Source organism: Gymnodraco acuticeps, unplaced genomic scaffold (assembly GCF_902827175.1).
Source record: "Gymnodraco acuticeps unplaced genomic scaffold, fGymAcu1.1, whole genome shotgun sequence".
Lineage (NCBI taxonomy): Eukaryota > Metazoa > Chordata > Actinopteri > Perciformes > Bathydraconidae > Gymnodraco > Gymnodraco acuticeps.
In genome coordinates, this window is record NW_022990701.1 from 3,285,071 (window position 1) to 3,357,159 (window position 72,089).

The following is a 72,089-nucleotide window of genomic DNA, read 5'->3' on the forward strand; positions in this document are numbered from 1 at the left end:
ATTATGAATAGGATGCAGACGTTTTAAAGTCATTTATTTCTTTACATATAAATTACTTTATTATTATTTCAACATGATCTTCCAAATGATAACAAAGGTCTGCTGAGATGAATCAATTGAATCGGACGCTTCCCGGGCAATTCAACTTGTGTTCCACCAGGCGTCAGTATTTCTCCCTCTACGGAAAACCGCTGCTCTCCGGTCTGTTCGATCACATGCTGGGAAGGTTTCAAGTTGCTGCTTCTTGTCACACATGCAGACCAACAGGGTTGATGGCACAAGGGCACAGAAGTGACACCGAGGCGAGCAGAGTGAAGGGGAGACGACCGGAGCTGATCCACGGCGGCTGGGAGAAGTCCACACAGGGGGAGAAAGAGGAGGAGAAGCGCGCGTGAGGATGAAGATGAAAACCACGGGAGGCAAAAGTCTCCCAACACTGGCGTCTCCGATATCCAATCTTTAGGAGAGTTGAATTTGGACAGGTTGAGAAACTTCTGCCACGGTGTACAATGTTTATGAATGAGTCTCAACTGAACAGCTCCTCGCGAGACCCCACTGACTCCGTCCTGGACCGGCCACCGTGGGTTACAACGACTTTGGGGTGCTTTCTCATCTTCACCATCGTTGTTGACATCCTGGGCAACCTCTTGGTCATCTTCTCCGTGTATCGCAACAAGAAGCTGAGGAACGCAGGTGAGTCAAGGTCAGGGGGGAAGTGTGCGCGTGCGGATACGGAGTGGCCATGCGTGAGTACACTGAGCTGCGTTAAAAAACAAAACAAAAAGTCTGTCACAATTTGTGAAGTGACGAGAGTCCCATTTAGGTGGAGAAATATGCTAAACTTTATAGTTTTAATAACCAAAAAGCGTTTCAGACAAGTTGTTTGTTAGGCGCTGTGAATTGGAGAGGAGGAATTGTAAACGGATGTCCATTTTTGTTTTCATTCATCACAAATCCGAGCCACCGTGAAGATGCTTGTGTGCTAGCGATATAATGCAACCTTGTCAACAACATCACTCACAGTGAGTTGTATTGTGTTTTTGTTTTTTTCCCCATCTGTTCTATCACTGTAATAGTATGATACTAGCCTACATATATTTATTATTGTGCTCTGAAATATACTATATCACGGTGCAGTATGACTGATTGTTATGGACAGTTACAAGTGACCTTGTCCTAGTTTTAGCCTACATTTGAGGCAGACATAATGTCACTGACCTACACCCAGTTTGCGGGAAGCTAAGCAGGCTCATAGGGGGAAGCGAAGAGAAAAATTATAGCGATTATTGACACAATCTGGAACCACGGGGAAAGCCCCACGCTCATCCCTGCTCTGCTTCTACTAATACTTCCCGGGGCTTATACTATCGATGTTACTCCAGCCAGCCAGGAGATTTAATTTAATAACGATAATGAAACGGAATTTTTCAATGTATTACTAGGTCAATGATTAAACGAGTGCCTTGTGTGTGTGTTAATGCACAACACTTCACTGTGGATTTAATTAAGATATGGTTTTTGGATTAAATTGTATGCCCCCCAGTTCGATCAGTGAAAGTAACACGCTCATAATGAAACAGTCAGAGGGCAGTGAGCTGCTGGGAAAACCTAAGAGGCTCCTGTCATGGTCAGGTATGTACAGCTGCCTGACTGACTGATTCACATATCATGTCTGTCATCATTTGGAGGCTGTAGTAGGGTGATTTGCTAAATACACTCCTGACATTAACATTTGGCTCTGCATTGTAGGGTCAGATGAGATTTCCATCATGCGGAGTCAGTGGGGAATATTAAAAGCATATGATTGCCCCCTTCTGATATTTAAAAAAGCTCCCATTGCTTTACAATTTTCATTATTGATAAAACACACATGCAACTCTGCAATAGTCGCCCTGGATGTAGGTATTTTTAATGGAGCTGCTCACAAAATACTATAGCCAAGCATGTTTAAATAGTGAGTCTCTGGAACTAAACATGCCTGTGTGATTGTTTAAGACATGGTAATGCATGATAAATAAAACAAATTAAACAACATATGGGACACAAGGAGAGATATAGAAAACGGAATCTACATCTTAGACGTAAGGAAGTTATAACACAGCAGAAGCAGGTGTTTAATGAATCTTGTAAAGTTTTACTACCTACCAACTCACTATTTATTTAATAAGCCTATTAAATGTATTTTTTTCCATGGCGGATTCGGAAAAGTACCACATTTGAGGATCAAAAGGAGGTGATGAAAATACTTTACTCATTTTAATCGTATTTCCAAAAACTATCCTAGAATTCTAACAAATGCTATGCAGCCTGATGACGTCGTGCCTCAAGTTCATGCCTTTGAACTCCTTTCTGTTTCTGAAGTCATGCCTAACTTAAGGCTCTTCGAATTTTCTGTTCAACAAGACATTGGCAAATTGTATGCAAGTTGGCAGACATATTGTTTGATATCAAAACTTTCCGTTCATCACTGTTGGAATGTTTTGATGGTGATCGGGCAGACACTGTTTGCTTTAGTTGCCCTTGTATGTTGGAATTTGATGCCACACCTGATTGTTTGACACACAGCCATACATTGGACTGATCACCAATATTTACTTTCAGTAGCCATTTTATTGCAATATTTTCTGTCCACAATGGATTCAATTACCCATATTTGAATAATCTCCTCCATGAAAATACTAGTGGGCAGATATGTTCTTGGCATGAACTAAACGTTTTAGAAATTGCACAGCAGTCAAACAACAAGGGGATAATTAAAAAAAGTGAGTAAGGAAATAAACTCAGTGGAGAACCTGGCAAACGTTGTGATGACATATTGCCGACGGCAGCAGTGCCGCTTTCTATGCATGGCCAAAGCTTTCAAAAATGTGTAAAAAAAATGGCCAGCAAGTGAGCATGAAGCCAACAACACATGGTGAGGTGTTTGTGCTGCATGGCTGGTTACACAAATCAGCACTGTAGCTCAACTCAATGCCAAAAGAAACTAATTAAATGTAGCTGTTTTGTTGTAGATAAAGCATTTCTTTTTAATTCATGCCAAGGAAAAATGAAAGATTCCAACAAGGAGTGGACTCGCTGACTGATTTGGTTGGCTGTTTGTCAAAAGTGAGACATAACAAGAGCTCATTGAATGATTCAATTCAATCTTATTTAAAACTCAAAAGTTATCCCAGGGCATGTTTACATTACAGCAGGTTTAGACTGTACTCCATACTATTTATAGAGAAACAATTCCCACCATGAAAGTGGTAAGGAAAAACCTCCTGACAGAAGGTGGTCTGGTAGCCTTCTGTGCATCCCAACATAATGCATTGCATGTTTTTTTCATCCTTTAGATTGTGTCGTTTTATTTTTTTTGTTGGTACCACTGTAGCTATATTATTATATATGCTAAAGAAGACAATGTGCTGATTCGGCACACTAAGAAAAGGGGTAAATATATGCATTTTTAAGCAGAGTGGCAAAGTGAAAAATCTGAGCAGTCCCTCATGGCCAATATAGCATCCCTTTTAAAGGTTGGAGGTCAGCAGTCTTGACAGTGCTATGGCAACAGGCTCGTTTCAATCCACAGGGTTTATGAATGAGAACAAAAGAGACGTACGAGATGAGAAAAAACATTTTGTGTGCATCACATCATCGTTTTCCTTTTTACTAATTGTTCTCAAGGTAGAAAATCTCCCATGTAAACAGCAGGAGGTTTAAAGAGACCTTCTGCCAGACAAAGACATGCCTCAGTGTGCTGATACCTTGTATTCAGGTAGAGCTCCGTCTGTTTTTAAGTGTTGGGTTTATTAAGCCTCTTTTGACTTGGCTGACACAGTGGTATTTCTCATTTCAGCTCTGTTATTAGTTACGGTATTGATGCTCTCAATGTTATTATTATATTTGGAGGTACTTATGAAAGATTAAGTGTTATTTTGCATGTGTGTCCTATTTTTAAATTAGGATTTTAAACATATCCATTTGCTTTGTCGGTAGATTCCAAAAGGGAATTGTCTAATAATGAAAATCCCTTCGTCACACGTAGAGGATGTAGATTCCTCAACATCCTGTTTTCCTGCCAGGAAAGACTCGTTTTCCTGCCAGGAAAGACTCATTTCCCTTTTGGATACATATTTTTGTATTTAATAAAAAAAGTTGATTTAAGGTAACTTTGTCAGGTTGGTGGACATTTTTTTTGTTTTGCTCTACTGACATGACTCAGATCTGAAATATATGGCCATGTCTTTGTTATTCTTTCTGAAATGGTGTGTTCCCTGTAGGGTAAACACTATTTAAAAAAAGTTCATAATCTTTTCCAAAATAACAATTTAGGAACACTAAGAAAACTCATATTTAAATGAAAAAGGTTGCAGGCTTTGTGGAGCTTCACAGCGTAACGTACCATCTGCCAGCAACATCAGTCCCATGTGGCTGTATCTCACCTCTGATGACAGGGATGCCTCGTTGTGATCCCTGCTGTACCCCCCCACTGGCTCACATCTCCAGTTACCCTGCAGTGTGGCGAGGAAGTTTGACTGCTCTTATTTTAAGAGCTCAATTAGTTGTGACGTTCACTTTGTTTGCCACATCATGATCAAAGCCCTCGTAGCTTTCACTAAGATTAATGTGTTTAGTGTTAAAGAGAAATATGTGCAGGGCTTGACGTTTGTTTTCCTTCATCTTCAGAGAAATTGTTGTCCAAGTTTTGATCATAGAGATTTCAGTTCTGGTTGAGAGCTTTTCTATGAAGCAGCTGCAGCAGGATGTTCTTTTTGTATTTGTAGTAACTTAAAACAGCTCAGACACAGTGTGAACCTTGGATAACAATTACCAACCATACATGGAATCATTACATTACATGTTACTTGTTAGACGCTTTTATCCAAAGCGACTTACATACTCAATACTGTGGACAGTCCCCACAGGAGCAATTTGGGGTGAAGTGTCTTGCCCAGGGACACAACGACATGCTGACTGTAGTGGGGTTTGAACCTGTGCTCCCCTGATCCGAACACCAACACACCAGTCCACTGCGCCACACGCCTCCCTCGAATCAAAAACTAGATTTTATGAAAAAGGCAATTATTACTTTATTTCTCAGTTTTGTGAGGTGTAGTAGGATTCATATCAGGCAGCAGTTAAACCTTTACATAAATTGTATTGGCATGCTCATAAATTCAATCTGGATTTTATAAAGGTGTTGTTTTTTTAAGTATAACATTATGTTGCAGGAGTTCAAATACACCCAAAGCTCAAGATAATAACTAGAGCCCTCAATAACAGAAAAGGCCATTGGTTAAATAGGGACACATGGATACTGACATAAAAAGGTACTTTACTCTAGTATCTACTGTGAATGTATAAGACATTATCAGATTATTCTCCTTATAAAATAAACAGAATCTCTGAGCGGTCTCAAACGATGTTAGGATTTTGGATTCAATTTCATACCATCATAAAATTGTGTTTTTTTTTACACAACTTTCATCTTATTAAAGCCTGTTTGTGGCTGAGGTCTTCTATCATCTCCACTGTTTTCTAACAGATATGAGGAAGGAGTGGGAGTCCTAGCTTCTCCCTGGGTTTGTCAGTTTCTGTGGCGATGGCTGTGAATAGCCTGAGAGCAGCACAGTATGGCGGAGCAGCTTAACGCTGTCAGAACTGAAAGAAAAGGGCTCAGTGGGGGAAAAAACAACATCTAATTGGGGGCAAAAACAGCCAGCAGGTCATGACTTTCCCATTAATTAATAGTATGCCCAAGCTGAACGAATGAACATGGAGAGGAAGCCGATAAAGATCTCCTTTCTTCACCCATGAGACACTTCAGACAACAAATGCATGGTTTACCTTGAGGCTGCTCCGCATTTGATATCACACAGTCAGCTTTATCTGTTTATTTTGGAGCTCCCATGTGTCTTAAAGCATGTAAAATACTTAATACAATTTCATTAGGCCTGTTTTGAAAATCTACTTTGTACAGATGACCTGCAGAGGGCTTTTGGCCAGCATCAAGGATTACAATTTAAGCATTTGATCGCAAACAGACCTAATTACGCAGCAGATATGATATGTAGGGCTTCTGGGATTGAGTGAATGATTGTATCCAGTTTGACTAGTGGAGATAAAGACAGCAGATTGGTGCAAGCCTGTCATACTCCGCAGATGAACAGTGAATGAGACGGAGGCTTGTATTTGTATTCCGATAAAGAAACAGAATCAGCATTTCAATCATGTTGGTTTGTTTTTTCTGCCATGGGCGACTGGGCTTCTGTTTTTCTTGTATCTTTCATAACAACAATCATGGGAAAATTGCTCTGCTAAACTCTGACGCCACTATTTCAGTCTTAACAAGTGCCACCTTGTCCTGACAAAGAAAAACTGACCCAGCAAGTGCTCAAGTTTCCTCAGCTTCTATGAATTTCCAATTGTATACAATTTGCATGATTATCTTTACACATGAAGCCCGTCGGCAGTTATCTATTCTGTTTTATGATTTGTGCATACCCGATGATACAAATAAATGCTGTATTTTTCTCTTCTGGGAAAAAACAACTTTCTGTTCCAGTCTTTTCCTTTTTTAGCCTCTCTTGAGTTTTACGCCTGGTCCCAGTCTTCACCCTCTTTGTACTCCTCCTCCTCCCCCCAAGCTTACTCACCCTAACACGCACACAACATTTTTCTTTCTTCTCACTTAAAGTTGACCTCCCAGGCTTCATGTTCCATGACACCCTGTCTGTTTGCATCATTGTGATCCAACACCCCCACTGTTCTCTTAGGATGTTGTGTTGTCAGAACACATACCTGCAGAGGAATTCTGCCAATAGGGCTTTGCATCAATCCAGTCAGGCAACAAGAAGGTTATCACACAGACCCTGTGGATTGCAGATTATATAATGATCAGGTGTACAAAATCAATTAAGCTTGTTATCATAAGTGTCTAACACCTACCTGCCTGACATGGTCCAATTTAACAAGAGCAGTCGTCTGGCATCTGCTCTCCTCCCTCGTTGTTGTTGATGTTTCCTTGTTCTTGCCCTCTCTCTGTCTTGCACAGAGAGCCTGTTATCAGTTCAAAGGGAAGACATAACGAGTCTATAAATACTTATACATTCAAGACTCCATATTGTTGCATCCATTCCTGCTAACCCCCATCCTTTTTTCCATGCGTCCCTGTGCTATTCTTAATCACTTATTATGTTGGAGTGAAAACTCTTCTGCTTGAAATAAACTTAGAATGACGCACATAGGAAGCTTAGAGCTGTGAGACCAAGTCAAACCTAATGCTCATCCAAGGGGAACTGTGCACAACACATGCATACTGTAGAGCGGGTGCCGTTTGATTACACACATAAATGTGAGGCGAGAGCTTAGAGGTTAGAGAGGCGGGCTGGTGACAAAGGGTGCCAGATTGAATCCCAGTGAGAATCCAAACAGGAAACAGAAAAGCTTTCCTCTGTGCCCAAGGTGCCCTTGAATAAAGCACTTAGCCCACCATTGCTACTCAGTGGTCCAAAGTGGAAGAATGTTGTTGTATTCAGCAGCTTCCAGCTGTGAATGCGTCAGATTGCATGCCTGTTAAAACAAGGCAATGATGACACAAACGGAAAAAAGGAAAAATATGCAGGGCCAGTCATTCCTCCTTTGATAGAATTGCGAGAAAGACAGAGAAACTGACCTCCTTTATTTAAACACTCACTACCATAATAATTTTTCTGAGTTCATCATTTGAGTGAAAGTGTCTAAAACAGAACATGATTCACCCAGTGAAAAAAAGAAAGCAAGAAAAAAGCTCAATCAGTAAAGCCTCCTAACTGGCAACAGTCTGATTCAGTTAAACGGCACGCATTGATGAATATTAGCCAGACACATGAATGCCATTTGATAAATCCCTGTAAACACTGTTCCATTCAGCCTTATGAGTCCTGTGTGTATGGGTCTAGCAACGTGGTTTATCACTCACACAGCAATGCTCTGCATACACTCCAGACTGCACCAGACCCTTTGAGTGACTTCAAAGCAAAGAAGTAAGGGCATCATTTAACATTTATAGTTCCAACAAAGCCAGTCCCAAAAAGGAAAATGAAAAGTACTTTGTTTAATATATTTACTAAATTTGGAGTGCAGGCATCAGAATTGGTATTCAAGCACTGTCATAAAAAGAGACCGTTTCTAGATATTTTAGTCATTCTTTTTTATCAAATTCAATTTCTTTGTGAATATTTTCATTCCACAAATGGATCAAATGATTGTCCGCAATGTAAAACGTGTCGCCCGGAATATCCTTTATATAGCTATGAACGTGCCTTATCGGCGACTTTTAACTTTACAGTGTCCTTTAACCTTACAAGCGGTTTAGTGTCCTGCAACTTTAATTCTGGTGATTTCCTCTCATTGATTTCAACATGCTTGCAGCAACATGCAGCTGTTCCACTGAAAAGGCTCTGATAAATCCACTGTACCTGATCACCAAACAGCAGACGGACAAAGATAGCAGCTACCTGGTGAACACAATGGAGCATTTAGCAACAAAAAGCAAATATTGGATAAAATGTGTTCGGTGGATGATCAATCAATGTTTATTTATATAGCCCAATATCACAAATGTTACATTTGTCTCAGTGGTCTTCACAGTGTGTACAGAATATCAGTATGACAATACGACACCCTCTGTCCTTAGACCCTCACATCGTACAAGGAAAAACTTCCGGAGAAAACCCAGTTTAAAGGGAAAAATGGGAGAAACCTCAGGGAGAGCAACAGAGGAGGGATCCCTCTCCCAGGACGGACAGACGTGCAATAGATGCCGTGTGTAAATTGAAAAGATAATACATTTGCAACATAGGTAGTCCAAATGTTTGGAAATGCATGTGTGTATAATAGGAAGATGAATCCACGAGGATATCCATCCAGGACCTATGATCCAGGACCACAGCCAGGACTCAAGATCCAGGGCTCGCGATGCAGGACACAGGAGCGCAGGATCATCCATGACTCCGGATCGCGGCGTACATAGACAATGAAAGGAAAGGATGGAAGCTTATGTGACTCTGTATTATCTGGATGTGTATGTAGGCAATTTGCTTAGCTAACTGTAAATCCTTTCATTAACTGCTGGTGTGAAAAGACAGCCATTCATCCATGTAATTCAATCGTATCACCAATTAATATTTCCATGATCAGATCTAGGCAACTAGAGTTGAGTCTTTGTTTTGCATAATTTACGATCACATATTTATTTTACGTTACGTGCTCCATTGTAAAGACTTGTGCTGTTAAGGGCTCTAATTATGCTTACATGAGATTCAGTGACTCCTGTACAATCATTCTTAACACGCAGATTATGATTATCATAATTAGTCCTTCTAATGAGCAAGTGTTTAGTGTGTGAGATTCCTTATCACAGTTTGCTTTACTGTGCTGACCCAAAACAGGGATTCTTAAATAGATTTTCAACAGCTTTTTCACTTGAGTGCAGGGGTGTACACCAATTCTCTAGGATTATGAGACATTTTGTGGCCTGTCACATTTTTTTGTAATTAATTAGGTTAGTCGCACGCCTCTCCCTAATGAGCAAGTTTTTCCTGTGTGAGATATTTTAATCACAGTATGCTTTCCTTTACTGACCCATAAAATGCTCTCTGATTATAGACTACATTAGTGTCTTTTTTTGCACATTTTTAAACAAGCTCACGCATTGCTTGGGTTCATTCCAGCGATGCTTGGGTGCCGTCCAAAGGCAATATGAAATGATGCAGTAAGATGGTCTTCTGTGGTCAGTGACCCATTTCAATAATGAACCTGTGTGGCATGTAGTATTATAAAGAAACAATCTGATATATTTCATGAAAAATCTTGCACAGTGATACAACTTTAGATGTGAGTAGATTCAGATTGTATCATTCTCTGCCTCGGGATGTTTATTAAAACGCTGTTTGCAGACTCTGCTGCCACAGTCAATCCAATATCTTATTAAATCAAATTTTCTTCAAGAAGTGCTTTTTGTGTGATTCAACGCCAGAGTAGACCTTTTGGTTTGTTGTTGTTGCTGTGCGCTGACTCACATAGTAGTAGACATAAGAGGCTTCTCAATACTCAAATTTCCCCTCCTCGACTCCTCGACTCCTCGGTCCTCCGGTAGTGACCCGGAAATGAATTTCAGCGCGCCATTTTGAAGGACATCTCCTTTCTCTAAATGCACACCGAGGACCGAGCATCGAGGAGGCTCCCTGGAGGAGCTCTAACCGAGCATACACTGATGGTTCCTCCACGGCTCCTCCGCGGATGCCTTTCCGGGAACGGTGGAGGCGTGACGCACGGCCGGACTTATCTCAGCCAATGACAGCTCTGCATGCATCCCCTGGATATTATTTTAGAAACTGCTTTCATCGCATCGCAATGTTTCCAGAGAGAACAGCTGTGAGGTCCGTGCAGAAAGCAGAGCAGTGTGTAAAATATATATCACTCAGTATAACAGGCCTACTCTCTTTATTTGCTTTAGTTGATAACTACAAACAAAGAGTCGATATTTTTCTCAGTGCTTCACATAATAAAATACACAATGGCTGTAGCCTGATTATGCTTTAGGAGCTGTAGGTGTGTGTGGTACAGTGTGTAGGTGTGTGTGTGTGTGTGTGTGGTACAGTGTGTAGGTGTGTGTGTGTGTGGTCAGGGGCACCGCCAGGGATTTTGGGCCCCATGAAAATATATCACATTGGTCCCCACCACCAGGCACAGGCCACTTTGTTTATAAATTACCTCGAGGGCCGTACCAAATGGTCTAGCGGTCCGTATACGGCCCGGGGGCCTGAGGTTCCCCACCCCTGCTTTAATATAATAACATTAGTATTAATTAGGGCTGTCAGTCGGTTAAAATATTTAATCGCAAATTAATCGCACATTTTTTATCTGTTCTAAATGTACCTTAGAGGAATATTTTTCAAGTATTTAATACTCTTATAAACATATGAGTGGACAAATATGCTTTATGGAAATGTTTATTATCATTTGAACAATGACAAATATTCTCATGAATATTAAACACAACAACCTCTGAACATTACAAATATTCGCCTCAATTCAACCTGGAACCTCTCTCATACAATAATACAATGTGTGTGTGTGTGTGTGTGTTCGTTGGAGCTATGTGCAACTCAAGGCATATGCTCGAACGGGAGCTGCCTGGACGCTGCAATCATGTTACGCGCACTGTCCGTGCTGAGTGTGCTGACTTGTCGTACAATGTCCCACTGTCTGTCTTCCTGCATAAAGTCAAGTGCTCGGCGCAGTTGTCGGCGAAATGTCGCTCCTCTGTTTTCATTGAAACAGCTCCTTATATCCGTTAGCCCAGCTAGCTAGCACCAGATGCTAACAACAACAATACACGTAAGGTCTCTCCCGGTCCTCCCGATGGCCAGTCAGGGCCTGCCGGTGAGCGTGGAAGTGTGGTCTGCAGCAAGCGGGCGGCAGGAGCGGGGCTGTCAGCATCAGCTTGTAGATGGTATTTTAAACTCGATGCGCTCTGAAACTACGGGGCGGCCGAGGAAAAAAATACACATGCGTTAATCGCATTAAAATAATTAGTGGCGTTAATTTTTTTTTGCGTTAACGCATTATTACGCGTTAACTTGACAGCCCTAGTATTAATATCATAACCAAAATGTCGGTGATTAACATTTTGTTTACCTAATACAGACTGATCACTCAATGCTTCAAACTGTCCATCATCTTAAATAGACTAAAAGCAGTTTTTTGTTTTATATAGATCATTGGCTATGTGGGAAAATACTGTGTTTGAAATGTATAATTTAAATTAGATGTTAGCTTTTTGTTACATATTATATATATATTTTGTATTCCAGTCTCCCTTCAGATATGTTACGTGGCATGTCATTCAACACAATGCTGCTCACCTCCTTCAGTTGGGAGAAAAGCTGGTTCAGGTTCAGCTAGGGCTGTGCGATTATGGCAAAAATCATAATCACGATTATTTGGGTCAATAATTGATATCACGATTATTTTGACGATTATTCATTGACCATTTATTGAACTTTAAAACAAATAATATTTTACCAATAAACAAGATCAACAAATATGTTGGAGCGCACTTCCAAAACCATACTAAACATATATTATTAATATGATAAATAAAAATAAATTAGACCAAAATAAATGAAATCAAATATGTTGCAGTGCACTGTCACAACCTACTGAAAACTCCTTAACATATAGCCAACATTTTGGTAAAACATATTCAACATATTCCACTCAGTTAAACGTTGAAGGCTGGCCAACCGTCATTGTCCAGAAGTAACAGGAAATAAATGTTGAACTACAATTTAAGACCAAATAAAAATGTCTAGGCCACCATGGCAAATGCTGGTAGGACTGCTCATGTCATCTCTTAAAGATTTTTTGCAAGAAACACCAGCCTGTTTACATGGTCTAGTTTCAGAGATGAGCGCAGGCAGGTGACGATATTGCCACCTGTACTGAAGACCCTCAGCCACGCCCCGACACAGGGGTGACGCCGGCCAATCACAAAGCTTTGAGGCGTTCCAGTGCATTATTCTGGCACAGGAAGATTATGTTACAGGACATTAACGATCAAACAGAATATTGTTGTTCTATTTTTAGACACATCTCGCGATCGACTGGTTGGGCACCCCTGGGCTAGACCATAGGTCTGTTGTGGTAGCAAAGTAGTCAGCTGAAGCCACATCTCTCTCAACTTCCCCACGGCATTTGTCATATAGTGCAGGCAGCGCAGACCTGCTGAAATAATACCGAGACGGTGACAAGTTGCTTAAAGCCCTGGTTGCTAACAGTGCTAACTGGGCACATATCTTTAGCTATGTGAAATGTAATGGCAAAGTACTTGCAAATAGTGGAAATAGTTTTACCCTTCTTTTTAACGAGTTGCTGCTCTTGTTCTGACATCTTCGCTCGCGCTGAACACTCACAACACATGTCACTCCCACGTGGCCGAGTGGGCCTTTAGGGAGGGGCGAAAGCGCACCCAGCAAAATAATCGTATTTTGTCAATTATGCTGTTTTCATAATCGTCGCAAGCCATAATCGTAATCGCGATTAAAATACGATTAATTGCACAGCCCTAGGTTCAGCCTTATGGGGGGACAGGGCTGCTGAGCCTAAAGATGGATCTGTTGGACCTGGCACCAGGGGGAGGGACAACTGATTTAGTATGAATAGGCGCTAAAAATGTGCCTGCATTTATTAAAGGTAGGTAGGTAAGAATAAGAATGGAGAAACCAGCTTGAGTACTAGAATTTGAAAGTACACAACCGAAACAAATCTGTCCCTTCCTTCAGACTTCCTCACAGAGCCCCTCCTCCAACACACACGAACGCGCACATGACCAATGAGGGCACGAGATAAGTTTGTGCACAGATGGAAGGCTGACAGGCAGGTAGGCCATCCAGTTATTTTAGCCGGGCCGGCTCAGATGATTGGTCGTGCTTTTTACAGCGCTACGGCTTCCACAGATTTTTGTATGTATTTATTGTCAAAGCATTTCATATATTCATTGCTATCGGGATGTTAAGAGTTAAGAGGATGTATAGAATATAACAAAAAGTGTTTCTGATGTGAAATACCTAACATATCTTTAAATGTCAGCTAAAAGAGCAGTGAAATGAAAGACCTCTGAATTTTCTGTAAAGATATTAACAGTACTTAATGTCAGCTTAGTAAACAAAAAAACATTAGCTAACAGACTAATTTCCACCACTCATGGACCACACCCACCTTTTCTTGTGAAAAACTGGGTGACATACTGTCGCCCTTTAGTCCCTCTCTCTTTTCTTTATCTCCTTTCTCTTCTTTTCTTACAGCCTGACTTTGTTGGTCGTTGAAACATGGTACAACACACGTATGTAGGCTAAGTACTAGCATCACTCCTCACATGCTTTCACTCTCTGCAAGTGCCGGAGGCAGGACCAAACCATTACATGTAAATAGAAGGGGGTGTACAGAGGCTTTGGGTAATTAACTTTTGGAAGAAAATAAGTTAAATTAATCGTAAGTTTAGTGAGTAATTTATCAATATAACGTTCTATTAATATTAATTATTGAGGATTGATGAAAGGTTACTTACATCTTTTTTCTTAATGTTCTAAACATTTTGGGGCCCCTGTCAGTCACGGGCCCTTAGAATCGTCCTAACTTTTCACCCCCTTAAGGGGCCCCTGTGTGTGGTAGTGTGTAGGTGTGTGTTGTACGGTGGGTAGATGCGGCGGACAGACGGGTCTCAGTTGGTTTGGTGTCCTCTGCTTACTTTTAATACTTGTAAATACAACTTTTGGTCCCCCGTAATTTCAATTCCCCATTTCAGCGACCAGAGAGAGAGAGGGGGGGGGGGATATATCCAGTCTCCGATTGTGTTACGTTATTATGAGAGTGCTCTCATACTTTAAATTGTATATATTTATATAAATATATTTGTGTGTGTGTGTCCGCATCTGTAGCCTGTTATTGTCTCATTATACGGTATACCGCACTCTCAAAGAATTCAAAGTAAATATGTGGGGGAACGATGTTCAGCTGATCTAACAGAGATTATAAAATACAGTGCTATGACAAAACACTCAACAGCTGATGCAGCTGTTGCCATGTAATAATGAACGGACGTCTCTTTATTAATATGACCGCTCAGAGGAGAGGAGTTCTCATTTCTTTAAACGTCTGCTGCTTCCCCTCCTCTCTCCTCGGTTCCCCTCCTCGGTCCTCCGCTCGCATCTCCTGTGGGCGGGACTAAGTCTCGAGGAGGGGAGTCGAGGAGGGGAGTCGAGGAGGGGAGTCGAGGAGGGGAGTCGAGGAGGGGAAATGTAAGAATTGAGAAGCCTCTATAGAAAGGGACATGAATTGGTCACATCAAAAATAATCAGTGACAGCAAATCAGATGAAACCACCATGTTCTTGTATCTGCTTGTACGTACGTCAGAATAAGGGATGATATTTAGTGGACTGAATGTTTTATTTGTATTTATAGAGATGAAACACAGTTGTCCTCTGTTCTGTATCTGCTCCAAGCTCTAATGAGAGGATTTGTTAATCGTGGAGCGCAACAAGAGCATGATAAGAATCAGGTCATTTAGGATGGGAACACAGAAACGATGTCCATCTGAGCTGGTCCCAAATAGTTTAGTTCCTGAGATTTATTATCACAGACACTATCAGCGCCTCTATCAAAACCTGGGTATGGCCAAATATTATTAAGGGACTTTTTATCTAAAAATAGCTATACAGTAACAGAACACAGCATCTGAGATAATCATATGTAACTGCTAACTCAACATTCAGCCTAATCATTTGATCTCTTTGGAGACATGTTTTTTGCCCTCTGGTGGATCAAACCTAAATTTGTTCTTCTGTTTAGCCCACCAACTTGGCCTGTCTGTATCTTGCTAGATTTCTGACATTATTCACCAGGCAGTCGATAACTTTGCTTTGGCTAAACGTTCTGAACTGTGTTGTTTTACAGTCTGTTGGGCAGTTTTAGTAATCATTTCACATTACAGCGTTGTAATTTGTTCAGACTTAAGCCATGGCAGAAAAACAAATATTCAAGCCTATGGGTACACTTAAACTTTAACTTAAAAATGCCTTGTTCCCTGAAGATCCGGTTATGCCTTGACATTTGGTGGTTATGCATTTTTTTAGTAAATTGATTCACAGGATTCAAAGGAGTCATAACATAAGATACATGTGTAGTAATCCCAAAGAAATGCAATTGCAATACATAATGGTAATATTGCAAAGTGCCGTGAGAAGGACCACAGGGAGACGGAGCAGATTTTTCCATATTGCAAGAAAAATATGATATAATATTAGCATTTACAAATTACCATTAGACTTGAATTTGATATAGTTTGAAAGAAATAAAGGTAGGCGGCTGAATTGATGAAGTTAGTTTAATATCCATACAGTACCTGTAGTTGGAATAGCAGTATTTATTGTCAAAGAATAATTCTTCCTTACTCCTAAGATATTTAACCTTTCTGTGTGTTGACGTTTACGACCAACCCTGACTCTGTTATCTCCCATAAGGAATGTGCTAATGCAGTCATATGTTGATATTTCTCAGTCTATGACCGGTCACAGAGCCTAAGAGTCAGGCAAGTGATTCAGTGTCTCCAGATGTTGGGGATATCTCCAGTGTGCCCAGCTGTTGATTAACTCTCTGTAACTAGTTAAAAGGTCTATCGAGAGAGAGACTGGGCAGAATTGATGTGGCAACTCTCCGTGCAGTCAGAACCTCTGGCTGCTGTGACTTGTGATGTGAATTTATCCCGCCGATACTTGTAATAAAACACCAGTGTTTGACATCAAAGCTCCAACTCTCCTCGTGTCTCTCTGAGTCCTGACTCTCCATTGCTACAGAAGTTTCCCTTACATTTATCACAATGTTATTATGTTACAGCTCTTTCTTATTCTTATTCTCTTCCTACTCAGATGTAGGGCTTCAACCTTTGATTACGCCTGAATCGATGAATCTTTTTAATGCTATTATGGGTCAGAGTGCAACTTCACATATTCAAATGTTTAGTTTGGTCCCAAAAACAAAGATATTCAAATTACAACGATACCACACTACCAAATCCTTATTCGAAATGGTTTAACAAGTGAATGTCTGGCATTTTGCTTGGAAAATGACTTGAATAATTATCTGATCAACCGAAAAACTTTGAGAACATTTCAAAATGTGTAAATGTGAACCAGTGAATACCTTTTATTGATTTATTTATGATATTTTTGTGCCAGGCGGCAGATACTGGACATATATCGCCAGCTCTAACCACTGAGCTATCCAGCAGCCCCATACAAACCTTTTAACCTGTTTAACAGCTTCATGAAGAAAGTCTGATCCGGCAACTATAAAATAAGTATGTGGCAAGCTGCAGTGTTGTTGTTTTCAGGATCTCCAGCGTTGGGGACAAGGCTGGTATTTTTACAATCCCCTGGACTAGACTTGATGACAACACTTATGGGTACATCAAAAGGTTACATCAGAATATATTTTGGCCCACAGTAGGATGGAAAAGTAACATGAACTGGTGTGGTGTGCCTCAGGGAGATAGTGATGATGATGCCAGATCATGCACATTCTTTCCAGCTGAGGGTGACAAATGTTTGTAGAGAGCTGTGTGTCAGATTGTGGTGAAATGAGAGTATGACAATCTGTCCTCATCTTGTTTGGTAATTAAATTAGATTTCCGAACGGGCTGCAGCAGATGCTGTCAATTACTCTGAGCAGAGGATTAAATACAGCGCCATGTCCAAAATGAGTAATTGATCACTCATTTCAGCTAAATCATCCTGTCAAAATTCCAAATTGCTGCCTTGCGCTGTAACTGTGGGCCAGGTGTACACACACACACACACACACACACACACACACACACACACACACACAAACACACACACACAGCCAATTTGAAAGGGATCAGGGTAACTTTGGGTGAAGGGTGGATGTTACACCTTGAGGGGCTCAGGGTTACGGGTAAGATTACCTGCTGAATGCTGTCAGGGACCTGTGTGTGTGTTTATATCTGTGGCGCTGAATAAGTGAATTAGATTGTGTAGTAGTAATACAATAATTAGTTAATTACTAGAAAATTCATTTTTTTTGTATGGCCACTTGGGGAACAACTTATTGAGTCGAGGTGACAAACAGCTTTCATTTTGACACCTCCAACAGACAGAGAGCAACAGCACCATTTATTTGGAGTCATGTTTCCAGTCATCTGGCAAAGTAGGTTCAATAGTCACGGTGATCAGAGGTCTGTATCGGACTTCACCCACTCCTGAGGAAAATATATCTCTGCTTAATGCACAACTATGTTCATCAATTAGTCACTGACTTTGTTTTTGTTTGGCACTAGGCAGGAAGGATTTCCAGATTTTTAAGCTGTGGCTTGAAATGAGGTTGATGAGACGAATTACATTAAACCAAAACGCTAAAGTTGCAGTTCATCAAACTAAAACAACAAGCTAAAAGATGCTGAATCATTGATGAGCTGACAGGAACATTACATAACGCTGTTTTATTTGCATTCAGACTTTCAAAAACTACTTTTTCTCTGCAGTCAAAAAGGGTTTGCTCTGCTGCTAGCCGTACAAAAAAGGAATCATCCTCATTTCCAAAGTACATTTGATTTCTAGATAAAAGATCAATTATTGATGTAATAAATAAACGTTATAACGATTAAGGATTTTGGTGATTTTTCGATATTTGAAGCTTCATTCAAAAACCTCAATAGAAGCTTTAAATGTAAAAAATAGCTGCATTGAGCGGGGAAGAGGAGTGAGCAGCTCCGTTCACATGCCCTGTGAGCGACCCCTTCACATTACATATAGTCAGTAGATCCAATTTTAATTCTGAATATTGATTAGTGCAGTTTTAAAGTTGTTTATCAAGCTAAAATAAGAACATTTAGTGATTTCAGCCTGTCAAAATTAAGGATTTTTAACTCTATTTTTAACAATATAACTAATTTCAAAGCTTTTGACTGATGGTCTAAAACAAAGTTATTTAAAGACGTGCTTGTTTGCTCTCAAAACTTCTAAGGAGTATTTTCTCTATTTCCTAATGTTCACTTGCTTTTTTGAACACAATATTGAGCAATTATTTCATCATGAAAACATATAAATAAGCCCTCATTATGTATGCGTGTTGCTGACTGTGGTTTGCATCTTTATTCTCTAACTCTTTTAACTTTAGTTCCCTAACAACAAACAGAGGAAATACAGAGACGTCAAGGGGCTTTCTGTTCTCTGTCTGAAGCACTCTGAGAAACATATTATATTGCATGAGGAAAGATGTCTCATCGTTATAGAATATTATGTATATTTGTGAGTGGGCAAAGACTAGAAAACGGAGGGTTTATATGACATGCGTGGGAGGGGGATTGATGTCTGTCCTCAAGCTGCTCTGTGTGTTTACACATGATATACTGTGAGCCTTTCTAGCTTATTTTACCACATAAATACCGTTTTTGTAGGCATATGTGTGATGTTTACATGATTTTTGTGAACTTTTGATCTTGTCCTCATAATAATGACGGGAATGTGATGCGAGGCATATGAATGGAAAATAGTGAAAAAAGGATGGCGGGGTTTCTAATATGCGGATTAGTGATAATATTACATTCTGGCTGCTATCTATGTGACTTTGAGGCAGAGCTGTCACATGCAGTAAATAAGGTATTAGAGACTGTGTCTAACACTCAAAGTGTCACTGTCAAAAAACAGTAAATAGGTTGCAACAAAATATGGTTAATCTGTTCAAAGCAGACACATTTAAGTTAAGTATGTAGAAAAACTCAGTAAAGTATGATATTCAAAAAACGCAGACAGAATTCCAACTATGGTATAAGAAGATTATATTAAGCTCCCTCAGGTCAATTGGGGTCAGATAGAATAGTGGACATAACTGCTGCACAAACCAGTCAGATATGATAACGCTCAACAGATGCTAAAGCTCTGGTATGACCTACATTTTCCATGGGAACAGCAACAATATATCATTAAAAAATATAAAGGATTATTGGCTTTAGGTCAGCTGCTTAACTCCTTAAATTACATATTTTCCACTGTAAATTATCAAACATTTTCTTATCACACAATATTCAGACAACCAGCACAACAGTAAAGAGATGAATCATTGAGATGAATCATTGGTTCTACCTTTGAATAGTGTTTTTTATGAGGTTGAAGTTCCTTGTCAGTTCAGGAAGAAATGTGAGGTCAGGCCAGCAGAGTGAACATTAATGGCGGAGAGGTCAGGGAGGTAGATGGGAGTTCAGAAGCTCTACAGACATTTGGTCTTGATATCATTGCAGGTTCCCTTCCCATCTCTTATCGATAGTAGTACTAGTTACATTTAATCATGACCTGTTTTCTCCGCAATTCAAATAGATTCCCTGATCTCAATAGTCATTCATTCACATTATAAAGAAATGTTCCTTTCAATACGTTTTCTGTGCTTTTTAAACGTAAAATGTGTTATTGTGAAGACTGACAAAAAATTAGTTTTTGTCAAACCTAATCATGCTTTGCAGAAGTTTGCTTTTGAGAAAAGCACAAAAACATTTCACAGCTTTGGTGTTTCAAGTTTTATCATTTCTAGAGGGCCTAATTTGACTAAGGAAACTCCTCATTGAATAATTTTCTTCCAGGGACCTGAATGACATACATCGGTCAATCCGACCTTATGAAAGGATCAAGCTGCTTGGTAACTGCAAATGGAAATTCAAGCCAGCCGGTAATTAGTCGCTGTATGTATATCTGTGTGTGTTTGTGAAATAGGAGTAGTCAAAGGAGCCTGTGTGCCAATGTGAAGTGTGTCTCTTTTCATAAACACAAGTAGGGAAGGCTTAAATGAAAATAGGTTGGGAACCAATGCTGTAGAGTCAGGCTTCCGCTTATCATATCGGCCATCAAACATGGCTTTGTGTAATATTCTAAAGCCTTGAAGCTCACTGTTTTCATTCACTAAACTCCTGAAGTTTCTAAACAACTCTGAGCATTATGGGTGTTTCAAAACTCTCCATCTGCAGACTGAACCTCTGCTCGTGCTTACAGTAACCCTCTGTCTTCAGAGCTGGATATGTTTCCTCTTGCATAACTGACATGAGGTTTGTTATCTATCCCACCGATTTCCACTTTGTCTTTTGAATTGAAGCTTTATCTGGATAGAAAGACACAAACAAGATTATCATGTTTCTTCTCTTGCCTTTGAGTCAAAGCAAATGCTGTGGCAAGCAAAAAATAAATAAATCAATGCGGCAAATGTGTGGTTTCTTGCCATAGAGTTGATGGCCCTATCTGGGTCAGCCCATCGGCCCCCTGCCACGCTCAGCTCCGGTCTGCCTTTCAGACGGCGACTTCAGGCTGGACTCACCTGTGGAATACAGGGAGAGGGTGGAGGTAGGGGGGAATTATCTTTCATTTAAGTTGGATAGGTGGGATTTTAACCTGTTTTCAGCAGAAAATGTGACTTTTCAATTCAAAAGCGCTCTGCCCCCTCTTTCGTTTTTCACAAAGAAAACCAAAACACTTCCAGCCATTATTTTTGGTGTATGTAACATGTTGCACATGTTTGTGTGTTTGTCTGCTTTGCAACAATGATGCCTTTACAATTTGTGGATGTTTTTTTGTTGAGAGATTCAAAGAAATTATATTATTTTAAGATTCGGGACAAAAAAGCAGTTTTAAAGCGAATCCAAGCTTCAAGACTTTGCTTATCTTTTTCAAGAATTCCACAAATCACTGATGAACTATCGTTGCATAGTACTGTATGCAATCGTTATTGTCGTTTCAGCCAAAATAATAAAAGTGAGCGAAAAGATACCTCTGAATAAGAGGCAGAATCAACAAACTGTAAAGAGTACCCAAACCTACTCAATGTGCTACCAAATGATTCAAGGGCCCTAAAGTCGCACTGCACACCAACATCAGAAACTAATTACCTTACACAGGAGGCCTCGAACATCTAAAGTCTCTCTTTAGTAAGAGTCTGTTTTTAAATTTGAAACTGTATTTCCTGTGTGGATGTCCATTAGGATCATGTAAATGAAACCTCAGTGACCGTTGAGGAACAAAATGCCTTTTATTTGTTAAGTTTGGAGTACAACTTCAAACAGATGTTCAGAAGCAGATGAAGAAAATACTTCATGTCATTCACTTTTGCGGTCTGAAGGTTACCTGCTACATTAATGACTCGGCAGAAATAACTTTATACTTTGCTTGAAATTAAAGTTTCTGTCGGCACTGTCCTACTTTATTTCAATCAGGAGAGACGTGATGTATGAAATACATGTTTATTACCGGACACATAATATGAAGGAATAATGATTGACAGTTTACAACAAGTAAATGAAATGATGTTTGGCGATTAGGCCCCGGTTAGCAGGATGATCATTCAGGAGGGAAAAACCGCTCCGATGAACCCCCCGGGGTCTAGACACTGGTGGTGGTGATAAGTAGTTCGGTCCGGTCTGAAGGGAGAAGGTTTTAACTTGGCCCTGTATTAGGAGACAGGAGGCCAAGGGGTGGAGGAGGGTTGCGCATTTACACCTGAAATGACAACTGACGGAGAGGGAAGAGCAGATTTAAAGGGGTTAGCGGGTGCGATGATTGGCTAGCCGGGGAGTAACGCCCCTGATCACTTAATGAGAGAGGAGAGAGTATTGAAGTGACGTGTAACACCAGAGGATATTGGTCTTCCTGGTTGAACTTGCGCTAAGCTACATGACTTAATCTTGGCTGGTTGAAATAAAACAATTATTGCTTTTATTTTAAATCGTATAATTTCGGACTTTTGTTGCCGTCTGTGAGGAAAATAAATGGGGCTCAGAGCCTCAGGATACTGAAATCTGTATTTTAAATCTTTTTTTCCTTCTAATTTGTTATTCTTTTCAAAATAACACACTGTTATTTACTCACCAATAACACACAATTATCCTTGCTTTTATTTATTGGTTTAATTCCATAATCTCTGGCTTTTTTGGCGTCCGTCAGGAACTGAATTTCAAAATAAAAATAACCGGAAACAGACGTAGGGACATTTCGAGCATCATTGCGATTGTCAACATTTCTGAGTTTAGGATGGCCGAAGACACTACACTACCCATAATCCCCAGCTATCGTTTAGCACTACAGTCCCCATGATTAATCTTCAAGCTCTGGGATTGGATGTTGGACTGGCAGTGCGCCAAGGTTACGCCGAGCGTCAAACAGCTGTTTGAAATGGAACGAAACCACGCCAGACTTTGCCAAAACTGGAATCGAACGCCCCCCCAGAACTACACATGCTGGCTATTGTGTTTCGCAAAATGTTCTATGGGACGTCTCTACTGAACGTTTTCGTTTTTCCCACAATTAGAAGTTGCCAGTATTAAACACATTGGTGTTATCAAATGTAAAACATATAATTAATAAATGGGTGAAAATCGCTTGTGTCCATAATGCGCAGCATTAATACCCACATGACAGCTCATTGTTACTTTGTAATTCTACTCCACTACAATTCAGAGGTTAACCTGGTATTTTTACTCCACTGCACTTATTTTAGTGCAGATTCTGATTAATGATGTGAAATATAAACAACCCTTAAATCAGACTTTAGTTACACCTGAGTAAAATCCAGGTAAGGTGATTGTCAAGTGCCAACAATCAGGAGAGATATTTGATAGTTGGTGCTTGAGAAGACTAAACATTTATCTGCAATTGACATGAATGGAAACGAGTAATAAAGTTTTTCATTACTCGTTATTCTCTACTAATAGTTAATTAAAGACTGTATATTATGGCTATTTTGCACATCCCTTTCAAGATTTCAAGATTTTCAAAGGTTTATTGACAAAAAAATTAACGCCACTAATTATTTTAACGCGATTAACGCATGTGTACTTTTTTTTCCTCGGCCGCCCCGTAGTTTCAGAGCGCATCGAGTTTAAAATACCATCTACAAGCTGATGCTGACAGCCCCGCTCCTGCCGCCCGCTTGTGGCAGACCACACTTCCACGCTCACCGGCAGGCACCGACTGGCTGTTGGGAGGACCGGGAGGGTGTGTGTATGTGTGGCCCGAGCGAGCGAGAGAGAGACCTTACGTGCATTGTTGTTATTAGCATCTGGTGCTAGCTAGCTGCGCTAACGGCTATAAGGAGCTGTTCAAATGAAAACAGAGGAGCGACATTTTGCCACAACTGCGCCGAGCACTTGACTTTATGCAGGAAGCAAGACAGTGGGACATTGTACGAAAAGTCAGCACACTCAGCACGGATAGTGCGCAACATGATTGCAGCGTCCAGGCAGCTCCCGTTCGAGCATATGCCTTGAGTTGCACATAGCTCCAGCGCGTGCACACACACACACACACACACACACACACACACACACACACACACACACACACACACACACACACACACACACACACACACACACACACACACACACACACACACACACACACACACACACACCATTTGTATTGTATTATTGTATGAGAGAGGTTCCAGATTGAATTGAGGCGAATATTTGTAATGTTCAGAGGTTGTTGTGTTTAATATTCATGAGAATATTTGTCATTGTTCAAATGATAATAAACATTAGCATAAAGCATATTTGTCCACTCATATGTTGATAAGAGTATTAAAAACTTGAAAAATATTCCTCTAAGGTACATTTAGAACAGATAAAAAATGTGCGATTAATTTGCGATTAATCGCGATTAACTATTTTAATCGACTGACAGCCCTAATATATATATATATCACAGGTTCCTCAACAGTGCATGACAAGACATCTATCAGTATGTGTGTACCTCCACTAGAGATGATCCGATCACGTGATCGGGGATCGGAGCCGATCACGTGATTTTCAAAAGATCGGAATCGGGAGATAAAAATCGGGGATTCTTTTTTTTCTTTTTTTATAATTTTTTTTTTTTTAATTTAATGTTACAAAACTAAAATGACCTTGTTCACGTCTTAAAGTCATCCTGAGGCCTTAGTTTTGGTTTAAAATTACACAACACCATGTATGTGTTGCTTCTTTTGGGCTTGTTTTCAGACCTGGTTGCTTATTTCTCTCAAATCTGGCAACAGAGTGGGCGCAGTGTCTAATAGTAGCAGCAAGCTAACGAGAGGCTACGTTCAGCTGGTGACTCGGGAGTCGGGACAGAGAAAATGTCAGGAGTTTGGAAGTATTATAAAATTGAAAGCGAAGGCAGTGTAACAGCCAGATGCAATGTTTGCAAGGTGGAGGTTCCGCGTGGTGGAAAGAACAGAGCTACGTTCAACACGACCAATCTAACACGCCGCCTGAGAAACAAACACCAACAACAACACGACGAGTACACAGCGGCCACTCAGGTAACGGCATTGAAACAACCGACACTTTCAGAGACTTTTAAGAAGGAAAGAGAAACTGCCCCAGAACAGTGAAAAGGCCAAAAAAACAACAGCCAATATAGCTGAATTCATCGCGTTGGATGACCAGCCGTTATCTGTTACCTTTTTTTTCACATTCCATAAAGATCGCATCGGGAAAAATCTGTATCGGCAGATTGTCAAAATCAAATGATCGGAATCGGATCGGGAGCAAAAAAATGTGATCGGGACATCCCTAACCTCCACCATTAAACTGTCATATTCTGCACATTTCTTATTCTATCTACCAGTGGCGAGCCGTGACTTTTATACCTAGGCCCTCTGACCCCCCCTCCCTCGAAAAAAAAGAAGAGATATTACGTCACAGCGTATACTTCAGCGGAATATCAAAACAGCGGCCCGGGGTGCAAAACGCATCAATGACAGCGACCCAATACCACACAAAACAACACCATTTATATAAACACCTATCATGACAGGGCACCCACAGCCAAGTAACAATTACAAATGAATTAAGTCGGCACGGCGGCCCACATTGAAAATGACTTAGGCCTACCTTTGATGATCAAATAACTTAAACACAAAGTCCATCCTCCTGTCCTTTTGGATGAAACTTGCGGGTCATTCAGCTGATCATTTGCCACTCCAGTTTATCATTGTAACTCAATCTTGAAAATGACTCGGTTAATAATTTCGCAACGATGTCATCACTATCACTGACATGTGCCAGCCATCATGAACGAACTTATGCTAATTATAAATCTATCCATCATAAATCTATCGATTCGAAAATAATAAAAGTAGGGTAGACATGTGGATATTATCCGGCTGAACAAAACGTGCATTTATCTAACAGGTTCGTTTTCCACAGACCTTATTTCGAGCTATTTTCCAAAATCCTATGGAGAAATCCCGTTGCTTTCTGTCGAGGGAATCCGAGCGAAGCTTACTTCCGGGTTTTAGGACGCGTCACTGCACCACTTGCATAGACCTCACAGCGGGCGGAACTTGTCATAAAGTTCGCGAAAATAAAGCCCGCCCATTTAGAGGGAAGATATGATTGGTCAATTGTACTGTCGTTTGACATTACTCTCTCATTGAGTTACTGTAGCGGGCCCTCTGTGAATGTAGAGAGGGACCAACAAGCTCTCCGGTCTTCACATAACTCGCGGCATTTAACCCTTCACATTCCAACAGAAACTGAACAGGCAGATTCGAAGGATTTATTTATTTGGAAATGTTATTTTAAATATAATTAAATCAAGTTATTTTTGGTAAAACTAATGAAAAATGTAACAATTTTTTAATTTTTTTTATTATTATTATTTTTTTATTATTTTTTTTTAATGTTTTCAAATATAATTTTTTAGAATATCTTAGGCCCTCACTAGAGGGCCCTGACGGCTCGCCACTGCTATCTACATACATAAGAGTATAATTCATATGTATAATATCAGTTAAAATAAGTGCTTCAACATAGTTAACATTGCAGGAATGCAATATATTAGACGTTAAGTACTTTGTCAGGCTTAATATTTATCTGTAGATAGATACCCCCAAAGTTTTTTTCTTATTTAAAAGAAGACCTTAATCTGTTATTTAATGTTTAAATAAAGGTTAATTCGTTTTTCTGTTTTGCACCTCCTCCTATTAATATCTTTGTACATCCTGCACTAAACTGTTTTATTGTAGAGATCACTTATAGTATCTGCTTGATTTTTTATATTCTATATTTCTATCACAGACCTTCTACTTTCCCCCTATGAAAGTATGTACTCTTAATATTTTTTTAATTAAATATAACACATAAAAACAATAATTAAATAACGTGCTTTAACCACTAGGCGGTACACACAGCCATAATAACTTTGTATTATTAGTGTAGGACACTTATGTATGTACAACATCTGAAGATGTGTAGTTTTATTCATGCTTTCACATCATTTTACAGCATATTGCTATACTATTTCAGACAATATTAATCAGTAATATCTTTAAAAACTACAAGTCCTTTTATATCAGCTGTGCACCGTTATGGTGTAAATATAACCTATCTATGAATTAGATCAAATGTAAAAGTCAGCCGAATTAGTGTTGATATTGCAAGGAGACGTATTGTGTGAAGAGAAATTGAAGATGTTGTTTAATTGTTTTTATATTTATGATCCACGTCAAGTATTCAGTTTCGGCGGCATTTCTTCCAGTTTTTCCAAAGGTCTTCTCATCAGGGCTCTATAAATAAAGAACTACGGCAGATCTGTAATATGTAATGCAGCCGAACCGTGTATTACAATGCCGTTATGTGATGACTTTCAAAGAGAAAAGCAAGAGCACTCGGAATTAAGTATTATTTTATTCTTTTTAAATGTTTTCCGGATTTCATATAATATAAATACCAAATCCCAGCATGCATTGCGGCTAAAACATCCAATCAGCGAGCTTAAACCATAGCTGAGGATCTTGGGTAATCGCTCGAAATGCCTACGTCTGTTTCCGGTTATTTTATTTTGAAATTCAGTTCCTGACGGACGCCAAAAAAGCCAGAGATTATGGAATTAAACCAATAAATAAAAGCAAGGATAATTGTGTGTTATTGGTGAGTAAATAACAGTGTGTTATTTTGAAAAGAATAACAAATTAGAAGGAAAAAAAGATTTAAAAAATACAGATTTCAGTATCCTGAGGCTCTGAGCCCCATTTATTTTCCTCACAGACGGCAACAAAAGTCTGAAATTATACGATTTAAAATAAAAGCAATACATTGTGGCTTGATATTGAGTAAGAACATGTTTTTATGAACCACACAGCTTCCGGTCTTCCACGACCCGACCGGAGAAAAAGACGTGCTGCAGGCACAAAACACATTACCAGTAGAAATACATTGCTTTTAAAATCGTGCTGTGCAACATGAAAAAAAGGGGGAAATCGTGTTGGTGAACACGAATCAATAGATTAAAAATCGTGTTGTTGAACACGAATCAATAGATTAAAAATCGTGTTGGTGAACACGAAATGCCATGAGACTGGGTTGGACACTCACTAGGGAGCAGCTTGGATATTATACGTCTGAGCAGCACCAGCAGCTATAGAGAAGCTGCACACACATGATTCATCCTATTTAAGGGCCCCCTCAAGGGACCCAATGTACAGTATCCCCCACTCACGCATTGACCAGATCTTCATCAAGATCGATTTGATGGGAATATACATGTTGTACACATTATGACCATACTGATGTTTTAAAATTATGCAAAAACAGTTCATGTTCATGCCTGATCCGGCTGTCATTTTCCCGGTAGTTTATGACACGTGAGGATTATGTAATCAAATTGACAACATGAAATTTGACAACATGTCTAGGGGGCTTTATCTGGAAGACGTGACTGGACCTGTCAGGCTGTGTCAGGTCACCAGCTGTGGTGACATCCACCCGTGGTGTTTAGTCATCTCTGTTCCCTAAAAGAGAAAGTAAGTGTGGCAGACAGGTATTTTCACATCTCATGTTCCTCAAACGCGGTGGCTGAAAGAAAGAGGCCCAGCAATTTGAAAATTAGATTAGCTTTTAAGGTAGGGTCGCTTCATTGGATCGGAAATGTTGTGAAAGTCTGAATCTCAAGTTGCTTTCCAATTGCAACACCCATAGGACACCATATCACTGCCAAGAAGAGGAGAGCTCCATAATGATTCATTTAATAAAGCACAGACTAAATACTTGAAATATGAAGCTGTTGAAAATTCCTCTCTTATTGGTGTCAGAAAGTACACCACTGATTCAGAATGTGTGTTGAACAAAGGACATTGTTTGCTAACCTGTATTGGAGGAGAAAGTTATTTGTAAGTTAAGAGAATTTAACAGGAGTACATTCTTGAAAATTCGTAGTTAGTAATAGGGCTGCACAATCTTAATTTCATCAGCAAAATATGTGAACGTATCATTCTGAATGAAGTGTTGTGCGGCTGCAGAGAGGTCCCAGCCTACAAACGGTATTCTACAGACTTAATAACAAAATGCTAACACTCCTCAGACTAATCACTCTTTAATCCTTTTTAATCTTTCTAATATATTTTGTAAATAATATTATGAATAATATTTCATAATCTCTAATAGCTTGAATCATATCACAATGCAATATCAGTTACTATGAAAGCATTTAGTTATTGTTTTCCAAATTGTGCTTGACTGACTGCTTTATGAAAACAGCTGTGATGCTTGATGTGAACTAAATCCCACTGTCAGTGCATCATGCTGTTTTCCACTCAGCTGATGTTTGTAGTTGGTATTTTCCTAGCAGAGAGAGCATTTGAGGTCAGTTTGTAAATCCCCTCTTTCTTTTGTCACAGGAATAAACCACATCCACCTAAATCCATGCCTAAATGCTTCCTTTTTCTGCTATTCTCTCAGCAGCTAGAACTAAATAGTCTGTACAGAAACAAAGGACACTTTTGACACATTTTGGCCTTCAGCATACATGTTTTATCATTAATTGTCTGTGTGTTTTTGTATTCATCCGTGACTCTTGAAAAAGCTTCTAAGAGAAGTGAGGAGATTAAACCTGCCAAGAGTCTTATCATCCGCGGCTGTCACTGGCTTCATTTATAAACGCAATATCCGCAAATCCAATAGTGACCTCGGGACATAATCACTCAGCTTCTTCACAGGGCTGCTTTCATCTCTCTCTCTCTCTCTCTCTCTCTCTCTCTCTCTCTCTCTCTCTCTCTCTCTCTCTCTCTCTCTCTCTCTCTCTCTCTCTCTCTTTTCCCTGTTTCTATTCTACCCTTCCTTTCTCTAGCTCTTTATCTTTGGATTATTATAAATTCAGTTCAAATAAAGTCCAAACATCATAGTTGCTGTTGAGGGTGCATTTCTGTGCACACCCGGGAGCTGCTTCATAATCGAATTTGTTTCCTTGTCATAGTTGTAGCTGAGAGATATTTTGAGTAAATTACGCTTAATGCCTCCAACACTCAGTCGCACACACACATACACACACAGACGCACGTACGCACGCAAGCAGGCACACGCACACACACTCATCTTTATTCAAGACTTGATCAATTAAACCTTTTGGCACAGTAACTGATAGCTGAATCATGTACGTTCAGTCAGCAGCTCAGTAATGATGAAAACAAATCACAAGAATGATTTATCTCAAGGAAATAAAAGGTGTAGAAAGGTAAATCAATGTGAGATATGTGTTTCACATCTCAAAGGCAAAGTACTAGCACCTGGTGTCAAAGTCAATAAATGTATCCAACAAGCTGTAACCTTCATGGCTGAAAAATGAAGCCATACAGCAAAAGTGACAAAAACCTCAGTTCCTGTACCCATACAAACATTCACAGCAGAAATTATTTTTTACATCCTGGTAAAACGTTTTCGTATCTATAGTTACTTTCTACAAACATGACACCTGTACTGGGGGTAGATTTTGTCTAAACTTACCTGTGTACATTAAAGTTATGCATATTTAAGGACTGGGTAACATTGATTGACAGGTTGGTGACCTTACAAGTCTCTAATCGGAAGACACACTCCTGTTCCAACAATCAACAATGTATTCTATAATTAGGATGGGTGTGGTGGTTTATTATTTCCCTCTCAGTCAATCACATTCCTTGGGTCATACTTTTCAAACTGTTGTGTCAACGTGAATCATTTGTATAGTTAATTTAGATTTTCACAGTGATCTCTGACCCACAATCTCTTGTAGGACACAGCAATAATCTGTTAGATAACAGAGAAAGGAACAACATAAGAAGAGTTCTTTTTTATTTTTCTCAAGATGTGCTTGTTAGAGCAACAACACCTTAGCATGAGCAATAACCCTGCACTTTGCCATTGCACTTTTCAAATGGCTGTAGAGATTTTTAAGGGGAAGTCTTTCAGTATAAAAGACACATTTTAAGTTAAATATAAATAGTTCGCCTTGTGCTGCCTCATGTGCTTGGAACCAGAGATGGGGACTCGAGTTTGTGACTCGGACTCGAGTCGCACTTAAGTCGCACACACAGAGACTTCAGACTTGACTTGGACTCCTGCTCAAAAGACTTCGGACTCGACTTGGACTCGTATTTTGGGACTCGTGAACAATCATTGTGTTTTCTATTTTTGGCGTATTATAGGTGGGGTAGGTAAATTTGAGAAACCGGCTCGAGATCGCTAGAATTTGAAAATACACAACCGGAGAAAATCTGCCACTTCCTCACAGAGCCCCTCCTCCAACACACACGAACGCGCACATGACCAATGAGGGCACGAGATAAGTTTGTGCCTAGATGGAAGGCTGACAGGCAGGTAGGCCATCCAGTTATTTTAGCCGGGCCGGCTATCGGGATGTTAAGAGCATTCCATGGAATATAACAAAAAGTGTATCTCGAGCCGGTTTCTCAAACTTACCTACCCCACCTTTAACATTAACATCATGGTAACACCATGGCGACCGGCGGCACACCTGCAGCTGTACCGCTTGTAATTAGGTTCAACCAGTGGTGTAGTGGGGATTTTTTTACTGGGGGGACGCTATTTTAATTAGCTCCAAACAATGCCACACAAGTGCGCATGCGCGCAGTGCACTCACAATACGGGCAGACATGTCCACAGAAACTACCGGTATGCTTAATCCTACTTTAGTTACTGTACTGCAAAAGGCAGACGGTGCTGCACTCAACACACACACAGACTCAAAACCATGGACACACTGGTCCATAAATAATTTATAGGCCTAAATTGCATAAGCTACAGTATTGCAACTAAGCAGACAGATCTCTCTCTCTCTCTCTCTCTCTCTCTCCTCTCTCTCTCTCTCTCTCTCTCTCTCTCTCTCTCTCTCTCTCTCTCTCTCTCTCTCTCTCTCTCTCTCAACAAACAAACAGAATTCCCAAAGTTGTCCTGAAATTAACTTATAAACGAAACGAAAAATATAGCCTACTTATGCAAACAACATTGAATCTGGACTTGAAATTATTCTGATTAGGCCTAGCCTACATTGCAAATAAGCAGACAGCGCTGCTTCACACACACACACACACACACACACACACACACACACACACACACACACACACACACACACACCTACACACACACACACACACACACACACACACACACACACACACACACACACACACACACACACACACACACCTCTTGTTTCCTCCGCCACATCTCCTCCGTCCATATCTCTGGGAAAGGTGAGCTTGAGCTAGCCAGGGGAACGTTGCTAGCGCGGTTAACGTTAGTGCTAGCATTATCCACGTCTTTAGGCGGCTCTTCTGATGATGTAGTGCTAGTAGCAGCTTCACTTGTAGCTTCGGTGCTGCTAGCCTCTTTCTTCTTGTGAATGATATTCTTTTTAGAAAAGAAGTCAAGTAAAAAATGTTTGCCTGCCATTATAGAGCTTTTTCGTTAGCGTTCTTGAGGGAAAGAGCTGCCGCAAAATCGGCGGGCGGCGAACTTTTTAAGGAAATCGTTTTTATCTTTTATTATAATTACTGTGAAATTGATTATGTTTTTGTCATTATTACAACAAATACACACTTGCAACTGATAACACTGGCAAATATTTTTATATTTATTAGACTATTGAAAAAAAGATCATGCTCCAAATAAGTGGGGGTACGGCGTACCCCCGCGTCCAACGCCCACTACACCACTGGGTTCAACTATAAAAACTAAGAAAAAAATGCCGGCGGCACCAACAAAAGGAGCGCACACTGCAAAGTCTGCAATATTAAAATCAAGGATGCTGGTGCAACAACGTCAAATTTCATCAGGCACTTGAAAACTCACCCGGAGAGGTCAGTCACATTAACGCATATGGACGGTTAGCAAACATGTTTAGCTCAGCATCAGCTATGTAATGTTAACTTACCTTGCTACTAGCTTTGTAACTGAATATTTGAAAAGATGAGTGAATGTTTGCTTGTCACACTTGTTTGCGTTGAGTGGCGTTGACATCCAACTCTTGACATGACATAAAAAAGGTTCTACGTTAAACGTAGAAAAATACATAGTTACATACATAAATACATCTGTCGGTTTATAGGCAGGTTACAGGTTTATTGTTGACCACGTAACGTTAATGTTACAGGTTTATCAGGTTACCATTACACTGGGTTTGAGTGAGAGGATAGAGGAATATGTTTATTTATATAAAATATGTAATTAGAGACCCAGTGTAATTAAACAATACGGTTGCAGAGGTCAAATTTTAACATTTTTGTCCACTGGCCAAATGGCTAGCCTAGTGAATGTTGAAATGTTACCAGCCACTCAATAGATTGCCATTGTTATTTTTGGCTGGTGCGTGCAACATACAGTACCAGCCACTTGCATGGTTTACCAGCATTTGGCTGGTAAATGGTGTTAATGGTAGATATCTCTTTTGGAACAGGTCATGTTTTAATATCACCAGTTCAGTATATTTCAGATACAGTAAATGCTTTGAATTTCTTAGATATAGCTGTGCAGTATTCTTAACAGACTGGATAGCAGCAGACAATAGAAGGCTTATTACAACCAGAAGAGACATGAGACTTTTATTTTTTAGAGACTTGAGACTTGACTTGGACTCGTGACCAAAGACTTGAGACTTGGACTTGCAAAAAAAGACTTGTGAACATCTCTGCTTGGAACTGTCATCTCTTTTTGCTAATTCCTTCATCTTGCACACGGCACTGGGTGTGGATTTTTCCAAAGCAGCCGAGAATGTTTCAAGGTCAGGAAAATACCCTCATGTCTTATCGCAGTTTGCATCAGTCTCTGCACTGCAACGGAAATACGTAATTTGTTTCCATTTAGAGATGCATTTGACTTTATATCTAGTGTCTTAAAAACTCAAATTGAAGTATTCCTGACATTTATTCATATTCCTCTGTTGTTGTTTTTTTTAACATTTTAGCATACATTAAAATAAGCATTCTGGGTTATATTCGGCTCAGAAGGCAGACTATAAGTCTTTAGGTGGTTTGTGCTTGTTCAAACTCTCCTCAGGGACTTCACTTGAAGGGAATAGAGTTAGCTTTGACATTTGAATGTGGGTAATGAAGTTAGTGCCTCGGGACATAAGGGCACATTCACTCGAGGCCGACATATCCAGATTTACTCTACCTGCTGCATTTGCATTATTCCCGCACAGAGCCTCATAATCGTGTTGCATGTGGATGAACATTGTATACCAACCGTTATAAATCATACAAAATTATTCATACTATTAATTGGTGTAACAGCCTAAAACAGTTGGTAGACAGTTGGCTGCACAGACTGCCAGTATGATGATGTCTTTAAAAGGAATGTTACCAGAAATAAGCCAGTGATCTCAGGTTTGACTTGTTTGATTTTTGGGAAATACATGTTTTTTGTTAAACATGGGAAGAAACTATAAAACTATATATAAAGAGGGTTTATTAGCCTCTAGCTTTTATTAAGAGAGATAAGATAAGATAGTACTTTATTGATCCCAATTTGGGAAATGTTTGTGTTGCAGCAGCATAAAAAGACATGGCATTGTACAATAAAAAATAAAAGACAAGAAATAAACAAGAAAGTAGAAAATATACATGTTGAATTGACAAATTAACAATAACAAGATATAAAGCAAGGTATTATATTTTATCTGGGCTTATAAATTGCCTCAATTGATTATTTTATGTAGGAAAGTGGAATGTGTAAGACAACTAGACCTATGTTATCTATTTTGTTTAGTTCTGAATTTACATTTTCCAAATCATGTTCAACGAGGAAATACATGAAATACATGATTTTAAAAAGGTTAGGGTCTGTTTCATTTGGTAGTTTGTAACGGCTTATATGATGCTCTGTTATCAGAGAAACAAGCTGAGCAAACACCAGCCCCTCCCTATGTCTTCAGAATAACATCGGATACATTTTGTACTGTGAATCTGCTTTAGTTATTGTTTTTACTGGTTTTAAGTACAGGGTTTGTTTATTTTGGAGAGTAGGAAAGTGGACTTCGGCAAAAATGTCAGCTCCTGTTAAAAACATCCTGAACAATTGTATCTGAAACTTATTTGCATTGTTATTGCTTTTGATTGAGTGCACCTTAGTTTCGGAAAACAACTTATTATGTTCCAAAGTATTCAGGCATACATGGAGCACCAATGATACATTTACACATGACATGCCTTACCCGGCACACTATTTAAGCTGCACAATTCTCCATCTCATCTCTCCCTCTCCCTTGGTAATGCTAGCAATATGCTGCTGTAAGTAAATATTTAAAACAGTTGTCTGACTGAACTTCTATCTTACTGTTAGGCGCTCCCCCCTTTTGTTCTCCTTCTCCTCACTGCAAAGCTGCACCTGATCTGCTCCTGGCTCCGCCTCCACTCAGGTGTTCCTGATCTCCACAATCAAGAGTAGGGCCCAATTCCAAACCACACCCTACCCACTCCCACTCCGTGGCGGAGTGACACTCACAGCTAAATGAGGCTCCCTCCTGTCAGATGGAGAGTGTAAATACAGCGGCAAGCTTTGGAACAAACTCCCCTCTCTCCGGCCGAAACAGGAAATGCCGTAACTATAGGTAACAACGGTTTCAAATCAGCATCTCTTGGACAAAAAATTCAAATGAATAACAAAAATAAAACTCCAAACATCTTTAATTGTGTTACGTTAAGCTCTTTTAGATTTAAACTATGTTTATACTAGGGCTGTCAAATGATTACAATTTGTAATTAGATTAATCACAGCTTAAAAATTAATTAATCATGATTAATCACCATTCGAACTATGTCCAACATATGCCATTTATTTATGCATATTGTTGTGGGAATGGAAAGATAAATGAATGAAGGCGGATATATCCATTTAACATACAGTATCTATGTTTATTATAACATTTTTCTGCGTGTCAAAATGAAAGACAACCCACACACCTATCAATCATCAAACCGTAGGGTCTTAATTCATTACGTGTTGATTTCTATCAACGGGGGAGTACTTCGGGAAAGTCGACGGGGGGACGGCTAGTGGAGTACTTCGTGACCACAGAGTGTGAACGTTGTGATCAGCTGTTTTAGCTCAGTTCTCCAGTGAAGGGGGGGGAGTCTCCCTCCGTAGCCGGTTGGCGTAGTTTTGGCACAATTCCGTTGTACAGACCGACGTTAACAGCAGCCCTGTCTGTGCACATGGAGACCGACTCTGTCGTCCGGTGATCCAACCGCCTTCTGGAAAAGCTTCACAAGTACGTCGGTACGCAAATGCGCTTTGTGACACAAGTGACGGTACGCATTTCAGAGAGATTACGCACATAACCTGCGTACCAGTTATGTGCACCCCTCTACTACGGCAAAAGTATTCTCCGTCGGGACTTCCTGCAACAACACCACGCCGTTATCAAAGATGTTCTATTGAGAAGACGATCACTACGTGACAAAAGTTTTCAAAACCGTGGCTACTGAAATCAATCTTACTAACTGCTGTTTGTGCAATTTACTCCGCGCGAGTTGGCAGACTTTATTTTGCTTCCTTTAACATCATTTTTCATGGTGGGGCTAAGCCATTTCTTGGTATGGGTGTAGCCTTTAGTATGGAGGACCTGGCATTCCAGTTTCCATGGCTTTTAAAACTTTTGTTTTAATGTTGTGACCTTAAACATAATTGGACAGCTGTTCTAAAAGTGTGCAGCATTAACTGTGTATGAACTGAGCTGAGGGAAAATCGGGTTTGAATTGAAAACAAATGATGTGTTTACATTTCAAGAAAATAGAACATTCAAATTTGAAACATCTCAAAAAGAGTCATCACAAGACTAAAGAGTTTGCTGAGATACCACATTTTGAATGACAACAGTCAGAGCAGCACTTTTCAGGGTGACATGTCAAAGTACTGAAAGACGTCACTGCACTGACATGTGAGGTTGGAGGAAGAAGCCCTATGTGTTGTGAGACGGAAATGCAGGAGCAGCTGATAGGAGAACATAAAAAGTGCACTGATAAGTGAAAGACTTACAATGAGTGGAAAGTATAAAGCGCATTTCATTGAAAGATGTGAACTTGGATAATTTAATTATTAAATGAAAGCAGTCAATGAACACATTGAAGCAGATATTTATTTTTAAGAATAAAACGGTCTCCTGTGAGAGCACAAGCTTCATATCAAATCACAAGATTCAGTATCACTGCAGTGGCTTCAGGACAAGAAAGTGACCATCCTGGTATGACCTTGTGCGAGACAGCTCTTCACTCCTTTGGAAAATCTGTAGAAAGACCTCAGTTTGGATGCGTCACTTTCAGATTGACTGAACTGGAGTTACTGCTGAAAAATGGGGTAAAATGCTATTTCTGATGCTTCAGGCTGATACATACGGAGCCCCTAAAGGTTCATGGAGAAAGAAAAAAGTATCTTGTGCGCACAATATAGTATTTCGTGCGAACGAGAAAGTATTTAGTTAGTTTCTCGTTCGTACGAGAAAGTTACCGGTGCGCCAAGTAGGAAGTGGAGCACAGAGGAGCAGGGGCGCCGCCAGGGATTTTGGGCCCCATGAAAATATATCACATTGGGCCCCACCACCAGGCACAGGCCACTTTGTTTATAAATTACCTCGAGGGCCGTACCAAATGGTCTAGCGGTCCGTATACGGCCCGGGGGCCGGAGGTTCCCCACCCCTGCTTTAATATAATAACATTAGTATTAATATCATAACCAAAATGTCTGTGATTAACATTTTGTTTACAGACTGATCACTCAATGCTTCAAACTGTCCATCATCCTAAATAGACTAAAAGCAGTCTCCCTTCAGATAATAAGTGGCATGTCATTCAACACAATGCTGCTCACCTCCTTCAGTTGGGAGAAAAGCTGGTTCAGGTTCAGCCTTATGGGGGGACAGGGCTGCTGATCCTAAAGATGGATCTGTTGGACCTGCTACCAGGGGGAGGGACAACTGATGTAGTATGAATAGGCGCTAAAAATGTGCCTGCATTTATTAAAAGTAGGTAGGTAAGAATGGAGAAACCAGCTCGAGTGCGCTAGAATTTGAAAGTACACAACCGAAAAAAATCTGCCCCTTCCTTCAGAGTTCCTTAAGCTACGTTCACACCGGACGCGATGCGAATATTCGCTTCGCTCTAAACACTCCTATCGCATCGCTCTAGTCGCTCGAGTTTCACCGCGGCTGCCAGCTGTGTTTACTCGCATCATTCAAACAAGACGCGCTGGCTCAGGAGCTACAACTACAACACAATGAACATATTTTACCGTGATTAAATTGTAATACACGTTTCCAAATGATGCCGACGTAACAACATACTGATGCCGGTTAGTAAAAACCATGAATTAATGCTTGACAAGTCTGCAGACAAGACGGCAGGCGAAAAACCTTTTAAAATGCTTGTTTTCTGAATGGAGATTGGGTCGACCAGGCTAAGCTAACATTGTATATGCTCACTCCACACTCATAACAACGGCCTACAGACATAAATAAGCCAGCGACTGTATTCGCCATGACACAGACAGTCTGTGGTTTGTTCTTGTTTAACTTGTGTCCAGTTTCTGAACAGATATGAGGAGCTGTGATCTCTGTGTGCTAACTGCTAACAGCTAATGGCTGATGTTTTCTGGTTTAACGTCAGTCACGGCAGGCTGAGATCCTCACCGCTGATTGGCTACCGCGAGAACGCGTCACGTGAATTTGACGCTCGAGTTAAAAAAATTGAACTCTCGCGTTTGACGAGGCCCCCTTCAATCGCGTCAATCGCGTGATTCGCGCCGCGTCCACCGCTTCATGCCCGCCGTCGGAGCGAATTCGCGTCTGATCGTGTCTCTGCATTGACTTTACATGTAATCGCGCCGCCCCCAAACGTCGCATCGCGTCCGGTGTGAACGTAGCATTACAGAGCCCCTCCTCCAACACACACGAACGCGCACATGACCAATGAGGGTACGAGATAAGCTTGTGCACAGATGGAAGGCTGACAGGCAGGTAGGCCATCCAGTCATTTTTGCCAGGCCAGCTCAGATGATTGGTCGTGCATTTTACAATGTTAAGAGCATTCCATGGAATATAACAAAAAGTGCTTCTGAAGTGAATTACCTACCATACCTTTAAATATCAGCTAAAAGAGCAGTGAAATTAAAGACCTCTGAATTTTCTGTAAAGATATTAACAGTACTTAATGTCAGCTTAGTAAACAAAAAAACATTAGCTAACAGACTAATTTCCACCACTCATGGACCACACCCACCTTTTCTTGTGAAAAACTGGGTGACATACTGTCGCCCTTTAGTCCCTCTCTCTTTTCTTTCTCTCCTTTCTCTTCTTTTCTTAGAGCCTGACTTTGTTGGTCGTTGAAACATGGTACAACACACGTATGTAGGCTAAGTACTAGCATCCCTCCTCACATGCTTTCACTCTCTGCAAGTGCCGGAGCCGCACCGCGTTTGGAGGCAGGACCAAACCATTACATGTAAATAGAAGGGGGTGTACAGAGGCTTTGGGTAATTAACTTTTGGAAGAAAATGAGTTAAATGAATCGTAAGTTTAGTGAGTAATTTATAAATATAACGTTCTATTAATGTTAATTATTGAGGATTGATGAAAGGTTACTTACATTTTTTTTCTTAATGTTCTGAACATGTTGGGGCCCCTGTCACGGGCCCTTAGAATCGTCCTAACTTTTCACCCCCTGAGGAGACAACCGTATCATTGCAGACTGTTATGTTTATGTGCAGTGCCAGTGCATACATTATTTGAGATATATTTCAAACTCGGACTTCATTTAGGGACATTATGGTCAGGGGTTTCGAGCTATTTGTTTAAGCACCGGATTCGCAAAACAGAAGAGTCTGTAAGCCAGTCTGCTTTGATCTATGAATTCCTGTCCGTGACTCTCACAGTATCTGCTGCCCACAGCTGTTTTATAGAAGTAAAACCTCCTTCACTTTATGAAATCTCTGCGGCACCAGTGGCCTGTACTACGAAGCAGGATTTGCTATTTACTATTCATTCATGAAGTATGACGCTACACTGTCAGCACGCTTCTCCATGTTTGTGATTGGTCAAATGTTGCTAACCCCGTCCCTTTCACGTGAACGCGCTCTCAGCCGGACAGAGAAACCCTGGTTGATTTACTGAGTTGATAACCAGCTTCGTAGGAACGCTTAGCGAGATCGCGTTTGTTAGGGTTAGTTAAGCCGGGTCACTCAAACATATCCAGGGTCTGTTGAACTGGCTTCGTCGTACAGGGCACTGGAGGCAGTAAAGTGTAACTCAGCAGAATCTGAGAAGAGCAGCACCAGTTACAAAGAGCTGTGCCTTTTACTGTTTACTTCACTGCGTTTCCCTTCATTAGAACCGCTGAATAGAGATCGAGGCTGATACGTTTAACCACACACACCTCTACACACTTCGAACTACCAGAGTATTCCCCCTCGTTTTATGAAGGAGATGTCCGGTCACCAGGGCGCATGATGTGTGTGTGTGTTTGTGCTCAGCTCCGCTCTGTGTGTGTGTGTGTTCGGTATGTTTGTGTGTGTCCGACAATGGCATTTGTTTTAAAATTACCATTAACAGTAATTTACACAAATGTAGTTCTCCAGAGATATATGTGTATTCCCAAGTGAAAGAAATGTGTTTAATCTTAATCTCGATGTAGTGCTATAGTCCTGCCGGAGTGCACCGGAACGAACGACACTATCATAAACAAATGTCCACACACACACACACACACACACACACACACACACACACACACACACACACACACACACACACACACACACACACACACACACACACACACACACACACACACGCACACACACACACCCTGGCGACCGGACATATTCTTCATAAAACTAATAATATGGCGTAATAATCGGGCAGTTCGATGTGTTTTACCATAAGAAAGTATCTTGTGCGAACGAGGAAGTATATCGTGCGCACAAATTAATAAAGCGTGGCCTCGTTTTATTTCAATTGAGGCCACAAATTACATCTTGTGCGCACAAATTAATAAAACGTGGCCTCGTTTTATTTATTTTTCTCTCTATGAACCCTCCAGGGCTCCGTAGATACAGACTCAGAGGTATTATCAGAGTTAAAAATATTTTTAAAGCGATTTATAAACTTATATTATATATATTTGTTAATAGTCCCTGCCTAAAAAAACATAATGTCCTCCATTTTAGAGATTATCCTGCAACACCATAATTTGCTGAAAAAAACGAGCTGGCTGGATATGGCAGTAGCACTGTGTATGTTTTCAGCTTGCCAGTTAGTGTGTCAAAACTCATTGCAAGCTACAAAGGGAACATTGCTCGGATGGGCTTCACTTGCACCCAAATTGGTTAAAAGTGTGGGATTGCAGAAACAGAAAATGGAGAAAGTGACAGGCCACATCTCTCCCCAAGCCAAATGAAAACACTGAGCTGCTTTAATCACAGGACTAGCATGGACAAAGACAGTGAGGGAGAGTACAACTGCCAGAGAGGCAGCTGCCTGTAGGCCATTCATGACTTGACCTTGTCAAGGTCAAGGCTGTTAATCCAGAGTGGCATTCAATTCCAGTGACAGGGTTGTTCAAGTAAATAATAGCCAAGGGAGGGAAAGGGAGAACACTAAAGATGACTGTTGGTCAACTCTTTTTTGAACAAGGAAAACATGCTCATTTGGCCTTGTGCATGGCACTCTAACTATGCAGCCATCTCTGCACACACACATATTGTTTCCGTCACTTTAGAGGACGTTCGATGGCTTAAATCCCCAACCCTGAGCTTTACCAATGACCAAGCCTTAGACTGGTTTTATCTTCTGGTGTTCAGCTATTTATTCACAAATAGGAGTTTGGAAAAATGTTTTCCCTTTCCAAAAGTGTCCTCGCTTTCAAGTTCCTCTCAATGACAGTTAGATATGAACCCATACACATACATATGGGAAAGCTTTCTAGAAACCATGGGAACGTGTGTCATCAGCAGGTGTACCTAATTCCATATAGAGGGCAGCTGAATGACAGAATGCTGAAAATAAAAGGACAAAACTTAATTAACAGCCACATGTGAGTAGAGTGGTTGGTATGCTGTACGGGAGATAACAGTCCAACGGGCCGATCAGTAATGATTCTCGTGCTCAGGTGAGACTGACAGGTCAGGGAAGGTGTCGGATACTGGGAGTCCAAACGTCAGAGCAGAAATGAAATTGCACACAAGACGCTGTTTTCTGAGTGTAAATGAGATAATAGTATAATAATAATAACAACCAATAGTAATAAGATAGTCTCTTGCCCCTTTCAAGTGCATATCATTTATTTCTCTTCTATCTAATCTAAATTCATCGTTAGTTTGGAAACTAAGAATACACTTGTATGCCGTTGATTATTGGATTGATTTATGTGCTTGAAGTCAATTCAAAATGTACATTATTTAGTGCCAGGAACACCCTCCTTTCATTATTCACCAACAATCGAAAGGGGGAATTTGAAGTTCTCACACGCTAAATCTTTGGGGGAAAGTACCAAATGTTGTTATGCACTCACACAAGTGCACAAACCCATGAACAGTACAAAATGTGCAGATGAATTTCCGCTCTACATCTCGCCTTGAGGCCCTTTTCCTGTTGCTTATGTGATGAAGTAGCAACAAAAATGGATGAATGAATTATGCTGGTATTTTTGCATGTGTTAGCATATTTCCAAATCATGTAGACTTAAAGTACTGCCGGCCGTTTAAAAAGCATAGCACAGCTTTTTAGTTTCCGGTGCAACTGTCCCTTCGGTCTGGCAGCTGTTGCTTTGCTTTAAATGTTAGTGCTTTTATAAAATGGAGAGTCTTGAACCGCAGTTTCGATTGTCACATGGAACATTTTCAGAGTGATACTTTAACTTCGGTTAGAGTTATTGCTCTAAGATAATGCACTCTACTTCATTGACCAAATTAGAATTTTAGGCTCAAGTACCAAGTGAGCAATAAACGTTAAGCCAAGCTTCAAATAGTCTGGTCGGAAAGAACCTTGGTGACATAACCGATTATTTTTCTGTGATGTTCATGTTTTTCTTCTATGTCTTCTGCATTGTTCTATATTTTTTGTACTAAAGCTTTCTCCATACTGAAACAATGGCTGCCAGTAGGGTAAACATGCTAAATTAAGCAAACAAGTGGTAAAGATCTTTTTTGAGGCAGATCTCTTCAAAACAATTCGGAATGAATATTTTGTTCTACACAATCACTCACGCTCTCTTGGTCTTGTTAATTTGGATGACAAATCTGCTCTGCTTGGGTTGTCAATGACTCATTCTCCTCCCTTATCTCTCCTGTGGGTGTTTGTTTTGTCTGTAGGGAACATCTTTGTGGTGAGCCTGGCAGTGGCAGACCTCGTGGTGGCCATCTACCCGTACCCTCTGGTCCTCACCTCCATCTTCAACAATGGCTGGAACCTTGGTTACGTCCACTGCCAGATCAGCGGCTTCCTTATGGGCATCAGTGTCATCGGCTCAATCTTCAACATCACGGGCATTGCCATCAATCGCTACTGTTATATCTGCCACAGCCTCAAGTATGATAAATTGTACAGTGACAAAAAATCTGTCTGCTATGTACTGATAATCTGGGCCCTGACTGTGGTGGCCATCGTGCCCAACCTGTTTGTGGGGTCACTTCAGTACGACCCACGGGTTTATTCCTGCACATTTGAGCAGTCGGCTAGCTCAGCGTACACTATCGCAGTGGTGTTCTTTCACTTTATTCTACCCATCATGATTGTCACATACTGCTACCTACGCATTTGGATACTTGTCATACAGGTAAGGAGACGGGTCAAGCCAGACAACCGTCCCAAGCTAACGCCACATGACGTTAGAAACTTTGTCACTATGTTTGTCGTGTTTGTGCTTTTCGCTGTTTGCTGGGCGCCGCTCAACTTCATTGGTCTGGCTGTAGCGATCAAACCAGAGGTTGTGGTTCCCCTCATCCCGGAGTGGCTATTTGTGGCCAGCTATTTCATGGCCTACTTCAACAGCTGCCTTAATGCTATTGTGTACGGTGTGCTGAACCAGAACTTCCGCCGTGAGTACAAGCGCATCGTTGTGTCAGTGTGCACGGCACGCATCTTATTCCAGGAGAGCTCCAACGAGGCAGTGGAGAGGTTCAAGAGCAAACCGTCACCACTCATGACCAACAATAACCAAGTCAAGGTGGACTCTGTCTGATCCAGCAGAAGAAAACTGAGCAGACTTAAAAAGATATGCTGTGATTGAGTAAAAAAAATAAAACACAAAAAAGACAGTGTGAGAATCAAACCAAATATAAATATGGAACAGCTTGTATGTATGGTGCTATTGGACCACTAATGGTTGACTCTGCAGTACGTGTAGTACAGTAAATATATGACGTACGTTTTGTTTTTCATGTTTATAGTGATGATATAAACGTATCATGCATTACATAAGTATTTATTTTGTATGAAATGCCGTCTAGATATATTGTAAGAAATATTTGGTAACAGTAAAATACATATAAACCTGTTTTTTCTTCAGGCAAATAAAGACATTCTACAAAACTTGATAATATAACACGAAGTTTATAAATAAAGTTAACCAATTTTAATAACCTCATTTTGACAATGTAACACTAATTGGGTTCAAGCAATGTGGGTTGCTGCTGTCTTATTATACCCTGTAATACATTACGTGCAACATATATTTTGGTCTCTCTCTCTCTTTCTTTCTCTCTCTCTGCAACCCTGCGAGGTCATTATACTATACTTTGTGCATGGATATGCAGGAATTGATCAAATGCAAAATAAAATCTGATATTGATCTGCTTAGTGCTGTGTCCAGTATACTAAACTTTTGTTAATGGCAACTCTGTAAATGTAACTTGTTCTTTTTCATAGATTCAACCATTACTCATAACCATTATCATAACAATGTATTCCTTAAAATAAATGCTGAGATATCCCTCAATGCAACAACTGCATCAAGTATGGTGAATCAAAGGAAGTCGGCCTCTAAACTGTAAAACATTGGCCTTACTGTATAACATTGTGTGCACGTGTGTTGCTAGCGTGCTAGGAGCAACCCGGTTAGTGGGACACAGACAAAAGCATCATGCATCACACAGGGGAACAGCTCAGCTATACACTTGGGTTACATAACCACTGCTGACCATCATCCTCGGAGCAAAAGCTGAAAGAGACAGCTCCCATCAGACTCCCTGCCCCCCCCCCCCTTTCTGTTTAATCCCAAGAGCTGTGTGTGTCTGTAAAGGCCTGAATGGTTTGTTGATGAACAAATGTAGAAATCCCAGGGATTTACACTTTCCCCAAACCGTTTTACTATAATCTGGGCCGAAATAAATATTAGCCCATGATGTACAACCTCAAAGAAGAGAAAAGTCTGGTTACATGTACAATGGCACTGATTTAGGGCCTTCTTCCATTACTGTTTCAATACAAAGGAAGGAACAAATAATGCATCCTTTACTGTGATGAGGCTGTTTGTCAGAGTATTTGCAGAGCACATCCTTTAAAAAACACAACACAACAAATCCAATATTGGCTTCAGTGCAAACCTTGAAAACTTTGACAAGAAGGATCTCAATTATATTCACAAACATATCCATACACAATATTTATTCACTAGACTCTCAGCCAGGTAAATGTCGCAGGAAGTGGTTCTGTTGAGCTATATTTACACTGATGAACTGAATATTAAATATTTCGTTCACAAAATACACAATTATGCCAGGTTTGACTAACTGGGACATTGTTTCTGGAGAGGTAGGTCACTGTTGAATAATTTTCACTTTTTTCCTTAAATACAATTCTATTGAGCTACATTAACATAACTTTAGTAATGTACTGACGTCTTCTAATGACAACTGAGCAGGTTCCATTATGGAGAAGATCATGGGATGGGGTCCAGTGCACATCAGTGCATGTGGTTGGTTGAAATTATTCCAAATCCAAATTATTCTCTAAGTCTGCGTGTCCATAAGGGTCCATTTGGTGCCTGTGAAACTAATGCTGTCATTACCATGTCATCAAATGTGTGTGCATACTGTGAACATGCTCCAGGACCGTTCCAAACTACAGTCCAGTTTGTGGCGTATGCACCACTTCAGACAGGTTGTGTGAGGAGATAAGCTGTTAGGGCTGTTAAAATGGAATATAGTGTGAAAGTGTAAGCAATGGTGCTGTTTGAGAGTTCACTTTGAGAAATGTAGAATGCAGAGACAAATGCCAGAGAAAATTACATTTTGTAGGAAAAGTAAACTTCATATTGGAGCTACATCAGCGTAGGAGTGGTTGACATTCAACAAGTGTAATATGTTTTATTCGCAAGAGTGTGCACCATACTGTGTATGAGCACTGGATTATTTCAGCAAATGATACTGCCAGGAAAAGCACAGAGATGACTAATGTTTCAGGAAATCTGTTTAATTTGACTCGTACACAACACTGACATTCTTAATAGCCTTTATGCTTCCTTTTTACTTAGAGATGGTAAACATGTTGTGCAGACACTGATTTATTGGACATGAAATTAGTTCTCTAGTCCTATGTGCATGTGACTTTGATGTTGGAGACCCATGCAGCCATCTTCTTCAGAAACTCTTGTCAAGAGAGTGTGAGTCTGATATCCTAATAGAGTGTGTCAAGATGTGTGTGCCCTAATTATTGCAACACTACTTATACTGATAACATAATTAGATTAGATTTAACACACACACACACACACACACACACACACACACACACACACACACACACACACACACACACACACACACACACGCACACACACGCACACACACAGTATTTGCAGCCGGTTGCAGCCAGAAAAAGCTACAATCAAGATAAACTGTCAACAACTGCCTTCACAATCTGTGAAGTATGGTCACAGAAAAACACTTACATCCCATTAGATCTGATCCTGTTGAATAAAATGCTATCATCTATTCAGCTTGCACTCAGTCTTCAATTGTTGTTGAAAGATTGTTCCAATGTATGACGGGCAGAGTTGGGTTACTGTAATAATATTACTCCTGTCGGTAACGAAGTAGTGTAACGCGTTACTTTTGTAATTCAGTAATCACACTACAGTTACTAACATTGCCCCGACACGCGTTACTTCGTTACTTTTATAAAATAATCACACTCACTGACAGACAAGAGGGGTTTCCGCCGCAGGTTTATATACATGTAGGCCTATGTAATCTGCGCGATTTGCGAGACCACATCTCCACGTGCAGCAGTGCTGCATAAACATGGCTGAGTCTTCTCATCTGTAAACTCCCTCAACGGGGCCGCTCGCTCTCTTTTGCTGATCGCCCTCTCACGAGTGAACAGTTCAATGTCCCGCTTCATTGTAGGAATTCTGCCATGTCTCTACCACTTTAGTTTGACCATCTCTGTTACTAAATGATGGAATACTAAACTAGTTTCATTAATTAGTGTCTTGACGTTTCACAGACTGTTAGCTTGTTGTGTGGCTGGTAGCCTATTTTAGAGCATATAAAAAGAAAGACTTGTGTTATGTCTTCCTTAATGCAATAGTAATTGGGGGTGCAAGTGGAGTCTCGCAGAGGCAAAACTGTGGCGCGCTTACACTGTAGGTGCGCCGCAGTCTGCGTGATCTGCCTGTAGGGGCGGGCCGGCCCTGCGAGTAAAGTAACGAGTAAAGTAACGAGTTACTTTATATAGAGAGTAACGAAGTAGTGTAATATATTACTTTTTTTTAAAAAAGTAATATGTAATATGTAATATATTACTTTTTTTTAGTAACGACTCCATCTCTGATGACGGGGTAGCTTATTATAATGCAGCATAAGCTATCTGTGATCATAACGACAGCTGGAACTTGCTTCTCTTAAGGGCATATAAGCATCCCGGTGAATCATGTTCCAGTCAAAACCCTTTAGTTGAGTTAACCTTGTATACATGCAGTTATTGGGTCAACATTACAATCATGATCACAAATAATCTAGATATTGAGGCAATGCCTTGAAATGTCATTGCTCGTACTGAATCTTAATTATGCTTAACATCTTAGAAAAATATATACTATATGGTACGGACTGTTGTATTGTACTTGTCAAACACTTACCATAATAGCAGAGCTGTGGATGCATGAACAGCATGGTCTATCTTTAACCCCTCCTTGTATAATTAACGTTGAAGTGCAGTCATATTTCATTTAATGTTGACAGAGAAGTATAGGCACGAAGGTTATTTGAGTCACTCATTGTGTAATTTCAGAGAGAGAGAGAGAGAGAGAGAGAGAATGTATGCAAGAGGCAGGAAAAGGGGAGAGAGATACATAGTTCAACAGATGCTGATTCAATACAGTTAAGAGAGTGCAGGTAGCCTCAAAACGTACTTACTGTAGACCTTGAAAAGCATCAAATTGACAGCCTTTTTTTTTCATATCTTTGAGGTTTCAAGTTCTGTCAATGTCAAATTAATTTGCTGAGATTCAAGTAATGTTTGTCATTCTCATGGCTACGTGGATAATACACTAAATTCTGTCAGGACAAGGTTGCTTCGAAATAGCAAAGTCAGGATTTTCCATCCCGTACATATATGCTTAGGCTGTGTCCCAATTCATAGACTAGATGCTTGTTAATCCCCATTTCTTAACCCAATACATCATATCAGGTCGACAAGACCAGTCCCGTTTCAGAGAAATTTCCTCCAAAGGCAACCAAAAAAGCTGTAATGCTTATCTTGCACAAAATGTGTATCATTTGTAGTCCCCAAAGTCCAATAATTCATTGCGCACTGGTCAGCAATAACTGCTGATAACATTTCTAGCAATTAACAGGTTCTCAGTCAGCGGGAAATGCACAATTATAAACACTGTTGGGTGTAAATTATATTCAATTCATATAAATACACATCATTATTAGTATGCTGTGCTCCCAATTCTAAATAGTAAAGCCCAGTGCAAATCAATAGTATAGAAACATTCACAAACCATTCTAACACAGTTGATTGTCTACCATTTGTTATGAGAAGCACAATTGTATGCTGAAGTATTTTCAAAGCTTTTGTATTCTATTTTTGCCATCCTTGTTTTGAATGCACCTGCAGTTTACCTGTGTGCAGGCTGGCCTTGCTGCCTGGATAGGTTTTGTTGGTTGGATGAGCCCATGAGTTATGGTTGGTTAGAGCTGAGACTGTCTTACAGGTCAGGTCAATGAATTAGATACTACAGGCAGCCAGAGCCTCTTCTCAGTCTGTGTTCGAGAGGCAGGTATCCTCTCTGCATTCAAAATAAGGCTTAAGACTCTCGGGGGACTTTCCCCTTTCACCTCTCTTCTCATATTTCTCTCTCTCTTTATCTCTTTGCATTCATGTCCCATTATTACATGTAACTAACCTAGCATACACAGCATCATCCCAGAGTTTTGTGTCTTTCACCTGGCAGGTTGCAAGTATTAAAAGTGATGTTTTCATTATGAGTCGTGGCTGCACCTGTTGTTGTGATCCTGCCTGTATGTTCAGCAACTGAAACAGGGCTTTCAGTTTTCACGGCTATATAACTGTTATAATTATAAAATGTAAAAATAACACAGAGATATGCCAGAACATGCTTCAAAGCCAAATAAAAAGGAAAGGTCATCATTAAACTGAAGCCAAAAACACAATTACTCCTATTAGATCATAAGGGGGTAATTCAGCCAGAATTAAATCAGCCATTTAGATACAATGAGCTAATACACTCTCAGTCTCACTCACACACACACACACACACACACCACACACACACACACACACACACACACACACACACACACACACACACACACACACACACAACACACACACACACACACACACACACACACACACACACAACACACACACACACACAACACACACACACACACACACACACACACCGAACACACCACACACACACACACACACACACACACACACACACACACACACACACACACACACACACACACACACACACAACACACACACACCACACACACACACAGGTCGATTGTTCAGCAGCTTATTATACGGGCTTAGATATGTCTCATAATTATTTGTGTGAACATACAAATAATTTGTGTGTAAATATGTGATTTGTAAATGTAAAACACCATCCACAAATGCATTTAAAAGATTTGCAAACTCACAAATAAATTTGCAAATGTAAAACCGATCTGCAAATACGCAAAATATTTTTACAAATAAAAAAAAGATCTGTGAATATCTCTCTAACATTTACAACTTTCGATCAGGCATTTGTGAATCCATTTTGTATAAATACAAAATGGATTCACAAATGCCTCACAAATGCCTGAGCAGGCCATCACGTGGTTTCCGAAAATAACCGAGTGACACGAGTAGATTTTAGCAGAGACCGGCGGAAAGTTTGTCTCAAAACTCTGTGTGTGTAAAAAGACGATCCACAAGCAGAAATGTAAGATCCACAAGCGCATTAATGGTCGACAAATTTGTCGACCAAAAAGACAAACTTTCCGCCGGTCTCGGCTATAATCTACTCGTGTCACTCGGTTATTTTCGGAAACCACGTGATGGCCTGCTGATGACGACATTTTCGCATGGTTTTCAAAGTAAGAACATGATGGTTTGTTTAATGCGCTGTTTTTTTAATGAATAGCGGAACGTTAGATGCATTCTTTATCACCATCATCATGTTATAGTGATACAGTTAGTTTGTGTTCTTATTAATCGGCCTAGTTTTACCTTACCAGCGCAGTGGTAAGGTAATCCGTAGAAAAGCACCGTATTTAGGTCAGCCTTCATAGTAAGGCTACATTAAATGTTATAATATTCATCGTGTCCTTTCTACTGTATATGCATATATTCCTGTCTATTGCTTTCATTTGTATTTAAGCTGCATAAAACAATAAGAGAATAAATGAAAAACAGCTATGAAATACTATATGACAGTAAAACAAGAATACAGTTTAAAAGGAGAGTGATTTGTAAAATATCCATAAAGAAAAAGTACATCTGTTTACAGTTCTGTTTTATATGGGTGTTGAGAGATGTATCCATAGATTTCTTAATTTTGTTCTCAAAGTGCACCAGATTGATGCAGTTGAGTTGGAGGACTTGTTGGGTATTATTAGTAATACCGACACTGTTTTACCCCCAGATCATCTCCCCCCGTGACGCCCATTAGACAGACAGATACTGTATAAGTGCATTGACAGGTCAAAGAGAGAATAAGGAAGTCTAGATGGTTTTTCAAATGAATAAATCACTATGTTAAAATGTAATGGATTGCTATTTTTAGCTCCATTCATCATAAAGTGGCATATTCAGACCATCTAATCTTTCCGTTCGATGGAGGGATGATTGTGTCTGAATGGGGAATCAGCGCATGTCTACAGTGTCTCTACAATATTTTACTTTTAATGACTGCGCTAATTGAGTCGGGTCCTGCAAAGAACAAGAAAAGCATGATGGATGGGTTTAGAGACAAAGAAGGAAAGGGAGGAGAGAAAGAGGAGCGCTCGGGGGCGACCCCAGTAACAGATAGTTGTCTGCTCTGTTTCAGTTCACAGCCAGGGTCCCTTTTGGCAAAGGCCGAGGCAGCGACACTCTCTCCTAATGAGGGAGCAAGACAGCCTAGGGACGTGCTGGGAAGTCATGAATAGAGTTAACTCGGCACATCTTTCAGTTCTTCTCTTAGTTCTTCTCTTCGAACCTGTAAGAAGAAGACAATAGATGTGTTGTTATTTCTTCACCTTGACTTACCAATGTCACAAACTGTTATGGGTAATTATGTAGTACATTTAAATAACTGTTATGGAATGATATTCTACCTGTTAAATACATCCACAGAATATGATAAAGGTACTTAAGGTCATAATGTTTTTTTTTGTAACCTTATTAAGTTGAATTTAGGGGCCAGTCTGTAAGTGTTTATTTTAGTTGTTCACTTGGTACAAATTTGCTGAACAAAACGTTTTAAATCACAATTAAACTTTTGAGAGACCAACATTTGAATTGTACTTTAGAAAAAATGGTGTAGCCTCCGGACAAATACCCTGGGGAAAGCATGGCACATCAACAATTTCTATGTTCAATTTCATTTATTAAAAGAGCTGACTTACAGCCAAAGGAGGGCAAAGACAAATTACGATAAGCACTCATCTGTTCAAATATAAGTGCAGGAAAAAATGTATTGTACCCCTGTCAGGGTCACATACTGCACAAAAGCATTTCTCAAGGGGGCAGAACACCAGTGGGGCTGCCAAATCCAAAGTCACCTTATCTTAACATGGCTGGATCTGATGTGTTTCACTGTTTAGGGACAATACTTCAAATACCTTCTGCTGTTAGTTCTGCTATGTCCGCTGCTCAAACTGCTACCTCATTATCTGTCATGCTCAAGGAGGAAAATTATTCTGTGCCATTTTATTCCTTCGAGCTCATATCACTGTATCCACTCTCTCACAGTCACTGTCTAACCTAACACTGATTTAATGGAAATGCTATGTCCTAAAAGTGTCATCTGTGAATGAAAATGTAATTTATCTGCAGCTTTTATGGTTCAACATTTGAAAATTCCGATTACATCTGTCCTAGCGTCACCTGTCAGAGTCTTAGCTACTTTGTCTTCTAAATCTTCTGAATGTCATTGAGCCGAAATCCCACTGAAATAGGGAGTCAGCGAACGATTCCCTGGATATAATAGGAGCTTAGATTATTGTCACTCGAGCTGATAAGATGCATGTGGACATGAACTGGAGACTTGGGTTGCTGTACTGCTAAGTAAAGTAGTACATTCGGTGATATGCGAATATTCTGGTGTTACAAGATAGATGTTGTATGTTTACTCCAGTTTACAGAGACATCAATGTCACACACTTGAAATCTTCAGCTAAAGAGGACAAGGAAACACTGCCTTTCAGCCTGTGTTTACTAACTTTTGAATTGATTAGGTTCATAAATAACCAAACCGAAACACTACCAAACACTTTATGCATTTAAATGGCCCAACCCAAACCACAACATGATTTAATTTTTTCTTCTTCTGCACACAGAAATAACCTTAGATCTGGCTTATAACGATTTTCATACACTCCCATAGTACCTTTTGGACAGATTAAACCTGGTAAGAAAGGGTCAAGTTATTGATATTTCCACAACCAAAAAATGCCTTGTTGGAGGTTGTCTGAGGCCTAATAATTGGTCGAGGTTAGTAACAATGTGCCAGAGTTCCCACTATTATGAAAGGCTCTTCTAAATGCTACTTACTAGTTAATAAAGGCACACAACATCCTGTCATCCTGTCAAGTGTCAAATAAAGAATTCACATTAGACAATATCAACATATTACCCAGCAAATGTTATTGTATAACTTTATATAACATAAATACTAGTGACAACCAAAGAAAAGTTGCATAATTTAATTTAAGGAAAGAAAGTGAACCAGTGTGAATATTTGGCACAGACCTGATTTTCTCTTCTACAGAATGAACACTGCTGGTATGAGGTGTGCTTCTCTCAGGGTAACATATGGAGTAACTGGACTGTGTTGTGCTGGACATATGGCTTATCTTGCTTGGTAGAGAACAGACGCTCCCTTTTCCAGGTTGCTTTATCTGCCATTACACCCGCTGTGAACACTGACACTCCAAAGGTCAGTCCGTGATGCTCTTCTGTCAACATATTCCTTGAAGTGTCTATTTGGTAATATCATGGGTAATATACATTCTATTTTCTGTGTATATTTAAAATTGTGTCTATTAGTTTGAAAAAAGATTTAGCTAACCACAGTGACCAAATAACGAAAAAGGCATTATGTTTAGTTTGACAAGGCTTACTTTTATGTGGAAGCAGTGCTTTGGATATACATTTACATGGCCAGTCTGAAAATGAATATGGCTACTTCTATATTTAATGACAGTAAATTACCACTGCTGTCAAGGGAGCCAGTTCACTTTCAGTCAAGAGAGCTAATCAGCAGAATTGAGTATTCTTTTAGACATAGAGGTCCAGAGGTCTGTTAAAGTAATTAAGTGTGAGACACAGGGCAAGCTAACTTGATATTATAGCTCATTATTGGGCCACTGTGCGCACAAAGTTTGTTTCGGATCTTTCACTGCAGTGGTGCGATGAACTTGTCTGCCCATGAAAAATATATAACTGTAATTCGGAGAATGCTAACAATGTACGATAATTTTTTTCTTACTGTTAAGGAGCTTGTCAGCAATGCCTTATCAACGATGTGGCTATTCTGGGAGACATGGCAATTTAAAAATAAAGGAACATATCATTTTAAATATTAATTTCTCCTTTTGTAGACTTCTACACACTATTAATCTATTGGATGTCGGACTGTGCTTTTGTGTTGTGAGTAGATGCATACACAACATACACTATTAAGAATTTCAAACATCTCCATAGAAATGGAAAGGACAAGATAATCCTATACAATAACTTCAGAGGCGGAACGTAGTGAGAGAGATTCACATTTGTCTCCTCTTTGTCTTTGCAGCCACATTTCAGATGTACCTTAGGCTGTGACAAAGAGCCCTGTCTGGGTGCCCTTCACAAGACTGGGAATAAAGAAAATACAAAGATTGAGATTGTATCAATCCATCCATATAAAGCATTCTCATGCTTGTTATTTGTTTGTCAAGGTATGCACAGTGTATTGTGTTGCATACAGTAAGTGATCACAATATTTAAAAAAAAGTATATAAAAGTGGTTAACAGACCTTGACTGTGGATCTCTTTATTCGTTTTTACAATAAACACACAGGGTCTCTGTGAAGGCAGGAAAGACATGAAAATAGCGGCCTTACGTAATTGTTAAATAGCAGAATGTTCTAAGTAATTTCATATAAATCATAGAAATAACTTTACCCGGGTGAAATACTATAGCTTAAAACATTTTACTTGAAGAACAATTCCACTGTTTCAACAATACACCCATAGCCTCAGCGAGCTACTGGCCATAAGGGTTTCTACAGAGGTCTTGGAACCTCAGAATACCAGATTAATTACTTTATTTAAAAATGTGTTATCGTTAACCCCACATATGCTGTATTAATTCAGATTAGGTAGGACGGAGGTATAGAAAGAGTGTGTGTCTGTGTGTGCAGTGTGTGTGCAGTGTGTGTGCAGTGTGTGCAGTTTGCTTGCTGCATGGTTGGCTGGGAAAATATAACTATGTAACAAGCCTCTGGAAGGAAACGCTATGCTGTGTTCCAGCATAGCGATTCCTTCCAGGTGTTGTTCACACAGAACAGAACCAAACATAGAAATACGAATATAAAAGTGGACGGCTTCTTTGTTAAAGATAAAAAAAAAACAGCCTTAATATGATCTATGACATAAATTGGATTAACTCATGATTAAGTTACCGATTCATTTATACAGCTATTTTTGGTCAAAAGTACAATCAAAAAGTAATGTCAGATGATACTGGCGCTCGATCACTCTGTATGACAAGATTCATAAGGCCAATGTTCAAGTTGTGATAATTGGTGGTAAAGCCAAGTGGGTAGTGGTGGTCTAATGGATAGTGAGGTGGGCTGAAGATCGGAGGGTTGTGAGTTCAAATTCCGCCTGGAAAACCACCACTAGTGTGCCCTTGGTTAAAAGCGTCAGCTAAATGAAATGTAATGTAAAGCAGTGTTGGGAAATTGATGATCCATGTAACCCCTTGTAGGGTCAAAGAGTGAATCAATCTTTATTTCAGATCTGCAATGCTGAAATGACCATTTGCAACACAGTAGAAAATTGTGTTTACAAAGCTGCCAACATCTACAGTTTTAGGGTCCTAATCAGCTTATATAAACATGATTACTGTAATGTAGCTATGAAGCCATACACAATACACCGCATAACACATATTTGATCTGAGGTGCTTATTAAAAAGGACCTAATGTGAAACCTTCTCATAATGATGTCTGAGTACACATCTGGTACAACATTTGTAGCGACACACTTAGCAAGCTTTCCATACTTCCATAATGCCTAATTAAACCCACCTGCATGTTACATCTAAACAAATCTTCCTATTTCTCAGGTTTGAATGGGATACATCATGATGGGCAATTGAACATGGAGGTTTATTCTTATCCAAATCTATTCTCATAGTCCTAACTTTTTCCCTTTCCAGTTGTTCTACCTGAGCTGAAAGGTTACTGATTATGGTTGAAATAAATGTATATGTTTTCTCCTCAGCTGAGTCACTGCACAATCTTTTCAGTTGACCCCATAACAGCAGAAGTTCCCAGTGGGAATCAATGACCTAAGGTGAGTACAGGAACTTCAGTCATGTGATGACAGTTGGCATTTGATCGTTTTTTACAAAATTTAATTGGATAGTGTTTTTTAATGGAAGATCAAGGAAGCCATCTATATCCAACACACTCTTAGGAAAAACATAGGAAAAATAAAACGATAGTGGATACAGTTCGATGCACCACAAAAAGCTAGGTGAAACTAACTGAAAGCGTATATTAGCAAAGGGTGTACTTTTACTTTACATCTTATGCTCACTATTTATAAAAGAAAAAGGCTTAACTGGCCAAAAATAATAGTAAGTATATGGGAATTGTTATATAAATAAATACTTTTTGTTAACTGTTGATAACCTGTCTGGAAACAGTCCATTAGAAATTATCTCCTGTAATATGAGACAAAAAGCCTGGTTCTTCCTATTTCTTCTCTGACACTAATGATATGAATAATTTATGTACTGATGAATATCCATGATTAGAAAGCTGTGCTTGACGAATAATTAAAAGGACCTCTTCCATGTCTAATGGATGTAATTGAATGTACTAATTTAAATATTTCTCATGCAGTTTCAAATCCATTTCCAGTAGATGGAGAATCCCTTGGGATGGCAGTTGAGTTTAACTTTTCTTGTAAGGTTTCAGCGTTAGAGTCTGTGAGCTTATTGTTTTGTGTTTATTCTGGTGGCCTTGCAGTTTATGTTAATGTTGGCTCTGTCCTCTCGTTTCAGGTGTCATCACTTCCTGTCGTTGTGTGTCACTTGCCAGCTTGATTGTGATCTCATGTTCTGGATTGTTTGCACCTGTGCCTCATTAACTGTTGTGTATATGTAGCCCTGTTCTCCTTTTGTTGGTTCGTCTTGTCTACCAAGTCCATGTCTGTACTCTCTCATGCACACTTTGAGCTAGTCGAACCTAGTGAACTATTTAGTAGTCCTAGTAAATCCTAGAAACCCTTTTTCGATAAATAAAAGGTATTTTTGAAATCAAGGAAGAATCGTGCATTTGAGTCTTTTTGAGTCCTTCGTATCAGAACGAACCGACCTAACAAGATGGACTCAGCCGATTCCACCGTGTTAAAGACGGCTTTGCAGGCGCAAGGAACACGCCTGCATCAACATGAGGAACAGCTGACAACAATGAATCACGGGGTTCAGGCATAGACTGTATATATAAATGGACGTAGGGTCCGTGACGTCACCCATAGGATTCTGCAGAGTTGGCGAGAAGCCCTTAGTAGGCGGAGTCGGCCACTAACGGCCCGTCCACACAGCGGCGTGCGTTGAAGCTTCCAACGCTTCTGCCCATTCACTTTGAATGGGGTGACGTCACTTTTAGCCGAACTGCATTTTGGGAAGCGACGTGGAGCATTGCTGGCGTAGCTGGCGTCAAAAGTTGAGCAATGTTCAACTTTTGACGCCTCGACGGAGGCGTCAGCCAATGAAATCCCGTTTATTCAAATCTGCCAGTACAATCGCTAGCCAATCAAACCGCGTGTATGCTGGGAGAGACTACGCAGGTCATTTCCTCATATTCAAAAAAATTGAGGGAAAATTCATTGTAGCGGTAGTGAATCACCCGGTGCTGTATGATCAGTCTCTGTTCATCTACCGGGATACAAACCGGAGGAGCGAGGCATGGAGGGAGGAGGCAGAGACAGTAGGTGAAACTGGTAGGTTTTCGCCTGTTTGGGGATTTTATATCCAGTTTACTTCGTTTTAACATTGCTATTGCTTTGTATGTCGGGGGCGGGAGATTCATGTGATTGGTTGTTGGTCGTGTTGCTCGCAAAAAATCCCCAAGCTTCAGATACGCCCACCTCCAAGCGTCAACGCACGCTGCTGTGTGGACGCTCCGTAACAGCTCGACAGTGACGTCAGAGTTCAACTCCCGCCTGTTCCAGCCTGCTCCAAATAAGGGCAAAGAGGCGGAGCCTGCTGCCACCGAGCTGGAAGTTCCAGAGCTAGCTGAAGCTACCAAGCTAAGCTAACATGCTCCCCATCTGCACACTGCCGTCACATTTTACGTTTCTAAGGTGACATGAAACTATTCAGCAAAACTATAAATAATAATCTAAGTTATTGAGTTTTTAGCATAATACTTCAGAATCTTAAAACCCCTTAATGTTTATGCAATTGTGCTAAATTCAACACTGGAATCAAGCAAATATTAATATGTTTGCATGACATTAGTTATTTATATTTTGATATCACTTAACTATAGGTTTAATACATTTAAGTCAAGCTAAGTTACATGTGATGGTAGCTAGTTAGTGCTCTTACCTGTGAGGCCTCCTCCAAACAGCATAATAACCAGACTGTATCATTAAAACTAAGTACCAGTTCTAGATCCTTGACTTTAGACAAACAATTCAAAAGACAACATGTATTTAATAGGGCTGTCAGTCGATTCAAATATTTAATCGCATGATTGTCCATAGTTAATCGTGATTAATCGCAAATTAATCGCACATTTTTTATCTGTTCTAAATGTACCTTAGAGGAATATTTTTCAAGTTTTGAATACTCTTATCAACATATGAGTGGACAAATATGCTTTATGCTAACGTTTATTATCATTTGAACAATGACAAATATTCTCATGAATATTAAACACAACAACCTCTGAACATTACAAATATTCGCCTCAATTCAACCTGGAACCTCTCATACAATACTGTGTGTGTGTGTGTGTGTGTGTGTGTGTGTGTGTGTGTGTGTGTGTGTGTGTGTGTGTGTGTGTGTGTGTGTGTGTGTGTGTGTGTGTGTGTGTGTGTGTGTGTGTGTGTGTGTGTGTGTGTGTGTGTGTGTGTGTGTGTGTGTGTGTGTGTGTGTGTGTAACGCAAGGCATATGCTCGAACGGGAGCTGCCTGGACGCTGCAATCATGTTGCGCACTATCCGTGCTGAGTGTGCTGACTTTTCGTACAATGTCCCACTGTCTGGCTTCCTGCATAAAGTCAAGTGCTCGGCGCAGTTGTGGCGAAATGTCGCTCCTCTGTTTTCATTTAAACAGCTCCTTATATCCGTTAGTGCAGCTAGCTAGCACCAGATGCTAACAACAACAATGCACGTAAGGTCTCTCTCTCGCTCGCTCGGGCCACACATACACACACCCTCCCGGTCCTCCCAATAGCCAGTCGGTGCCTGCCGGTGAGAGTGGAAGTGTGGTCTGCCACAAGCGGGCGGCAGGAGCGGGGCTGTCAGCATCAGCTTGTAGATGATATTTTAAACTCGATGCGCTCTGAAACTACGGGGCGGCCAAGGAAAAAAAATACACATGCGTTAAAATAATTAGTGGCGTTAATTTTTTTTTGCGTTAACGCATTATTAACGCGTTAACGCAGCCCTAGTATTTAAAGACCAATCTTTATTTGAATGTGCCTCTTAACCTGATATATTAGTTATACAGTAATAGTATTGACAATCTAAAAAAACTGAGCAACTCAACAGTCAACTTCATGTTTTTTATAGTCTAAAGCATTTATTATTTTCATTTTCCCCCTCTCATATTCAGTGTGGACGGATTGAGACAGCGTGGCGTCCAGAGAGCTGCAGAGATTTCAGGGAGAAACCTCCGTGTGATGGACGTCCTGTCTGTTGGTTTGGAGAGGACTGAGGGTCTTTCCTCAGCGAGGAGGACCAGGCCTGATGGAGCCCATGCTGGGCACAGCTGATACCAACTGCACAGGCCTAGTCTGTCACTTTATTTGACTAAATGTGTTTACTTATACATTTAATAGGTTTACACCTTTTGTCCATATGTGCTTTTTATTTAAAACATTTGATTAACTTTTGGTTCACATTTCAATAAATTGTATTTGTATTTGCACTCCTTTCGTCCATTATTCTTACTGAAAATGTTAGATTACACATTCACATCTGACTGAAGATTGGCCCCATTTATTTGTGACGTTGCAAACTCTGCGGCACAAGGCACAAGTGATGTGAAGCTCATAAAGTGAGGCAAATATAAATAATCAGCTGATGGAGTGTAGATGTGGAAATAGGTGCATTCGATCAGCTGACTGTGTTTTCACAATAAAAGTAGTTTCTTAGTGAATGTCCTGTACTGGTCTTAAAATCTCATAACATCAGCTTTTAATGTTCCTCTTGGATGTTCTTCTTGACCCTCAGAGAAGGAGAAAATGTCGTGTCTTTCAGGTATGTCCTTTCCTAACAAAAATTACAGGAAACATAAAACATATTATTGCAGAACAAGTGTGTTATTTATGAAAGCGGTGTGTTTGTGTGTTTAGGGGCTGTAGATATAATTATTTTGTAATTGTAATGTTTTTTTTTTATTTCAACAGTGAGCTACAAAGACAATCAGATTATGAAAGAACAGTATGAAGTTCATCAACATTGAAATATATGTTATTATCAAAATAATATTGAACTGTTATCAAAACGTAGTGCAACTGTAGAAGCTTGCTCTGTTGTCTCACTGAAAGAATAACTTTTACCACGTTTTTTACAGACAATATTGAGAGATAAATAATAGCAGTTCTCATTATGTGTTAAATATCTTTGCCTTCAATACATTAAATTAGAAAGCTGACAAAATCATAGTGCTTGTTAACATCTAAATGTAACTTTTTGCATGGAAAAAACCCTCAACTTAACTGTGTAGGTGATCTAGTATTTAGTATTGTTTAATGGAATGTATATCTGTATTAAAGTCAATACTTCATTTATTTAAACCAATATCTTTCTTGATTCTTTGTACAGTATGAAAAAAAAGAGTTAGTCTGACCTCCGGATACCACCCACAGTCGAATGGACAAGCGGAGAGGATGAATCAGGATTTGGAGACCTGTTTGAGATGTCTTGCGTCCGAGAAACCTACCACCTGGAGTAAGAGTCTGATTTGGGTGGAGTATGCGCACAACACTTTACCCACATCAGCCACTGGTATCTCCCTGTTTCAATGTGTCCATGGGTACCAACCTCCATTGTTTCCGGAGCTCGAGAAGGAGGTCACCGTACCATCAGCCCATGCTCTGGTTCGCCGCTGCCGTCGGGTCTGGGCGGGAGTTCGCCATATGTTGCAGAGGAGTGCCGTTCGCATGAAGGTATTGGCCGACCGGAAACAACGTCCAGCCCCCAAGTACCAGGCCGGACAACGAGTGTGGCTATCTACCAAGGATCTTCCTCTCCATGTCGCCTCCAGGAAGCTGGCTCCCCGGTTCGTTGGTCCTTTTCCCATAGCCAAAGTGATTAACCCTGTTGCTGTCCATTTATGTCTTCCAAAGTCCATCAAGGTCCACCCCATGTTTCATGTCAGCAAGTTGAAACCGGTCCAAGAGAGCAGACTGGTCCCCGCCTCCACGCCCCCCTCCACCTCCCCGGATTGTCGAGAGAGAGAGAGAGAGAGAGAGAGAGAGAGAGAGAGAGAGAGAGAGAGAGAGAGAGAGAGAGAGAGAGAGAGAGAGAGAGAGAGAGAGAGAGAGAGAGAGAACACACTAACACTAACAGGAGTTTCAGGGACGGGCAGTGACACCTTGAACCAAAAGAGCTTCTCTGGGTTTTGTCAGCCAGCTCCTGGCTCCCACGTTACAGACAGTCCAGTTTTTTCCTAGTGCAGCCCCGTGGACAGAGATGCTAATTTGAAGTGTTGCTGGATCAGACAGCTCTGTGAAAATAAAAGCCGGAGTCCACAGAGAAGGACTTATAATGCCTCCATGAATTTTTGTCTACTATCACAAGCGCAAATGTAAGAGCCTGTTTTAGACATTGTGTGCTACACTGGGGAAGGTAACTTCTGTTGGTTGTAGCTTCCAAAAATAGTTTCAAAAGGCATTGACTTTATAAATTGTTAATGCCTGTGCAGTCTGTAAAGACAGACGAGTGCCACAATATTATTGGGGCAGATTTCTACATTCCAGAACTGGAAAAACGAATCTTTAAGCAAGTTGATCAAACTTAATCAACTTTAGAGATAACCACTAACTGGTATAAACCCTGTAATTATATGAATTACCTTTTCAGCAGGACCTTTAAAGACCATTTTACAGATTGCAAATCTTATTTTGTAGTGTTAAAAATTAACCACTGAAAAATGTTTCAATGAATATATTGCTCTATATAATCATAAACTGTTATTAAAAAAGTGGTCTTAGCAGTTTGATGTCATCTAGTGGTTTGTGGACTACAGTTTGAAGCATTGAGTTTGTGACGTTGGTCATCGCATATTTGTTTTTTGGAGCCAGATGTGATAATTTTTGGATGAGATAGGGAAGCTTGAGAGGAGAGCGGCTTCAGCGGCTACAGTAATGCGCTACAATAATATAGCGCAAATGTTAGAAGGTTTGTTAGCAAGAAACATCTGTATTAAGCTCGTGAGGAAGGCTAGCTCTGTAGTTGGAGTACAACAGGACAATCTGGAGGAGGTGGCATGAGGGGAGGACGAGGAGGAAGCTTGACAGCATCCTAGAGAACCCCTCCCACCCACTCCACGCAGAGCTAGTGAAGATGAAGAGTACGTTCAGCAACAGACTCATCCCTCCCAACCCAGTCTCACGGCATTTCGTGTTCACCAACACGATTTTTAATCTATTGATTCGTGTTCACCAACACGATTTCCCCCTTTTTTTCGTGTTGCACAGCACGATTTTAAAAGCAATGTATTTCTACTGGTAATGTGTTTTGTGCCTGCAGCACGTCTTTTTCTCCGGTCGGTCGTGGAAGACCGGAAGCTGTGTGGTTCATAACAACATGTTCTTACTCAATATCAAGCCACAATTATTGCTTTTATTTTAAATCGTATAATTTCGGACTTTTGTTGCCGTCTGTGAGGAAAATAAATGGGGCTCAAAGCCTCAGAATACTGAAATCTGTATTTTTTTTAATCTTTTTTTCCTTCTAATTTGTTATTCTTTTCAAAATAACACACTGTTATTTACTCACCAATAACACACAATTATCCTTGCTTTTATTTATTGGTTTAATTCCATAATCTCAGGCTTTTTTGGCGTCCGTCAGGAACTGAATTTCAAAATAAAAATAAACGGAAACAGACGTAGGAGTTTAGAATGGCCGAAGACACTACACTACCCATAATCCCCAGCTATCGTTTAGGACTACAGTCCCCGTGATTAATCTTCAAGCTCTGGGATTGGATGTTGGACTGGCAGTGCGCCAAGGTTACGCCGAGCGTCAAACAGCTGTTTGAAATGGAACGAAACCACGCCAGACTATCCAAAACTGGAATCGAACGCTCCCCCAGAACTACACATGCTGGCTATTGTGTTTCGCAAAATGTTCTGTGGGACGTCTCTACTGAACGTTTTCGTTTTTCCCACAATTAGAAGTTGCCAGTATTAAACACATTGGTGTTATAAAATGTAAAACATATAATTAATAAATGGGTGAAAATCGCTTGTGTCCATAATGTGCAGCATTAATATATACCCACATGACAGCTCATTGTTACTTTGTAATTCTACTCCACTACAATTCAGAGGTTAACCTGGTATTTTTACTCCACTACACTTATTTTAGTGCAGATTCTGATGAATGATGTGAAATATAAACAACCCTTAAATCAGACTTTAGTTACACCTGAGTAAAATTCAGGTAAGGTGATTGTCAAGTGCCAACAATCAGGAGAGATATTTGATAGTTGGCGCTTGAGAAGACTAAACATTTATCTGCAATTGACATGAATGGAAACGAGTAATAAAGTATATTCATTACTCGTTATTCTCTACTAATAGTTAATTAAAGACTGTATATTATGGCTATTTTGCACATTCCTTTCAAGATTTCAAGATTTTCAAAGGTTTATTGACATATCATATACACAACTACGGTGTATGCAATGAATGAAAATCTTGGGTCACAGGTTCCTCAACAGCGCATTAAAAGACATCTATCAATATGTGTGTACCTCCACCATTAAACTGTCAAATTCTGCACATTTCTTATTCTATCTACATACATAAGAGTATAATTCATATGTATGATATCAGTTAAAATAAGTGCTTCAACATAGTTAACATTGCAGGAAAGCAATATATTAGACGTTAAGTACTTTGTCAGGCTTAATATTTATCTGTAGATAGATACCCCCAAAGTTTTTTTCTTATTTAAAAGAATACCTTAATCTAAAGTATTATTTAATGTTTAAATAAAGGTTAATTTGTTTTTCTGTTTTGCACCTCCTATTAATATCTTTGTACATCCTGCACTAAACTGTTTTATTGTAGAGATCACTTATAGTATCTTCTTGATTTTTTATATTCTATATTTCTATCACAGACCTTCTACTTTCCCCCTATGAAAGTATGTACTTTTAAAAATCAAATATAACACATACAAACAATAATTCAATAACGTGCTTTAACCACTAGGCGGTGCACACAAGGTACACACAGCCATAATTACTTTGTATTATTAGTGTAGGACACTTATGTATGTACAACATCTGAAGATGTGTAGTTTTATTCATGCATTCACATAAGTTTACAGCATATTGCTATACTATTTCAGACTCAGTATTTACATTCTTATATTCAAAGAAAATCAGTAATATCTTTAAAAACTACAAGTCCTTTTCTATCAGCTGTGCACCGTTATGGTGTAAATATAACCTATCTACCATTGGATCAAATATAAAAGTCAACCGAATTACTATTGATACTGCAAGGAGACGTATTTTGTGAAAAGAAATGCAAGATGATGTTTAATTGTTGATATATTTATGATCCACATCACATATTCAGTTTTGGACATAGACCAAAAATGTAGATAGATATGTCACTATGTGTACAGATGTCCATTTTCACTTTTCACTTGTCACTTTAACTTATTCTGTACTATAACTTAGATGACCAAATATGTACATATGCTGACAGTTATTTTACAGTTATTTTACAGTTATTTTACTCTTATTTTTACTCATCTCCTATTTTATAGTCTTTTATTATTATTATCATTTTAATATTTTCTTGATTTAATGTATTTTTGATTTTATTAATCTGTGTGAATCTTTGCTGTCCTGTTTTTTCACACTTACCCTGTTGCTGCTTTGTACAACTGAATTTCCCCTCGGGGATCAATAAAGGTTCATCTTATCTTATCTTATCTTATTTCACATTGATTTAATGTGGATGCTACTTTTGGCTGCAACAATCAGGGTTTTGAGGTGATTGAGATAATAAAGTCAATAGGGAAACTTTGACTGAGAAAAAAAAAGTAATAGTTTTCTCATAGACTTCTACATAAGCAGACTTGTTATTGCAACTAGAAATATATCCCCCTGTTGGATTTTAGAGGAATGCAGTTTTAAATCACGACCACATTGGCTTTCCTTTTTACAGCCGGAGGTTGCCCTCTACAGTAGATTGACTTCACAATATTGTTTGTCATGATTACTTAATTTGACAGTAGAGATACAGACAGGAAGCATGGGAAATCAGAGGGGTAGGATATGTGAACCCTCCCAGACCAGTCAGAACTGAACTGGGGACATTGTCAGCCCCATCATTGTCACTGAGAGCAGCTGTCAAATGTACATTATTAATTTCACAGTGCGTACATCGAAGACAAACATTCCAGAGCAGATTCCCGTGCAATTCAGTATGCAAAGAATTCCATTATATTTCAATCTTAGATTCCTAAACACATTTTTATTTTGAGTATGAATCTAAAAATATGTGTTCTGCATAGGAAAGGATAAAAGGATTATCCAATGTCCTTCTTTAGTGTTATCTGATTAAGTTACAGGGACATTGTGGTGAGTTAAAGTAAGTGAACCCTTTTTGGCCCATTCACATGTCAGCCTGTCCTCCTACAAAAAACGACCATATAGGCCGATTGTTCATGCCCTTATTACGACCCAGAGACACGTTTTAAAGTGTATGTTGTTTCTTACACGACCACTAGAGGTGCTCAAGTGGTCGTGTAAGAAACAACATGCTCCCGGCCCGTTCATTGCAAACGCTCCGGAGGGACGTTTATTCACAAATAACCCTCTCTGGAAAATCCTAAATTGTGGGAGTGTGTTCCAGATATTTGGAGCATAATAACTAAATGCTGCTTTACCATGTTTAGTTCTGACTCTGGGGACAGAAAGCTGACCAGTCCCTGAAGACCTGAGAGGCCTTGTCCTGCCTTTGAATCTGGGGGTGCTGTTATTCCCATTGATAAGATATTTGTTTTATCTTAACCATATAGAGCGAGAATGGTCAGCAGCTCCTGTGCTAAGTTATCTCCAGATAGATCCGAGGTTATTTCATGCCTCCTGTGTTGTATATATCGTGTGTCTCTGGCTACCTTATGTGGTCTTTGCGCACATTTTTTTTTTACTCATGTAATAATTTGTTTGTAAGCTTTGCCAGCTCAGCTCAGTGCCAACTGTTGTCATGGCAACACCTGTCCCTTTGGATTACAGAGGCTGCCACTGGAGCCAATTCAACAAAGGGATTTATAGCTCCTCAGTAACATGTTCACCTATTTTACATCATCATCTTGGTAAATTATTACAAGGAAAAGGGAAATTGTCTTTACACACAGTTGGTATTGGTGAATTTGATGACCCACGTTTCAATTAATAGCACCTGCACAGATCATTTGAGGCATATGAGAACAGTTTGAGGAGAAAAAGCAGCTTTTCCTATTGACACCATTCAGAAAATGTTTTGGCGTGTAGAAAGTGTGGCTGTGTTTGCTGTGTAGTTTGAGTGTGCAACCGTAATGTAACAATGCAAGTCTGACAGCTGTGCAGACAGATGCTGTGCCTTATTTTCTGCATCAATAAGATCTAGTGATATATATTTATCCTCTGATCTGGTAATTGTAGCAGCATGAGTACTAATTATTATTTCCAAGAAATCACAAACAGATTGAAATTAGAGGAGGCCTGCTTGTTGTTTATTTCACTGACAATACTGTGTAGGATATGCTTTCTATCATAAAAGTGAATACACAGGAAGTTGATGAATTTCAAAATAATATTAGTCTCTCAATAAACAATGACGTCTAGAGTACTTAATCTCATGCAGTTTCTAGGAGATATCTAAATCGTACTCACTCAAATTGGGGACACTGAGCTGTGAGGTGTTTCTATTTTTAGATCAGCTGACTGTTTGTGTGTGTGCATGTGAGGCTTTGCGAATGCCAACAGAAGGCTGTAGATAGCAAGTTGGAAAAATCGGAAATGTCACAGACAACCGAGCTGCTGAGTATCTACATTCATGTCCTAAACATTTTCACCGTGATTAGTGTCAGACTCAGAGTTTAAACATTGGCAGCGCTTATATGTAGGTTTAACCCAACTTTTCCTCTGGTGATGAGAAGATTTGGGAGGATGCTGCTGCTATTTACAGTATAGAAAAGTGTGTTAATGTGTGGAGAAAGAAAGATACAAAGTAAGACAGAGATAGAGATGGGGGATATGAGTGCATTAGCCAAATGTAAAACATTATTATGAATATGGGGTGAAATACCAGTCTTTATATGTATTGCTTCCCGTTTATGGTCAATCATTTACTTTTACGGTAGCTGATCAGGACTGACTTTCAGGCCAGGAGTAAAACACTGCTGTACATCTTGAGCCTCAAAGTCTTCAAAATGGATTATTTTTCTACAGTTACGTCAGGCAATTCTGCGAACTCAACACTCAATCAACTCCTGTTTGGCAACAAGCAGCAAACCAGCTCTGATAAACTCTGCCCACCTCCAAGTAGTTAACCAAAATAGCTCTGGTTAAGTGTTTAAGTCCCTCATTTTAAACACGGCAGCAACGTTTCTTAAGATAATTGTCATTAGGCTACCTAAGTATCACTTTTGACTTATACATACAACACTATAAGACAACACAGCTTTTTTTCTTTAAATTGCATGCAAAAGTAACGAGCAATAGGCGCGTTCACACCGGAGTACTTTTCCCCGTACTTTTCCCGTTTAGTTCCGTTAGTGCCTGGAATTTTGCGTTCACACCAAAAAGAGTACTTAGTTCCGAGAACTTTTACCCCTACTAAGTGCCGGGCACTAAGTGCCGGGAACTAAGTGCCGGCACTAAGTACGGCAAAGTACTTGGTGTGAAAGCGGCTTATGAGTGTGTGGTCAGTTAAGGGTTATGTCTTGCTTTGTTATACACTGTTGCCCATTCAGTTGGAATACATTCGTCTCTTTATTCATATATTTACACACAATAATTTCATGAGAAGAGGTAACAAATATTTTATTTCAACTTTATGGGCAATAGCAGAGCCGGCCCGACCCATTAAGCGACATAAGCGGCCGCTTAGGGCCCCCCTAGCAACAAAAAAAAAATCTCAGTACACCGTCGCCGTGATAAGTAGGCTATGTTTAATTAATTGTGTTAATATGCCTAGATTGCCTACTCTCAAAGTCATGTATTATATTATTGAGTCAATAATATAATACATTAACTGTGCTTTACCTGAACCTCATCATGACACTAGAGAGGACGTGTTGCAACAGAGGCAAGACACCAGACTAACCAGAGAGTTGGAAATGGAAATAAACATCTGTCTTATTGGCTGACAGGTACCTATCCTGTGAGCTGTGACAATGTTTAAAATAAACTGTCAGTCGGACTCAGAATTTTTTAAGATGGACATAAGAACATTTTTTCTTAAAAAAGACGACAATTCTCAAGTGGTGGCTCACGCAACAACCCCAGAGCCACCACTTGAGCCAGGTAAACAAGGTATGTAAATGTCAGTAAACTTCCAAGCTATGCGAACATGTAAGCAAAGCATACATTACAGCTACGTTGACGTTACTTTGAATCGCGGGGGTAAGCTAAACCGTTAGCAAGTAGCTATAGCTAGCCAGATATATGAAATAAACACTTTGTCATACAATCTAAATGTAATGTTTTTTAGCATTACCTGGTGATTTCAAAGAAAGCTCTCTGGGAAATGTTGACTTACTGTTCAACATGAAGCTAGAAGCTACCTTACAGTACACAGTTGATCCTGAGTCCTGTCAGTTAAAGTGTTTCATAGTTAGCTTAGCTAAGCATCAACCTAGCACTGAAATATATGGATATTATGTGAAAGTATTTCTGAGAAAAAGTCAGCTGAAATGGTGGCATAGTTGCCACTGCGTGTCAACAGCATGTTTGAATGTATTTGCAGCAGTAAATGTGGCTGTTTGGCCACTGACGTTGCCATAACAACACCTGCATTTAAACGTGCAACCTCTTTTTGTGACAGATTTTGGCAAGAAGTGATAATTATTTTGAATGATATTCCTATTGACAGCTAGTTTCTATGTGAACATTATGAGATGGACAGCCAGAGAGAATAAATGAAAAACAGTTATGAAATACTATATGACAAAACAAGAATACAGTTTAAAAGGGGAGTGATTTGTAAAATATCCATAAAGAAAAATCTGTTTACAGTTCTGTTTCATATTGAGAGATGTATCCATAGATCTCTTCATTTTGCTCTCAAAGTGCACCAGATTGATGCTTTTAACTGCAATATTTTTTTTTTAAAATAGCCTGCCCATGGACCCCCCTAGAGGAGGTTAGGTCCACGGTGTTTACATGGTTATTTATACAATATGTGTGCTTGTGCTAACATCATAAGACAAAAGTTGGTTCTGTGTTGTGTGTAGTGAGAACGGGGGGGGGGGCCAAGCCAAAGCTTGCTTAGGGCCCCCATAAGTCTAGGGCCGGCCCAGGGCAATAGTGTATATAATTGCTTATTCATAAAAATGTAAACAATATCAATTATTTCTCAATAAGAAAGTGAAGAAAATGTATTTTAAGTCATTTTCACCTCTTTGATGTGATTTGATGTGAAATGGAATGGACTGAGCGGGGATGTCATGATTAGTGAGTGGAAATCAGCTCCGCCAGTCAATCATCTTTCCATCACAAAAACCATCAAAGCCTCAAGGGAATAAAAGCCAAGCGAACAGCGATAAGACTGACAGAGTGGGGAAAAAATATGGATGAGGGAAATAGTTTGAGGTGCATGGTGGATTCATAAAGAGAGTAATTGTAACTCTTTATTATCAGGGTGTACCAAGAAGTCAGTCAAGTCGCTTCAGCTGATTCAAAATGCTGCGGCTCGTGTACTAACCAGAGTAAGGAAAAAGGACCACATTACTCCTGTTCTGGCTGCCTTACACTGGCTCCCTATAGAACACAGGATAGAATTTAAAATTCTTCTTCTCGCCTACAAAGCCCTTAATGGGCAGGCGCCATCTTACCTTAAAGAACTCATTATACCCTACTGTCCTACTAGGGCATTGCGTTCCAAGAATGCAGGGTTGTTGGTTGTTCCTAGAGTCTCTAAAAGTACAATGGGAGCCAGAGCCTTTTCTTATCAAGCTCCATATTTGTGGAATCAGCTTCCAGTTTGTGTTCGGGCGGCAGACACCCTATCCGTTTTTAAGAGTGCGCTTAAGACCTTCCTTTTTGATAAAGCTTATAGTTAGGGCTGATTAGATTCAGCCCCTAGTTTTGCTGATATAGGCTTAGTTTGTCGGGGGACATCTTACTTCTTCCTTCTCTCTGTCTATACCTGTGTACTCTCATGTTCCGATTAACCCAGCTTCCCCAAATGTCTTTCTTTTTGGTGTCTATATACGCCGGGATCCGGAGTCATGGATGATCCTGCGGTCCTGTGTCCTGGATTGCGAGCCCTGGATCTTGAGTCGTGGCTGTGGTCCTGGATCATAGGTCCTGGATGGATATCCCCGTGGATTCATCTTCTTATTATACACACATGCATTTCCAAACATTTGGACTACCTATGTTGCAAATGTATTATCTTTTCAATTTACAAACGGCATCTATTGCACGTCTGTCCGTCCTGGGAGAGGGATCCCTCCTCTGTTGCTCTCCCTGAGGTTTCTCCCATTTTTCCCTTTAAACTGTGGGTTTTTTCCGGAAGTTTTTCCTTGTACGATGTGAGGGTCCAAGGACAGAGGGTGTCGTATTGTCATACTGATATTCTGTACAAACTGTGAAGTACACTGAGACAAATGTAACATTTGTGATATTGGGCTATATAAATAAACATTGATTGATTGATTGATAATAAAAGTATGAGAATGTTAAAACGGATAGGGTCAGACTAATGGAAAAGGAAAATATATTCAGATTTTATAAATCCAAATATTTTGGGTTTATATATACTGTCAGTCAGGGCTTTCTCTCCTAATCTGTTCCCAAAAAAAACCCTGAATCCAGACATCTTTATTCCCCTGCTCACTCACTAAAGTGGTCCACTAAGGACCGGTGTACATACCTCTGGCACACATCTTAGAAAAGATTGCTAACATCTAGTCAAGCTCATTCCTAAGCTGGAAGCACAATGTACCTGTCAGTGGGTAATGTGATAAAACAAAAATATCTGCTTTTCCATGGAACCAACGTACTGAGAGTATGTTATTCGGCCGAAACCCTGTTTGCTTCCCTGAGTGCACACTATTACTTACTTGGGCAGCCCCAGTGGGAGACTAACACCTAACTCAGCATTAGCTCCCTGTTCTGGATGCAAGGTGACACGAGCTTCAAGTGAGATGACACAATGTGACACTGCACTCCAAGCTGGATGAGAGCATTGAGAGTAAGGCATAAAGAGAAGTGTCTAAATATGTTATTGTGTTAATATTGATCTATGCTGTTAATATTGATGTGTGTCGCTTAATCCTGTTTTAATGCCTTCTATATTTATTACAGAGAAAATGTAATGGCCTTGTTATCAAAATCACTTGGTAATCGCTTGATAATCGTTAATGTTTCCTGAAGGGTAATGTCCACAGTATTGACATTTACATGTCTAATATGTGTAATATGTAATTGTAAAGCGCTTTGAGCACCTGTAAAAGCGCTCTAATTAAAAAATGTAATCCATTATTATTAACTGTAAGTGTAGAATGTGTCCTACATTTTAATGTATGAGAAAAACTCTGTGCTTATATAGATGTTCCTGTCTCTAGGTTTCAGTTAATTTTCCAATAGGCTACACCTTATAAGCTAAATGTCTA

General features: G+C 39.9%; 1 protein-coding gene across 1 annotated transcript; it reads left to right on the forward strand.

Moving 5' to 3' along the window:
* Nucleotides 1-234: 234 nt before the first annotated feature.
* mtnr1aa (melatonin receptor 1A a) lies at nucleotides 235-44,672 on the forward strand. Its single transcript, XM_034231423.1, has 2 exons — nucleotides 235-693; nucleotides 43,194-44,672. Exons 1-2 carry the CDS (start codon nucleotides 510-512, stop codon nucleotides 44,060-44,062), a joined length of 1,053 nt encoding a protein of 350 aa, XP_034087314.1. The 5' UTR covers nucleotides 235-509; the 3' UTR covers nucleotides 44,063-44,672.
* The last annotated feature ends 27,417 nt before the right edge of the window (nucleotides 44,673-72,089 follow it).

Coding starts and splice junctions, on each gene's coding strand:
- mtnr1aa (XM_034231423.1), top strand. CDS start 510: ATGTTTATGAATGAGTCTCAACTGAACAGCTCCTCGCGAGACCCCACT. Junction 694..43,193: donor CAAGAAGCTGAGGAACGCAG/GTGAGTCAAGGT, acceptor TTTTGTCTGTAG/GGAACATCTTTGTGGTGAGC.